The sequence below is a fragment of the Rhinoderma darwinii genome, chromosome 5, assembly GCF_050947455.1.
Source record: "Rhinoderma darwinii isolate aRhiDar2 chromosome 5, aRhiDar2.hap1, whole genome shotgun sequence".
Classification (NCBI taxonomy): domain Eukaryota; kingdom Metazoa; phylum Chordata; class Amphibia; order Anura; family Rhinodermatidae; genus Rhinoderma; species Rhinoderma darwinii.
Window position 1 is genome coordinate 124,691,502 of NC_134691.1, and position 72,089 is coordinate 124,763,590.

Genomic DNA, 72,089 nt, shown 5'->3' on the forward strand with positions numbered 1-72,089 from the left:
TTTCTCATTGACTCTATAAAAGAATCTCACTAAAAAAAGGCCGTAAAAAACGCGAGTTTACTTAAAAAACGGTTGAAAATCACGAATTGTTTTCCTTTGTAAACAGCTCCGTATTTTTAGACATTTTTTGCTAAGCGTGTGAACATACCCTGACAGTGGAAACTCAAATTTTCCATAATGAAGGAAGTTTCACATCTGTTGGGGAAGGGGGTTGGGCATTAAACCAGAGTAAAAATGGTAAACCTGAATACTCAAATTTGGCTACTGATCTTCTTTTGCATCCTATAGTCTTAAAGATTTGATTATGCATATTGTATAAGAAGTTATAAACTACAGAAAATTATATTAGTTCATCAAAAATAAGATATTTATATTACCAATTTTATTGCTATTTTTTTTAATGATTTTGTTTAGATTTAATAATAATTGTATTGTTAAAGCATAAATATTACAGATATACATATAATACAATTTTTTCCTCATAGTTATCCTATACCTATTTAATTTTAATTTTTTTTACTTTCCTTTATATTTTGGATACTCCTGCTGTCCAAATATGTTGATCTAAAAAAAGGGAAGAATGGAACACAGCAGTCAATGGTTACAGAGCCATCTGTTAACAGAAAGAAAGGAAATAAAGGATGTTTCCATGTGTAACAATTTAAGAAAATGTTTATGGTATATTAATGAAAGAGTCATCAGCAGAATTCACTATGAATTCAGATTAGATCAGCTGAATGCAGAAGTAGAGACTATTTGGAAGTTTATTCTTATTGTACCCTTATAATTCTATTAAATAGGCCATAACTATAAATAAAAACACATATTGAGAAAGAGCACATTTCCAGCTGAATTTTCATGTTTCAGCTTTTTGTAAATTTAATATAAGATATGTAAACAATAATGGACACTTCAAACTCAGCTTGACTATAAAATATTACAGAAAGACCTAGATAAGCTGGCAGCGTGGGCAAAAACATGGCAAATGAAATTTAATGTTGATAAATGTAAAGTAATGCAACTAGGACTTCTGGTTACAAAGAAGCTAAGCAGCAGTACTCAATGTCAAGCAGCAGCTGCAAAAGCAAATAGTATTTCAGGGTGTATAAAAAGAGATAAAAACCTGTGATTCAAATGTAATATTACTGTAGCGTCCACAGCCGCGGACCGTCAGGATTACTTACCCCCCAACGGCCGCAGCCATGGATCTGTAAACACTGGCCCACATCTCCTCCCTAGGAGACGCCAGCGCTCACTTCCGCTCCGTTCTGCTGTGTCCCGTAGGGTGCGCGCGAACGCTCGTGCCCCTCCTTAAAGGGCTAGGGCGTGCACATGAAAATAATCAGCTATTAGCCCATGATATCCCTGGACTATAGGTCTTGCAGTAAACCCGGTCCTCCATTCTGCAGGCAGTCGATTGCATGAAGTGAAAGGCGGATACTAGGAGAAGAGAGCCGCCTCATTATCTGCCGGGTACAAAAGTCTAAAGAGAGAGATATACCACAGCACTGGACCACAGGTGGGTGCACACTTCAACAGGACCTGGTCCACGGTCCTCAATATCAGGTAGCCAAAAATGGACGAGGAGATAGAACTTCCAATGTGTATCAGCTTTAATAACCCGTGCAATGTTTCAGTCCAACAGGACCTGCTTAAGAAAGGTTCTGTTGGACTGAAACGTTGCACGGGTGATTAAAGCTGATACACATTGGAAGTGCTCTCATCGTCCATTTTTGGCTACCGGGTACGAAAGTCTGGCTGTCCTCTAGGAATATCTGTCTAAAGGTGCCTTCCTACAGTTTGCTCCCAGGTTCCTCAGACTATTTGAGATACTACAACAAATAAACCCTGTCTCCTATGCATTTCGGCTGCCTCCTGCCCTCAGAATCCCCAACTCCTTTCATGTGTCCCTCCTGAAGCCTGTGGCCCTGAACCGCTATAGTAAGACTCGTGGTCCCGCAGTGGCTCCCAGCGGTTCATCTGACGTGTTCGAGGTTAAGGAGATCCTGGACTTCAAAAAAGTAGGAGGAAGAACTTTTTATTTGGTGGATTGGAAGGAGTTTGGTCCAGAGGAGAGGTCCCGGGAGCCAGAAGAGAACCTCAATACTCCTACACTCATTAAGAAGTTCCTCTCTCGCTCTGGTCCCAAGAAGAGGGGGCGTAAGAGGGGGAATACTCTAGCGTCCATGAACGGGGACCATCGGGATTACTCACCCCCCGACGGCCGCAGCCATTACCCTGTTAGCGCTGGCCCGCATCTCCTTCCTAGGAGATGCCAGCGTTCACTTCCGCTCCGTTCTGCTGTGTGCCATAGGGTGCGCGCGCATGCTCGTGCCCGGCTTTAAAGGGCCAGCGTGCGCACATGAATATAATCATCTATTAGCCCATGATCATCCTGGACTATAAGAAGGGCCCTGCCCCTCTACTCCTTGACTGAGCATTGTTGTGTTTACCCGTGTTAGTCTTGCAAATGGTCCTGTAGTGTCATCCTGTTCCCAGTGTTCCCGTACCTGCTACCTGTATCCCGTGCTACCTTTGTACCTGTGCCTTAGAAAGTTGCTGCCAAGGTCCCATCTGAGCCTAGCCGTTGCTACTGTCTGTACTACTACAGGTACCCTTGTGCTTGGACTATATATACATTGACTTGGTACACTGGCCAGCTGCTATCCCGCTATGGCGGTACGGCCCAGTGGGTCCACATACCCACAGATCGTGACAATTACCCCTCTATAAATCCCTTGTAAGGCCACATCTTGAATATGGAATTCAGTTTTGGGCTCCACATTGTTAAAAGGATATAGGAGAACTGGAGAGGGTTCAAAGACGGGCAACTAGATTATTAAATGGGATGGGAGGTCACTCTTACAATGAAGGGCAAGAAAAATTGGGCTTATTCAGCTTGGAAAAAAAGACGCCTTTGAGGTGATCTTATTAACATGTATAAGTATATGTGTGGTCAATACAACTAGCAAATGATCTGTTCCTTCCAAGGAATTCCAAGGACCAGAGGACATCAAAATGCGTGTGGAAGAAAGACGTTTCAGACATCAATATAGGAAAGGGTTCTTTACAGTTACAGTAGTCAAACTCTGGAATACCCCACCCCAAGATGTAGTAATGGCAGATATAATGTCAGCATCTAAAAAAAGTCTAGATGTTTATTCACTGATGAATTGTATCGAGGGTTATAACTAATCTAGCGATAAATGATGTGTAATTGAAAAAAGTTGAACTTGATGGACCTGTCTTTTTTCAACCTATGTAACTATGTAATATATTCATCACGCGTTTTTAACCTGGGTTGAATCTGTTTTTTGATACGCGTGTTGTAGGAAACGCGTCGGCATTAAAAAACGCACCCCACCACGTTAAAAAAGCATGTTTTTTTTCTATGTGGTTCTAACTGCACCTCAACCGCAATGTGTGAATGGATCCTTAGACATATGACAGGATTCCAGGGGAAACATATTTTCCCTCAATGACTTTCCCTGTCACTGTCTCAGACTGCCAACATAACTTTAGCTGGTCCAGACAATGATTTGCAAATATGTAGACATAAGAAAATCTTTCCATGGAATGGTACATAAATTACTGTCACTATATGGTGTACAGTATATAAAACTGAAACATTTTATAACGTGTTTATTTCTTTTTTCTGTTCCGTTGAGAAGCCAGAGATCTGGTATACTCAATGCTGTTCTCCAGTTTTAACAAATACATTTTATTCTTTGTATAATAAAAATGTATATAATTTTACAATATACTTATTGTATCAAAACTTCATGGTTTTCAAGATTTCTGCTTGCGGTCATTCAACAGGAATCTTCAATGTGTCACGGACACTGGGTTTGTGGACCCACTAGGCCGCTCCGCCGTAGCGGGGAGGCAGCTGACCAGGTTACAGTCTATGCGAAAGTAAAATGGCAGACAGTAATGCTTGGGTACCTGAATTAGTCCGGGCGGTGGCTGTGGTTTCAGCACGGATGGAGGCAGGTGCGGCAAGTGACGCCAGACGTTGCGGGCAGTATCCGATGAGCGGTAGACACTTGACGTGGCACTTGACGTGGCAGATGGCACTTGGCGTGGCAGATGGCACTTGACGTGGCAGATGGCACTTGACGTGGCAGAAGACACTTGATGTGGCAGATGGCACTTGACGTGGCAGATGGCACTTGACGTGGCAGAAGACACTTGACGTGGCAGAAGACACTTGACGTGGCAGGTGGCACTTGACGTGGCAAAAGACACTTGAACACAGGTAGGCACAGGAACAATACGGAATACAGGAACGGTAACAGGGCACGGGTAACAGCTGGAACGGGAGACACTAAGGGACCATTTGCGAGACAGACTGGGAAAGACTAACAACGCTCAGGCAAGGATTAGAAGGCCAGGGGCCTTCTTATAGACCAGGAAATTGTGGCAGTTGATGATTTAAGGCCGGGCGCGAGCGTGCGCGCGCACCCTACGGGACCCAGCCGGACGGAGCGGAAGTGAGCGCTGGCATCTCCTAGGAGGGAGACGGAGGCCAGCGCTCACAGATCCATGGTTGCGGGCGTCGGGAGGTGAGTAACCCGACGGCCCGCGGCCATGGGCGCTACACAATGTTTGTCCTGGTGGGGCTGTCGGCATTTGAGGTAAAAAATGGAGTAATATATTGATAGGTTTGGAGAGACTGATATGTTTGTATCAATTGATACATGAGTTATAGCAAGGCATGCATTGGGTTGAATGTGGGTCAGGCTTCAACTAAATTGGAAGTCATTTCATTTTATTCAGTAAAATAAACATTTCTTCGTGTTTTCCATTGAGATTATAGCGTTTTTTGGTTACAGAAAGTTTCTCAATGCTCACATCAATCGTGACTTTCAATGATTTTATCTATAGCACGTGGATTCATAAGGTGTGCACGTGCTAAACCCCTTAGTAACAACTTTAAACATTAAAAACACATCATTCTTAAATTGGCAAGTAAATTGTGGCATGCGCCACGATTTATTAAAACACATTAACCATAGGCAATACAGCGCAAGAGGAGCCTGACCTCAATCGCGACACGGCACTCCCTGAGCTGGGGCCCGCCTGCCCTCAGCTCGCATCCTGTAACAAAGGCCAGCCGTGCCCCCTGCCACGGCTGTCCCCCCAGGCAGCCGCTGGACCGTCATCCGGCTTTCGTGACTGCCCAGGCCCAAAACATCCTGGGGACCTGCCGTATAACTAGTGTCCCCCCACGTGCGAGTTCACCCCGCCGTATAACTAGTGGTAACTCGCCGTGGTCCACCACCGAAACCGCTCTTAGCAGGAGTGCAGTGCCAGGATCCGCCCTGGCTTTACATCGCATCACATAGCATAACATAACATAGCATAACATACCCTAGCCTGGCCTACCATACATAGCATAACCTAACATAACATTATTTCTAACAAGGGAGGGTTGGGTGGGTCTTTGCTTCTCCTGGTAAGTACTGCCTTACCTCCCCCTGCTTTCTGGACTTATAAACCCTTATCCTGCTCCCCTAACCTCATTACCTATGCCTCCTATAGTTCTTTCCACTATCACTCCCCTTTCTACACTTATCTCACAGTGAACAATGAGTTCACCCTCCCCCTCCAGCCATGCTGGTGCCATTGGCCATGCGGCCAGCACCATTTTATATCCCTTGCTTCCTCTAACCAAACTCATCGGGGACGCCCTGGCCCACCTTATGCTTCCTCGGGCCTAGTCGTCCCTCGTCCTAAATAAGGTGTGCACGTGCTAAACCCCTTAGTAACAACTTTAAACATTAAAAACACATCATTCTTAAATTGGCAAGTAAATTGTGGCATGCGCCACGATTTATTAAAACACATTAACCATAGGCAATACAGCGCAAGAGGAGCCTGACCTCAATCGCGACACGGCACTCCCTGAGCTGGGGCCCGCCTGCCCTCAGCTCGCATCCTGTAACAAAGGCCAGCCGTGCCCCCTGCCACGGCTGTCCCCCCAGGCAGCCGCTGGACCGTCATCCGGCTTTCGTGACTGCCCAGGCCCAAAACATCCTGGGGACCTGCCGTATAACTAGTGTCCCCCCACGTGCGAGTTCACCCCGCCGTATAACTAGTGGTAACTCGCCGTGGTCCACCACCGAAAACGCTCTTAGCAGGAGTGCAGTGCCACGATCCGCCACCAAAAAAGGTAGGCTCCTCTGCCGATCTTACCTTTTTTACCCCATAAAAACTCCTTACCACCAGTCCTCCAGCCCTTCCTGCAGATTGATGTTAAATATGTCCAGTCCCACATCAGATAAGTGTACGCCATCATTCCTGTACATTCCTTGGCACCCAAAGTCGATGTCCTTGTGCTGAATAAAAACTCCTTCCATCTCCACCATAAAGTCCTTCATGGCCTTGTTGACCTTCTTTCTAACCTTTTCAATGGCCGCTGTTGATGTTGCCCCCATCCAACTCCGCCTTTGAATAATTTCTGACCACAAAAACTTTACCACCTTTCTTTCCATGCAGCAACATCCACCTTCATCCTGTTAACTAGTACCCAAGCTTTGGTACTCGTCAAGTCGTTCCCCCCGTTATGTATCACGATCACTTGCGGGCGCCCCCATTCTGCCGCTTCCTTCACCAGCTTTCTCATCTGAAACCATCGAAGACCACGTCTCCCGAACCACTTCACCTTGACCCCGTCGCCCGGTAGTCCCAGTTGTAATCCATACGGTCTCATCCTTGCCCTCTCTGCGGCCCAGTACATGAAGGAATGTCCAATCACCCATACGCTTTTTCCTTCTGTGGGAGAGACAACATACAATCAGTAACATGACAATGGATTTCCATCTCCCCAAACGCTTAATGCTCCCCACATCTGATCCCGCCGCTGCTGCTTCTGATGCCGCCCCAATTCTGAAAGAATGTGAACCAATTCTGTCCTTTTCTAGCCCCGCTGCCGCTGCTGCCCTCTTAAGTATCTGACAAAACTGGAACCTGGACAGGGCGCTACCATCCCTGTGCTTAAGGAAAGCTCCTACCTCTGCTCCTCGTGAGCCCAAATAATCCCTCACTGCCCCCACTGGACAAATTGCCCCCCCTTTCCTTACCATAGTCACCCATGTCCCTTTCCCATTTTGATCAGTCTTGGACCTTCTGATAAGGCACTTAACGGTTGTGCCATCCCATTTTATGTCTACGAGCTGTAACCCATCTTTACCCTTCTTTGAAGTGGACACCAATTCCCCTAACCTGAAAGCACCCGCAAAAGCCAATGTGAATGCAGCCTTAAAAGCAGCACTTTGTGCCTGTCCCTACATGTGGCCCCCAATGCTGCCACCAGCCTCTTTACTCTGCCTGAGTCTAATGGCTCCCTCTTGTCTACTCCTCGTGGCTGTGACCTTGACCAACCCTTCACCACCCGTCTGATTGCAAAAAACCTTTGTAGGGTCCTCCTCCCCTCTTACCTTCGTAATAAATGATACTGCCGCCACCAAGGTGGTGGCCCTACCTTTTTGCTGTTACACAGCAACTTCCATAAACACTGCACCGTACTCCCGCCTTCGTTCCTCCTGAAAACCTCCCACTTCTTCCATTCTTTCATGTAAGTAAACCATGTGTTTAGCGCCAACGATTTTTCCACCAGTTTTTCTAGAATCGGGTCAGTACCTGCCAAATATTGTTAGGGCACACATATCCTGTTCGCTCCGCATTTGGTACCAATTGAAAAAATACCTCCCACTTCCCCCTTAACAAAGCATCTGCAATCAAGTTATTGACTCCTGGGACATGTTCAGCTCTGAAGTTGATATTCCACTCCATGCACTTCCCTACCAAATATCTTAATAGTGCCAACACTGGGGGGGAGAAACTGGATAGACTGTCCACCGCTGACCCCACACTCATATTTTCTGGCCAAACAATTACCAACCTGTTCCTCAGCTATTCCTTCCATAATTCCATTGCTACCACTATTGGGAATAGTTCAATCAATGTCATGTTCCTCAACCACCCCTTTCTGTCCAACGTCTCGCCATACCCCTGCTCACCACTTTCCGTCAAAAAAGGATCCAAAGCCAACTGACCCTGAAGCGTCTGAGAACAATCTCAACTTCTGATTGGAGCATGGTTCCCGTAGCCAAATCCGCACTCCATTAAGTTGACCAGGCAACTTTCCCAAAACTGCAGATCCTTTCTTAATGCCCTCATTATTCTAATTTTATGTTGTCCTGCCTTGACTCCTGCCATACTCAGCTGTAAACGCCTGGAAAATACTTTGCCCATTGGAATCACCCTACACGCAAAATTAAGGGAACCCAAGAGCGACTGCATCTTTCTTTATGTCACATTCTCGCTGGCTTTCACCTCCCTTATCTCCTCCAACAATGCCTTCCCTTCTCGACAGGTAATCTACATTGGCCTTCTAATGAGTCTATTTCGATGCCTAAATATGACAACTTTGTTACTGGCTCCACAGCCTTTTCTTGTGCTATGGGGACCCTCAAATCTTGAAGAAGCGCTATAAACTTTACTTGGCAAATTTCTGACCCTGCTGGCCCTACTAACAAAAAATCACCCAGGTAGTGGGCAATTGACTCCCTCCCACAAACTCTTTGCCAACCCTAATGCAAAAATGAACTGAATGCTTCAAACGACACCCTGTTTATTTAAAACTCTCTGGATGCAATGGTAACAATCTAAAAGCAGATTCAATATCTACTTTGGACATCAATGCCCCCTTTACCCATCCTCTTACACTTTCTACCGCTGACTCAAATGACTGATAATTTACCTCGCTCACTTCCTTCCCTATTGCATCGTTTTAAATCTTGACTACAGATCCAAATCCTTCTCACCAAGCTAAACATTTGCCATCCCCATCTTTTTTTTTTTTTGAAGACCCTATCATACCACCCTATTCCACTATAAGAAGCATGTGCGTCCACCACCAGATCCATGTATTTAACAAATCCACATATTGCTTGGCTTACCATCCACCCACACTCTGGCATACACCAGAAAAAACCTTAAAGGGGTTGTCCCAAGTTGACTCAAATTTTTTTTTTTAAACATTCTAAGCAGGAAATGAATTTTAAAACATTTGCTGTTAAAAAAAAATTAAAATTCATTTCCTAAGTGCCTTTTTTTTACACTTGATAACTCAGCAAGTGCTGGTTATCTTTTCTAAAAAGGGGCGTGAGCGGCTCGATGTCAATCAAGCCGCTCCGCTCTGCAGTGTGCGCGCTCCCGATGTTGCTAGATACTGTAGTTCTAGCAGCATCGGGAGAATGTTCGTCTCAAGCGGGCATGGTAAGCCCGATTGAGACGAACTTACCGTGAATGTCAACTACCCTACACTACACTACACTACATTTACCCCGTTTCGGCAAACAACTTCTCTCCCACCCTGTCACTACATGTAATGTTTGTAGCCGCCGTACCGGTGCTGCATCAGCACCCGGCGAACAACTAAAAATATATAAAAAAAATAAACTCACCTAAGACGTTCTAACGGCGCTCTGAACGGTCCCGTCACTTGCCATCTTCCCTCTTCTTGGCGCCGCTCGCATTCATAGTAACAATGCGTTGTGGCGCAGATGACGTAATCATATCAGGCCCACGTGATTACGTCATCTGCACCCACCGCTCTGTTATTGTGAATGGGAGAAGAAAAGTGACGGGACCTTTCAGCTCTTCGTGGGAACGTCTTAGTGAGTTTATTTTTGTATGTATGTTGTCATGTATGTGTATATGTGCATGTATGTTTTCTTGTATGTATGTTGTCCTGTTTGTATGTGTATATGTGCATGTATGTATGTTTTCATGTATGTATGTTGTCATGTTTGTATGTGTATATGTGCATGTATGTTTTCATGTATGTATGTTGTCATGTTTGTATGTGTGTATGTTTTCATGTATGTATGTTTTCATGTAGGTATGTTTGCATGTATGTTTGTATGTATGTTTTCATGTATGTATGTTGTCATGTTTGTATGTGTATATGTGCATGTATGTTTGCATGTATGTAAGTTTTCATGTATGTATGTTTGCATGTATGTATATATGTACATGTTTGTATGTATGGTTGAATGCAAGTATGTATATATGTATGTTTGCATGTATGTATGTTTGCATGTATGTATGTTTGCATGTATGTTTGTATGTATGTATGTTTGCATGTATGTATGTTTTCTTGTATGTATGTTGTCATGTTTGTATGTGTATATGTGCATGTATGTTTGCATGTATGTATGTTTTCATGTATGTATGTTTGCTTGTATGTATGTTTGCATGTATGTTTGTTTGCTTGTATGTATGTTTGCTTGTATGCATGTATCTTTGTTTGCATGTATGTATGTTTGCTTGCATGTATGTATGTTTGCTTGCATGTATGTTTGTATGTATGTTTTCTTGTATGTATGTTGTCATGTTTGTATGTGTATATGTGCATGTATGTTTGCATGTATGTATGTTTTCATGTATGTATGTTTTCTTGTATGTATGTTGTCATGTTTGTATGTGTATATGTGCATGTATGTGTATATGTGCATGTATGTTTGCATGTATGTATGTTTGCTTGTATGCATGTATGTTTGCTTGTATGTATGTATGTTTGCTTGCATGTATGTATGTTTGCTTGCATGTATGTATGTTTGTATGTATGTTTTCTTGTATGTATGTTGTCATGTTTGTATGTGTATATGTGCATGTATGTGTATGTATGTATGTATGTTTGCTTGTATGTATGTGTGTATGCTTGTATGTATGTATGTATGTATGTTTGCTTGTATGTATGTTGTCATATTTGTATGTGTATATGTGCATGTATGTTTTCATGTATGTATGTTTTCTTGTATGTATGTTGTCATGTTTGTATGTGTATATGTGCATGTATGTTTGCATGTATGTATGTTTTCATGTATGTATGTTTGTATGTTTTCTTGTATGTATGTTGTCATGTTTGTATGTGTATATGTGCATGTATGTTTGCATGTATGTATGTTTTCATGTATGTATGTATGTTTGTATGTATGTTTTCTTGTATGTATGTTGTCATGTTTGTATGTGTATATGTGCATGTATGTTTGCATGTATGTATGCTTGCATGTATGTTTGCTTGTATGTATGTTTGCTTGTATGTATGTATGTTTGCATGTATGTATGTTTGCTTGCATGTATGTATGTTTGCTTGCTTGTATGTTTGCTTGCTTGTATGTTTGCTTGCTTGTATGTATGTTTGCTTGTATGTATGTTTGCTTGTATGTATGTTTGCTTGTATGTATGTATGTTTGCATGTATGTATGTTTGCTTGCATGTATGTATGTTTGCTTGCTTGTATGTTTGCTTGCTTGTATGTTTGCTTGCTTGTATGTATGTTTGCTTGTATGTATGTTTGCTTGTATGTATGTTTGCTTGTATGTATGTATGTATGTATGTATGTATGTTTGTTTGTATAAATGTCTGTATGGCCATGTATGATACTGTCTGCCCTGTATCTAAGCCAACTTTGCCGCAGGCTTCTATACATGGTATAACAGTCAGTATCACACATGAAAGTGAAACTAAGCCTACGACATGTTTTATTTCATTATTTTTTTTTATATTTTTGATTTTTTACAGGTTTGGTGTTTGGACTACGTCGGTTTCGAGGACTACTTAGATGACGCTTTTTTATTTCATCAATAAAATGGTTAATGAGGGTTGTGTTGGGGGTGCTTTATTTCAATAAAATATTTTATCTATATCTTTGTGTTTTATTTTCAAGTTTTATTACTATCACTTTAGTAATGGCCGCTGTCTGAGTGACAAGGTCCATTACTAAGGGGAGGCTTAGTGTTAGCCGGTGCAGAGGCTAACACTAAACACCATTATTACCCCGGTACCCACCACCACCAGGGGTGCCGGGAAGAGCTGGGTACGATCCAGTACCCGACCATCTATTGTGATGGTCGGGCTCCGGGGCGGCCGCAGGCTGGTATTATGAGGCTGGGAAGGGCCAAAAACAGTGGACCTTCCCACCCTTGTAATGCTAGGCTGCTGCTGCTGTGTTGTATCTGGCTGGTTATAAAAATGGGGGGGACCCCACGTCATTTTTTTTTTATTATTTATTTATTATTTTTATTAAAAAGACATGGGGTTCCACCCAATTTATCATAACCAGCCACATACAACACAGTGTTATTAGCCTGGGAATGTACTAAGCCAGTGGCCCCTCCCCCACATTTTTATAACCAGCCCGATACAACACAGCAGCAGCAGCCTAGCATTACAAGGGTGGGAAGGTCCACTGTTTTTGGCCCTTCCCAGCCTCATAATACCAGCCTACGGCCGCCCCAGTACCCGACCATCACAACAGATGGTCGGGTACTGGATCGTACCAAGCTCTTCCCGGCACCCCTGGTGGTGGTGGGTACCGGGGTAATAATGGGTGGTTAGTGCTAGCCTCTGCACCGGCTAACACTAAGTACCGCCTTAATAATGGACGCTGTCAATCAGCCAACTACCATTATCTAGGCACTAATAAAGTTTGAAAAAAAAAGACAAAGACAATTTTTTTTTATTGAAATAAGAAATCCCCAACAAAACCCTCGTTAACCATTTTATTAAAATTTTCAAAAAACGTAGATCTACGCAGTAGTCCAAAGAATTGAAGACGTAGTCCAATTGGTACATCAAAATCTGCAACAACATAAAAAAAAAGTTATCAATGTGAACAATACCGATACTTATACTCACCTACACACACACACACACAAACAACCACACACAAACATATACACAAACACATAAACACACACCCATATATTACACAAACACACATAAACACATACACACAAACATATACACACAAACACACACAAACACACACATACACACAAACACATGTACACAAACACACCCATATATACACAAACACACATAAACAAACACACAAATATACATATACAAAAATACACACACATACACACAAACATATGCACAAACACACCCACACATATACACACACAAACACATGTACACAAACACACCCAAATATACACAAACACACACACAAACATATACACAAACACACCCATATATACACAAACACACATATACACACAAACATATACACAAACATGTACACAAACACACCCATATATACACAAACACACACATATACAAAAACACACACACACACACACAAACAAACATATACACACAAACATATACACAAACACACCCATATACACACACACATACACAAAAATATACACAAACATATACACATACACACAAATACACCCATATATACACTCACACATAAACACACACACACACACACACACACACACACATATGCACAAACACATATACACAAACACACCCATATATACACAAACACACACACATATACACAAACACATGTACACAAACACACCCAAATATACACAAACACACATACACAAACACACATACAAACATATACAGAAACACACCCATATATACACAAACACACACATATACACACACACATATACACAAACACACCCATATATACACAAACACATACACAAACCCACACATATACAAAAACACACACACACACAAACATATACACACACAAACACAAAAATATACACAAACATATACACATACACACAAATACACCCATATATACACTCACACATAAACACACACACACACACACACACAAACACATATACACAAACACACCCATATATACACAGACACACACACACACACACACACACACACACACACACACACAAACATATACACACTTACCTTTAGCGGAGCGCAGACTTCTCCTTGCGACGGGTGCCTTTCCACTGCATCTTCTGCGCATGCGCCGAGAAGCGCCGAGATGCGCGTTCACGAGCAAATGACATCCTCTGCTCCGGACGCAGAGGATGTCATTACGCATGCGCGGCCACCGCTAAAGGTAAATAGCGGTGGCCGGGAACCTAGGCAACGAGCAGGATACAAAGAGGGACCGACCGCAACTTCAATCAAGAATAGCAAGAAAACGACATCGCTGGACGACGGACAGGTAATTAGAATTCTTCTTATTTTTACATGGGGGAGCTTTATAGCTCCATTTATCAACTTGGGACAACCCCTTTAATTCCTTCCACAATAGTTTTCTCCTGTTATCTATCTGCCTTGCTAAGCCCCTTCTCCTTAGGTACCTCCACTTCCTTAGACAAAACAAAGACAACCACATACGTTTCCTCTAACCCTTCCCAAAAAAAAAACAAAAAAAAACAACAAAAACCTTTTGTGGCAAATCTGCATATGTGGGCAACACTGAACAGGCATAGGTATCCTGCTTCCCCAGCCGCTAGCCCTTTTTCTACTAGATCACTGTTCTGAACCTCCCATGCCTGTACAAATGAAGATTTTGAATTTGAAGGCCTATATAATGTTATATATTATATTATATCATATAGTGTATTTTATTTGAATGAATCAAAGATGGAGTTTCAATGAAATGTGTCTCATCAGTATGCAAGACACCTATTATTTAATCTGATTCTCCCAACAAAGGATCCAGACATTCACAGGTATCTCCTACATATGATAACCAGTAGTGTGGACAATAGAACTATTGTTGATGATAAACAAAAAGTGTCTCTGTAAAGTTTATTGCTCATGACTGTCCCTGTGTACATATCTCAATATAAGGCCTCATTTACACGAGCGTATTATACGCGCGTGCGACGCGCGTGCTTTGCACGCATGTCGTACGCACCTATATTAGTCAATGGGGCTGTTTAGACGATGCGTGAATTGCGCTCAGCGCGTGTGCGCAGAAAAAAACTCACGACATGTTCTATAATCGTGCGTTTTTCGCGCACTCACGCACCCATTGAAGTCAATGGGTGCGTGAAAACCACGCATGCCGCACGGAAGCACTTCCGTGCGAACTGCGTGATTCGCGCAAGAGCTGTCAAACTCCTGAATGTAAACAGAAAAGCACCACGTGCTTTTCTGTTTACAAACATCCAAACGGAGTGTCAAATTCGAGATGAGCGCACCGAACTTCACCGGCTTCGGCCAAACTCGTTTTGACCGAAACCGGTAAAAAATGTTCGGGTACGCGACGTCAGGAGACAGTCACTGTCCACGGTGCTGAAAGCGTTAAACTGGTTCAGCACCATGGACAGTGACTTCCGCTCCGAAAATCCATGAACCTGTAAAAAAAAAAAAGACGTTCTGACTTACCGATAACTCCGGTCCGACCTCCCGGGATGACAGTAAAGTCCAAGTGACAGCTGCAGCCAATCACAGGCCAAGCACAGGCTGCAGCCAATCACAGGCTGCAGCGGTCTCATGGACTGCGGCGTCATCCTGGGAGGTGGGGCCGGATGACAAGAGAGGGACGCGTCACCAAGGCAACGGCCGGGAGCCCGGACTGGGGGAAGCAGGAAGTTCTTGGTAAGTATGAAAGTCTTTTTTTATTCACAGGTTGGTGTATATTGTGTTCGGCATTCACTGTCGAGGGTGCTGAAAGAGTTACTGCCGATCAGTTAGCTCTTTCAGCACCTTGGACAGTGACGGGCGTCGACTAGCCTCATCTCTATGATGGCGGCTGCGCGAAAATCACGCAGCCGCGCATCATACACGGATGACACACGGAGCTGCCAAGTGCCTTTTGCGCGCGCAAAACGCAGCGTTTTTTGCGCGCGCAAAACGCACACGCTCGTGTAAATGAGGCCTAAATCCCAGAACAACGGCAACAGTAATTTTACTCTTTAAACAATAAATTTTTGTACATCACTCTTATTTCATTTATTGCACTTACCCTTAAAGAGGATCTGTCACCAGATTTTGCAACCCCTATCTGCTATTGCAGCAGATAGGCGCTGCAATGTAGATTACAGTAACGTTTTTATTTTTAAAAAACGAGCATTTTTGGCCAAGTTATGACCATTTTTGTAGTTATGCAAATAAGGCTTGCAAAAGTCCAAGTGGGTGTGTTTAAAAGTAAAAGTCCAAGTGGGCGTGTATTATGTGCGTACATCGGGGCGTTTTTAATACTTTTACTAGCTGGGCGCTCTGACGAGAAGTATCATCCACTTCTCTTCAGAACGCCCAGCTTCTGCTAGATCACGCTGTGACGTCACTCACAGGTCCTGCATCGTGTCAGACAAGCGAGGACGCATCGGCACCAGAGGCTACAGATGATTCTGCAGCAGCATCGGCGTTAGCAGGTAAGTCGATGTAGCTACTTACCTGCAAACGCCGATGCTGCTGCAGAATCAACTGTAGCCTCTGGTGCCGATGTGTCCGACACGATGCAGGACCTGTGAGTGACGTCACAGATCTGCACTGCCAGAAGCTGGGCGTTCTGAAGAGAAGTGGATGATACTTCTCATCAGAACGCCCAGCTAGTAAAAGTATTAAAAACGCCCCGATGTATGCACATAATACACGCCCAGTTGTACTTTTACTTTTAAACACACCCACTTGGACTTTTGCAAGCCTCATTTGCATAACTACAAAAATGGTCATAACTTGGCCAAAAATGCTCGTTTTTTAAAAATAAAAACGTTACTGTAATCTACATTGCAGCGCCTATCTGCTGCAATAGCAGATATGGGTTGCAAAATCTGGTGACAGAGCCTCTTTAAAGTCTAACCCAGTAAAGAGGGTGGAAGAGAAAAATTCTTACACCCCCTACAGAAACAATTTCTTTACTTATTTGCTCTTCCCTTCACTACCTTTAAATGTTTTTATTAATTTATTTTTACATGTTGAGCATTTTTCCTTAATTACTGCATTATTCCTCATCTGAACACAAATAATGCCCATCCGATGCATTGGAATCAGACTCACCCAGTTGTTGCATACTTCGGCTTCCAGGCTCTTAATGACTCTGTCCTAGGTTGCTGGTCAATGGGCTGGCTTGCTGCAATCCCTCCTGTGCTTGTTGTGCTCTATCGCTGCTTCGCTCCCTGCAACAAAAGATATTGTGCGAGTATGTGTTCCTATGTGACCTTTCCCCTTGGCTCTGTGATAATGCTTCCTTACTGTTCCATCGCTGAAAGGCCCCATAGCCCATTGCTAAACCCCCCCCCCCCGGCTTAAGGGAAGAAATATCCATGTCCTCCCCACCACCCCCCGGCTAGGCTGAATGTAGCTTGCTGGCACCTGATCCTAATTGCCGTTGTACCTCTGGCTTACCGGGTCTGCGCTGGCTTCCCAGAAACTACCGGGGACACTATTAAATTGGTGTGGGTTTAGCATGCCCATAGGGCCACCTTGAAATTTACCCTCCCTGTGTACCTGCGGCCCATTAAAAGAATAAAACCCTGCTGGGGGGTGGCAGGGAACCTATGTGAGTGGGGGTGACATGGTTACATGTTGTGAGGGGGGGTTGTTTGGGAAAAATTGGGCTGAGATGGGGTGGGAGGAAGAATAATGGGGCCCTTGGGACTGGCGTGGGGCAGGGGGCCAGAGAAGAACGCTTACGGTATGGGACCGACTTACCCGGCCTAATGGAATCCCGAAGATGCTTGGAGACCACGGTCTTCCGCCTTGGACTTGCTCCAGCAGTAGCCACCAGCTCCATTCCAGCGACAACCTCGCCAAACGACTTCTTTTGGGACGGTTCCATTTCTAACAAGGGAGGGTTGTGTGGTTCTTTTACTTCTCCTGGTAAGTACACTTTGCTTCTCCTGGTAAGTACTGCCCTACCTCCCCCTGCTTTCTGGACTTATAAACCCTTATCCTGCTCCCCTAACCTCATTACCTATGCCTCCTATAGTTCTTTCCACTATCACTCCCCTTTCTACACTTATCTCACAGTGAACAATGAGTTCACCCTCCCCCTCCAGCCATGCTGGTGCCATTGGCCATGCGGCCAGCACCATTTTATATCCCTTGCTTCCTCTAACCAAACTCATCGGGGACGCCCTGGCCCACCTTATGCTTCCTCGGGCCTAGTCGTCCCTCGTCCTAAATTTTCTCAGTCATCTTAGAAATCATACACCTGAAACTGAATGGTAATGAATTTGGATTGATCTCATTTAGCACATTTGTCATGTGACTGGTAGCCCATGAAGGTACTGACATATCTCAAGGCACATAGGGCTAATGTCACACCCTGGCAAAGACGGATCAGTTGACGACACATTCCGAACAAGTTATTAAGACCCCCAGATGGCATCTTCAGGCAGTAGAGTCCACAAGCCAGTGGAAGCCATACGATATGTATGTAAGGGATTTCCATTTTGCATTGCTTTTTTATTGATATTTTGTTCTTCTGAGTCATTATGTGCTGGTCATTTAGGAGTTTCTACATAACTTGATGGTTCGACATTGCGAGCGGCATCAGGATTAATGTATAATATGATAAAAGTGTCCAAACAAAGGTGGAGAAAAGAAGACCGTAGCTGCAAGGCTGTTTGTTTCCTTTGGGGCTTTTTCAATGACTGTCTATGGCAAGCAGTACTTAATAAATATGCAAGAAATTGAGGATTCAGAAGTAAAACATTAGAGGGTTCATGTAGCTTTGGTGCCTGGCTGTAAAATAAATTTAGAAAGGGAACAGTCAGAAGTTACAAAAATTCTTAAGCGAAATAATCAAATGATTCTCGTCAGTTTCCTCTCCCAGAACACGGATGGCTTTGTGCAGCAATTTAATCAGTTACATGGCTAGGACAGCTTGCAAACAAGATCTTGAAGGGTTTTCGGCTTCTTTAAACTTATATCATTATTCCCGTTTCTAAACTGTCTTCTACGATGATTTAAAAAAAAATATTTTCAAAAATAAACAAGAGAAACTATTTTCTATTTGTTGCCTTTTGATGCAAAGATATTACAAATAGTATTTATCTGCTAATCCAAATGAAGTACAGAAATATATTCAGAATTATTTGGGTGTATTAACCCCTTCCCGCCGCAGCCCTTTTTCAAATTTTCATTTTTTCCTCCCCACCTTCCAAAAGCCATAACGTCTTTATTTTTCCGTCAAAATAGTACTATGAGGGCTTGATTTTTGCGGGACGAGTTGTAGTTTTTCGTAGCACCATTTATTTTGGCATACAATGTACTAGGAAACGTGGGAAAAAATATTTGTGGGGTAGAAAATGAAAAAAACATTGATTTCTCCATGGTTTTTTTGCGCTATTTTTTACGGAATTCACTGTGCAATTAAAACAACATGTTAACTTTATTCTGTGGGTCAATACGATTACGGCGATACCAAATATATATATATTTTTTCTATATTTTACTACTTTTACAAGTAAAAACCTAAGTGTAAAAAAGAAAATTTATTTAGTGTCGCCAAATTCCGAGAGACCTAAGTTTTTAATTTTTTTGTCAATTAAGTGGTATGAGGGCTTATTTTTTGCGGGATAAGCTGTAGTTTTTAATAATACCATTTTGGTGTAAATGTGACGGTTTGATCACTTTTTATTTCATTTGTTGTGGGAGATTAGGTGACCAAAAAATAGAGATTCTGGTGTTTACAATTTTTTTTTTTTTACGGCGTTCACCGTGCGGGTTAAATAATGATATATTGTAATAGTTCAGACTTTTACGGACGCGGCGATACCAATTATGTTTATTTATTTATTTTTTTACTATGCTCTAGGGGGAAAAAATTTTTTTTTTTAACTTTTAATATATATATTTTTTTTATTACAGTATATCATGAATCTGACAGGCATTCGGAGGCAAGGCTTACTAGGTGCACAAAGATGGCGGACCTGGGGGACTTCATTAGGCCCCCAGGGCAGCCATAGCAACCATTGCCCCCCGTGATTGCATTGCGGGGGGCGCGATGAGCTGTTAGAGGGGGTCGCCCCCTCTTTCTAACGATTTAAATGCTGCGGTCGCTATTGACCACGGCATTTAACGAGTTAAACTAGCAGGATAGCACTCGAGCGTGATGCCGCTCGTTACTCTGAATAGTCGGCTGTAACAAACAGCCGACACCGGCATCGTATGGAGCGGGTTCACTCTGTGAACACGCTCCATACTGCCCCTACCCGACTTTGGCGTATGGATACATCAAATGTTGGGAAGGGGTTAAATGGGTTTTCTGGCATGGGTGATGTTTCGTCCTAAGTAATGGGTCGTCCGTCAAGTCACGTGACCTAGTAGCTCTATTAGTGCTGGAGCCATTGAGTAATGACAAGACTAGGTCACGTTTACAAACAGGGTTTTGCTGGTTGCGTCCCTGGAAAAAAATCTTAAAGGGTAACTAAACTTTTAAAAACCCTTTGACGTGTCATAGTGACATCTCAGAAGCTGATTGGTGTGAAGCCGATCGCTAATACAATGTGTGTGTAAACATACGGAATTGTCATGCATATTTTGATACGCATTTCCGTAGAACATCCACAGCTGAATACAGAATGCTGCGGATAGGAGAATATACAGCGTGCTCTCACAACCCCGCAGATCGTCTATGCAGCAGTTTGCAGTGTACTGTACATTGCTGTGGATTTCTAGAATCTGCAACAAATATGTCATGTGAACGTGGCTTATCAAAGGATTAAAGTATTTTGCCTGAATACGGGTACAATAAAAAAAAATTATCCTTATTTAGGCTAGGGCTTATGTGGGGAATGGAGTCACAATGTCAGGCATTCTTAGGCCCCCTGCACACGCTGCAGATTTTATGTTTGCTGCAGAAACAATCCTATTCAGATGAATGAAACGGATTTTCAGTTGCAGAAATTTCTGCACCAAAATCTGCAGTATGTGCACGGGGTCTGATAGGGAAATGAGGCTCATTGGCATGGAGGCACTGAGGCTGACCATGTAATGGAGGCACTGTGGCTGGTATAGTTATGGACACTACTGGTTGGCTGCCCTGACACATGCGCTGTTTATGTAAGCTGCCATGATTGGTGGTAGTGATATTTTGTACACGCCTCTTTTTTTATTAAAATATGTACATGAACTAATTAAAATTTCTCATTACTTGAAAAAAGCTTTTGTATAAGTCAAAACGTGGTCTATTAAAGAGGAAAAAAAAGATGACGTTTTGCTGATGTCAGCCTCTATGTTATTATTGTATGGCACTGTAATGGAGGTACTTTGGTTAGCACTGTAATGGGGGCCCTGTGGCTGCCATGCACTGTAATGAGAACACTGTGGCTGCCATGATTATTGAGGCACTGTGGCTTGCTGTGCTATGGGGCACCAAAAAACAGATATGTGAACAGCTTTGCATGCTTCATGTTGGCGGGTATGGAGTTGATAGGTAATGGACTATATGGTAATAGGAGCGCACCTGTGGTCATATACAATGTATATATAGCACCAACTCTATATACAGTCCCTAGTAAGGAAATGCAGATTTACAGAAATACTAATTTTCACAAAGGGAATGTAACTTTCTTGACTGCAGAAGCCAAGTAACCGGACACCCTTTTTCCGGGTGTTCAGGATAATGCTTCCTTCTTGGTGGTCATCGTCCATAATGTACAGTGTTTGGGAAGCTGCTATTGATCGCATATATACACTAACTTTACTTTTTATTCATTCACTTGTAGAAGTCCACGTTAAATTTGCACTTCAGGGTCCTGCACGTTGTATGATTTTTGCATTCCTCTCGACATTTTAGACGTCCTGAGGGGGTCTGAAATTTTCATGTGTAAAATGCCTGCATTTCCATGCAATACCACACTGCCGCACGCCCTTCAGCAGTCCTTCAATTAAAGGAAAAAAGTTAGAGGTCCAGCACACGATACGATGTGAAAAAATACAAAACTGTTTATTTAAGTCAAAATTAAAACAAGAAATTAAAAAATCCCGGGAGAGAACGCCTACGCGTTTCGAACTTTTCAGTTCTTAATCATAGCTACTCTCTGATGTATAGAGTCTGTTTTTATGGATCAGATATTGGGAAAAACAAGGACGTGGGAGTGCTTAGAATTAACCCCTTCAAGTTGATTGGCTATTGGGTACACAGTTTCTTTGTACATTTTTAGCAGCATACTAAACAGAATCACAGAAAAGGAGACAAAGTATAATGCAAACAATTGAATAAACAGTATAAAAGTGAAGCATTATATTGTATTTGATGCGTATGTACTCGCCTCTTTAGATTAACCTCTTAACGCCGAAGGACGGATATATCCGTCCTCTGCAGCTGCTAATTCGCGCATCTAATGAACTTCCCTTTCCATATTCTTCCAATCCACATAGATACCTTAAACGTGGTTTCAAAAAAAGTTTAATGATATTTCCCATATAATAATGAGTTTGTGTACCATAAAGGGTTAATTGCTTGATTTGGCAGCACATTCACCCTTTGCCTCACTATCCAAGCACCTGATTTATAAATGGACTAATTTGTGAAAAGACACAACTTTCCAAGAGACAGATAAATAGATTGTATTTTTTGTATTTTTTAACCCCTTAATGACCAGGCCATTTTGCACGTTAATGACCAAGGATTATTTCTTGTTTTTTCACGGTCGCATTCCAAGAGTCGTAACTTTTTTTTATTCCGTCGACATCGCCGTATAAGGGCTTGTTTTTTGCGGGACGAGTTGTATTTTGTAATTGTACCATTTTTAGATGCTTATAACATATTGATAAGCCGCTATTCCAACATTGATTTTCATGTTATAAATTTACGCCGTTTACTATGCAGCGTAAATAACATGTTCACTTTATTCTATGGGTCGGCACGATTACGGGGATACCAAATATGTATAGGTTTTATATGTTTCCTACGTTTGCACAATAAAAAACCTTTTAGAAAAAAATTACTTGTTTTTGCATCGCCGCATTCCAAGAGCCGTCATTTTTTTATTTTTCAGTCAATGTGGCCGTACGTGGGCTTGATTTTTGCGGGACAATGTGTCGTTTTCATTAGTACTATTTTGGGGTACATAGGACTTATAGATTAACTTTTATTTAATTTTTTATGGGGGGAATGGGAGAAAATAGAGAATTTTGCCGTTGTTTTTTGCGGTTTTTTTGGACGCCGTTCATCCGGGGATACCATATATGTGCATGTGTTATTTGTTTTGACACTTTTACTAAATAAAAAACTAAAAAAAAGTTTTATTTGATTTTCACTGTAATTATTTTTTTTTTACTTCTTAAACTTTATTTAACTGATTTACATTTTTTTTTTAGTCCCACCAGGGGACTTCACTATGCAATCGGCTGATCGCATATATAATGCTTTGGTATACTTAGTATAACAAAGCATTATTGCCTGTTAGTGTAAAACTGACAGGCAATCTATTAGGTCATGCAGATGCTGAAGGCAGACCTGGGGGTCTTTGTTAGGCCCCCGGCTGCCATGGAAACCCGCAATTTCTTTGCGGGGGCGCCGATGGGGTGACAGAGGGAGCTCTCTCCCTCTGTCAAACACATTAGATGCCGCTTTTACTATTGACAGCGGCATTTAATGGGTTAAACTGCCGGAATCGGAGCGCACTTCGATTCCGGCAGTTGCAGCAGGAGCCAGGCTGTGTATAACAGCTGTGCTCCTGCCGCTGATCGCGTGGGTACACTGGCAGTACCCGCGCCATCACAGGACGGATATATCCGTCCTCCTGCGCGAATTAGCAGCTGCAGAGGACGGATATATCCGTCCTTCGGCGTTAAGAGGTTAATCTAAAGAGGCGAGTACATACGCATCTAATACAATATAATGCTTCACTTTTATACTGTTTATTCAATTGCCTTTTCTGTGATTCTGTTTAGTATGCTGCTAAAAATGTACAAAGAAACTGTGTACCCAATAGCCAATCAACTTGAAGGGGTTAATTCTAAGCACTCCCACGTCCTTGTTTTTCCCAATATCTGATCCATAAAAACAGACTCTATACATCAGAGAGTAGCTATGATTAAGAACTGAAAAGTTCGAAACGCGTAGGCGTTCTCTCCCGGGATTTTTTAATTTCTTGTTTTAATTTTGACTTAAATAAACAGTTTTGTATTTTTTCACATCGTATCGTGTGCTGGACCTCTAACTTTTTTCCTTTAATTGAAGGACTGCTGAAGGGCGTGCGGCAGTGTGGTATTGCATGGAAATGCAGGCATTTTACACATGAAAATTTCAGACCCCCTCAGGACGTCTAAAATGTCGAGAGGAATGCAAAAATCATACAACGTGCAGGACCCTGAAGTGCAAATTTAACGTGGACTTCTACAAGTGAATGAATAAAAAGTAAAGTTAGTGTATATATGCGATCAATAGCAGCTTCCCAAACACTGTACATTATGGACGATGACCACCAAGAAGGAAGCATTATCCTGAACACCCGGAAAAAGGGTGTCCGGTTACTTGGCTTCTGCAGTCAAGAAAGTTACATTCCCTTTGTGAAAATTAGTATTTCTGTAAATCTGCATTTCCTTACTAGGGACTGTATATAGAGTTGGTGCTATATATACATTGTATATGACCACAGGTGCGCTCCTATTACCATATAGTCCATTACCTATCAACTCCATACCCGCCAACATGAAGCATGCAAAGCTGTTCACATATCTGTTTTTTGGTGCCCCATAGCACAGCAAGCCACAGTGCCTCAATAATCATGGCAGCCACAGTGTTCTCATTACAGTGCATGGCAGCCACAGGGCCCCCATTACAGTGCTAACCAAAGTACCTCCATTACAGTGCCATACAATAATAACATAGAGGCTGACATCAGCAAAACGTCATCTTTTTTTTCAACTTTAATAGACCACGTTTTGACTTATACAAAAGCTTTTTTCAAGTAATGAGAAATTTTAATTAGTTCATGTACATATTTTAATAAAAAAAGAGGCGTGTACAAAATATCACTACCACCAATCATGGCAGCTTACATAAACAGCGCATGTGTCAGGGCAGCCAACCAGTAGTGTCCATAACTATACCAGCCACAGTGCCTCCATTACATGGTCAGCCTCAGTGCCTCCATGCCAATGAGCCTCATTTCCCTATCAGACCCCGTGCACATACTGCAGATTTTGGTGCAGAAATTTCTGCAACTGAAAATCTGTTTCATTCATCTGAATAGGATTGTTTCTGCAGCAAACATAAAATCTGCAGCGTGTGAAGGGGGCCTAAGAATGCCTGACATTGTGACTCCATTCCCCACATAAGCCCTAGCCTAAATAAGGATAATTTTTTTGTATTGTACCCGTATTCAGGCAAAACACTTTAATCCTTTGATAAGCCACGTTCACATGACATATTTGTTGCAGATTCTAGAAATCCACAGCAATGTACAGTACACTGCAAACTGCTGCATAGACGATCTGCGGGGGGGAAATTGTTTTTTTTTTTTTACTTTTAATATATATATATTTTTTATTGCAGTATATCATGAATCTGACAGGCATTCGGAGGTAAGGCTTACTAGGTGCACAAAGATGGCGGACCTGGGGGACTTCATTAGGCCCCCAGGCAGCCATAGCAACCATTGCCCCCCATGATTGCATTGCGGGGGGCGCGATGAGCTGTTAGAGGGGCTTTTCTGTTTCCAAACATCCAAACGGAGTGTCTTTTTAGATGAGCGAACCCGGACAACCGAACCGAACTTCACCGGGTTCGGCCGAACTCGTTTTGGCCGAACCCGGCAAAAAAATTTCCGGTACGCGACGTCAGGAGATAGTCACTGTCCAGGGTGCTGAAAGAGTTAAACTGTTTCAGCACCATGGACAGTGACTTCCGATCCCAATATACATGAACCTGTAAAAAAAAAGTTCTGACTTACCGATAACTCCCGGCTTCTTCCTCCAGTCTGACCTCCCGGGATGACAATTCAGTCCAAGTGACAGCTCCAGCCAATCACAGGCCAAGCACAGGCTGCAGCGGTCACATGGACTGCCGCGTCATCCAGGTTTGCGCGTGCAAAAACGCAATGTTCGTCTGAATCTGCCCTTAGTCTGTTCTATCATTTAAACCTTTGGAGAATCTTGTTTCTTGTTTCCAGTTTAAAGAGGCTCTGTCACCACATTATAAGTGCCCTATCTTGTACATGATGTGATCAGCGCTGTAATGTAGATTACAGCAGTGTTTTTTATTTAGAAAAACTATCATTTTTGACGGAGTTACAACCTATTTTAGCTTTATGCTAATGACATTCTCAATGGACAACTGGGCGTGTTTTACTATATGGCCAAGTGGGCGTTGTGGAGAGGAGTAGGGATGTCACGATACCAGAATTTGGACTTCGATACCGATACTTCGTTTAGTATTGCGATTTCGATACCAATTCGATACTTTGCCAACAGTAATAAAAAAAAAAAAGTTCTTCCATTTTCTGATGTGAGGCGCGTGGTGTGATGATGAATTTAACCTCCATGTGCCTCACATTAATAGTAATTAACCCCATCATGTTTCTCAGTCATAATGGGTTAATGTGTAAGGTACATGATGGGTTTAATTACTATTAGGCCTCGTTTACACGAGCATGATATACGTCCGTGCGACGCGCGTGCTTTTCACACGTGTTGTACGGACCTATGTAAGTCTATGGGGCCGTGCAGACAGTCTGTGAGTTTTGCTCAGCGTGAGTCTGCTGAAAAAAACTCACGACCTGTTCTATATTTGTGCGCTGTTCGCACATCACGCACACATTGAATTCAATGGGTGCGTGAAAATCACGCAGGTCACACGGAAGCACTTCCATGCGAACAGCGTGATTCGCGCAACAGCTGTCAAACTCTGAATGTAAACAGAAAAGCACCACGTGCTTTTCTGTTTACAAACATCCAAACGGAGTGTCATAATGATGGCGGCTGCGCGAAAATCATGCAGCCGTGCATCATATGGTGATGACATACGGAGCTGTTAAGTGCCTTTTGCGCACGCAAAATGCCACGTTTTTTGCGTGCGCAAAACGCACACACTCGTGTAAACCAGGCCTTAATGTGAGGCACATGGAGGTTAAATTCATCATCGCACCTCGTGCCCCACAATAAGTGATAGAAAACAGTTTTTATTTTATTTTTTTACAGCGTACACATCATAAATGATGCAAAAAAATAGTTGTGCAGGTTATTACGGCCGCGCCAATACTGAATGTGTGTATATTTTTTTGTATTGAGAATTATTTTAATGTTTATTGTAAAAAAAGATGTATGTGTATTTTTTTATTTAACATTACTTTATGTTTTTACTTTATTTTTTAAACTTTAATGTACTGGCATATATCAGATATATGCCAGTACATTAGCCTGTGTACGGATAGTATACAGGCAGTTGTTAGGACATACCTAAGTATGCCCTAACAGGAAATATGGTAGGACAGCCCTGGGGTCCTTCAAGTCTGCCCATATATGGTATGTCCCTCATTCCTGTGACGCGATCCAAGGGGCATCCCCCCCATCTCATTTTCCCCTGAATGCTGCAGTCCGCTGTGATCCCAGCATTCACGGGTATAGCGGTGGAGAGGTTTCTCTGATCTTCGCCAGCGGGGCTGCGGCTGTGTAATACAGCCATTGCCCCGCTCCTGACAGGAAGTGCGTGCGCGGTCAGCATGAGGAGATGCGGCCGGCGCTGCACTAATGAGCGGCGGTTCAGGCACTGAAGACAGAACAGGGGGGGTGTTTTGTAGTGCGCCCGCCATGATCGGTCTTCAGTGCCGCCGCTCATTAGTGCAGCGCTGGCCGCATCACATCATCCTGACCCTGCTCACTTGTTATCAGGACTCAGGAGCGGGGCAATGATTGTATCACACAGCCGCAGCCCCGCTCTCATACATTCATGTGTTACTATACTGAGCTGTGCAGGCGCACAGCTAAGTATCGAAATACATGAAATAACGGGTGTTGCACTATGTGTCTTCCTTTTTCCATCTATTAGAGACATAAGATCCTTTTCCTACCAGGAGTTCTTTGAATGTGGAGGGAGACGATAAGGAGCTTGGTGGAACTACAAGGATAAGAATTACCATCCACACCCTCATTGGATTGCGGACTGTCCACTGCATTTTTCTGGGAGAGAGCCCATACTGAATGATATCGGACTGTTACCAGTGCCGTCTGAGCGGTAAACTTCACTGTACTTTATATATGTTATTTAGGGTATATGTTGGATCATACCCAATTTAGTTTTGCCTGCTCCGGTCTGAGAGAGATTTTGTGGGTATTTGAGCCAAGAGAAACCACCATTATACATGAAATAACGATATCGAAATGTTTTGGGGTGCAGAGTATCAAAACAGTATCGAAGTTTTGATGCATCGTGCATCCCTACAGAGGAGTGTATGACGCTGACCAATCAGTGACCAACCAGCGTCATACACTTCTCTCCATTCATGTACTCAGCACATAGCGATATAGCTCTGCTATAGTGGCGTCGCTACAATAGTAGCAGCCGCAGCAGCAGCAGCTGCTAGCGGCGCCATCGAAGGTGTCGCCGGGCCAGGGCGCTTTTAAAACAAGCAGGGGAAGGGAGCCAGCGCAGTGCTTCCTTCCACCTGCTGTACACCCCAACCCTGCCACACAGTGCATAAACCAGCGTAGCCATTCGTCCGAATGGCATCAACTCCTCCTCCTCACATGCACTCTACGCTGTGAGGTGGGAGCGAGCGACGGAATACACGGCCATCACTCGGGACAAATTCCGGTGATGGCCGTGTATTACCCGGCCCCATAGACTTCTATGGGAGCCGTAAACGGCTGAAAATAGGACATGTCCCATTTTTTGACGGCCAGGTTTCCCGGGCCGTCAAAAAATCGGTCGTGTGAATAGCCCCATTAGGGGTCTATTGTTCCTACAGCAGCCGGGTGACGGCCGTTTTATGAACGGCCGTCACCCGGCCGGGAAACCCGGTCGTGTGAATAAGGGCTTAATCGACAGAAAAATAGAAAAGTTATGGCTCTCAGAATTTGGTGACACAAAATAAATTTTATTTTTTACACTTAGGTTTTTACTTGTAAAAGTAGTAAAATATAGAAAAACTATATATATTTGGTATCGCCGTAATCGCATTGACCCAGAGAATAAAGTTAACATGTTGTTTTAATTTCACAGTGAATTCCATTAAAAACGGCCCGCAAAAAACCATGGAGGAATCGCTGTTTTTTTCATTTTCTACCCCACAAATAATTTTTTTACCGTTTCCTACTACATTATATGGCATAATAAATCGCGCTACGAAAAACTACAACTCGTCCCGCAAAAATCAAGCCCTCATAGGACTATATCGACGGAAAAATAAAGACATTAGGGCTTCTGGAATGTGGGCAGGAAAAAACGAAAATGAAAATCTGAAAAAGGGCTGCGGCAGGAAGGGGTTAAAGGCTATGTAAACCTTCAAACACTTTTTTTTTTTTAAATCAAACAATGTATCATGGTAATTTAACCAACTTTTCAATGTTTTTTATTAAAAAATGTTTTAACTTTTTAATATACAGCTTCTATGTATACCGGATACTGGAAGCTGTATGTTGTGCTCAAACCCGGATCTGTCAGGTCAGCGGGACTGACGACTTCGGAGACAGCGGGTCCTGCTTGTCTCTGACATGCAAGATCCACCTGTTATTGATCACATATAAGTTCTGTGATTGTTATTAGCTGTCTCTGACAAGCAGGACCAGCGTTCACCGAAGCCGTCTGTCCTGCTGACCTGACGGATTCAGATTTGACTGCAAGATACAGCTTCTATGTATCCAGGATACATAGAAGCTGTATCTCAAAAAGAAAAACAAAAACTTTTTAATAAATAACCAATTCTAAAGTTGTTCAAAATGAAATAAAACTTGCTTGAAAAAGGCTCTATGGTAGAGCTGAAACGTTGCACCTGACTGATAGATTAATAAAGCACCTACACGCTTTTGTTACATATCTATGGAGTGCTGCCTGATTTTTGGATCTAGAGATAGATAGATGGATGGCTGGATAGATAGATAGATAGATAGATAGATAGATAGATAGATAGATAGATAGATAGATAGATAGATAGATAGATAGATAGATAGATAGATAGATAGATAGATAGATAGATATGAGATAGATAGATAGATAGATAGATAGATAGATAGATAGATAGATAGATAGATAGATAGATAGATAGATAGATAGATAGATATGAGATAGATAGATAGATAGATAGATAGATAGATAGATAGATAGATAGATAGATAGATAGATAGATAGATAGATAGATGATATATGATAGGTAGATAGATAGATAGATAGATAGATAGATAGATAGATAGATAGATAGATAGATAGATAGATAGATAGATAGATATGAGATAGATAGATAGATAGATAGATAGATAGATAGATAGATAGATAGATAGATAGATAGATAGATAGATAGATAGATAGATAGATAGATAGGTAGATAGATAGATAGATAGGTAGATAGATAGATAGATAGATAGATAGATAGATAGATGATATATGATAGGTAGATAGATAGATAGATAGATAGATAGATAGATAGATAGATAGATAGATAGATAGATAGATAGATAGATAGATATGAGATAGATAGATAGATAGATAGATAGATAGATAGATAGATAGATAGATAGATAGATAGATAGATAGATAGATGATATATGATATTAGATAGATAGATAGATAGATAGATAGATAGATAGATAGATAGATAGATAGATAGATAGATAGATAGATAGATAGATAGATAGATAGATAGATAGATTATATAAGATAGATAGATAGATAGATAGATAGATAGATAGATAGATAGATAGATAGATAGATAGATAGATAGATATGAGATAGATAGATAGATAGATAGATAGATAGATAGATAGATAGATAGATAGATAGATAGATAGATAGATGATATATGATAGGTAGATAGATAGATAGATAGATAGATAGATAGATAGATAGATAGATAGATAGATAGATAGATAGATAGATAGAAAGATATGAGATAGATAGATAGATAGATAGATAGATAGATAGATAGATAGATAGATAGATAGATAGATAGATAGATAGATAGATAGATAGATGATATATGATAGATAGATAGATAGATAGATAGATAGATAGATAGATAGATAGATAGATAGATAGATAGATAGATAGATAGATAGATAGATATGAGATAGATAGATAGATAGATAGATAGATAGATAGATAGATAGATAGATAGATAGATAGATAGATAAATAGATAGATAGATAGATAGATAGATAGATGATATATGATAGGTAGATAGATAGATAGATAGATAGATAGATAGATAGATAGATAGATAGATAGATAGATAGATAGATAGATAGATAGATATGAGATAGATAGATAGATAGATAGATAGATAGATAGATAGATAGATAGATAGATAGATAGATAGATAGATAGATAGATAGATATAAGATAGATAAATAGATAGATAGATAGATAGATAGATAGATAGATAGATAGATAGATAGATAGATATGAGATAGATAGATAGATAGATAGATAGATAGATAGATAGATAGATAGATAGATAGATAGATAGATAGATAGATAGATAGATAGATAGATAGATGATATATGATAGATAGATAGATAGATAGATAGATAGATAGATAGATAGATAGATAGATAGATAGATAGATAGATAGATGCTGCGCGCCCTGTCCTCAACGTTACAGAAAATAATTCAGTTTTCTAAATCTTCAGATCACCTTCTTTCTAATTCCGATGTCTTCTCTGTCAGCCTCTGTACTAGTTTCAATAAAGTTGCAATTGTTTGACAGTTTTCCATCTTGCCGCGGGGGTTGCTGGAAGTTGTAGTCTTTGTCTCCCAGTCCTGCTCCTCCTCTCATGCCCGGCTCTGTGAGGCCGAACGGAGCAGCGGATTGGGTCGGTGACAGGGGCTGGAAAAGGCCGGGTACGAAAAGGCACACTAATCCGTGCGGCTCGTTATGAGGTGAGGAAGCAGCCGGGCAGCGGAGAAGTTTTCGCTGGGTGCCTTGTTGTGGGGTAGGCCGGGGAGGGGACACCGCAGGGGGGTGCAGGGAGAGGCCCGCTGAGAAGGCTTTGTGATGATCAGGAGGCCTGGGGAGAGAGTGGAGGAAGTAGTGAGAGTGGCGACGAGGCAGGCAAGTCTGGGGACGGATGATGGGGCTCCTGGACGCGATCAGCTCTCGTGTGTAGGTGGATATAACGGCGGCTGTATACTCTCCATAGACCTACATTGTCCATAATGACGTGTATACAAAGAACAGGGGGCTCTACCGTACTGTATGTGCCCAGCTGTCATAGGTGAGGGGGCACCTGGTGTGAGGGCAGTCACCCCGCTCTTGGGCTTGCGGCTCTTCTCTTTTAGTTGTCCGTTGTTCAGACCACTTGTTGCTATTATACTTCTGCGTCTTACACTTGTATTTCATTGTCAGACTTAAAGGGGTATTCCAGTTTCAGCAAATGACTCTTACTCTTTATATAAAAAAAAAAGTTATACCATTCTCAAATCTACTTTGTATATGGATTCTTCAAGATCTCTGCTTGTAGTCATTGACTGTAAATGCCAGTGAACTACCTGTGGTTGTGTACATGGATGGATGAGGAGCACGTGCAGATCTATGTAGTCCAAGATGAGCGGGTCACAGACCGGAATCGCTTTCCCAAAGAAAGCTGATGGTGGTTTTCCATGGAAAATCGCTCCTGTAGTTAGAAACATGTGGGATTTTTAGCTTTGTCCATAATACGGTTGTAGCGTTTTCCACAAATGATCTGAACTATAATTATAATGTTACTGAGCGATGGAGAAGATTTCCATCATTTGGATCCCAGCACCATGGACCTAACCATTATCGTTACCAATCAGAAAATCATTGGCTTTGTTACTGTCTGTTCAGTTTTAGTGGAATATTTCCCGCCATGAATTTTGTCGTTGTTCGCATGTGAATTTGACCCTTTGAACAGCCATTCCGAAAGAAATTTGCGACATCGGGTATGTTCACACGGGGCTGCGTAAAAGCACACATCGAATCTGTTGTTTTTGCCGCAGGGAATTCCGGCTGAAAAGCCGCACCAAATCGCGGTGCAGTTTTTCGACCGGAATGTCCGCTGCGGAAAACAATACCTAAGAAAATATTTATACTTGCGTAGCCATGGCAATGCATCCGATGTGACTGCTGCAGGCTGTGATTGGCTACAGCAGTCACATGGGATGAAACGTCACCCAGGAGGCCAGCCTGGACAACAACACAGAACTCTGGGTAAGTATAAGATTATTATTTTTTTTTCCAGAGTTAATTCAAAATCGCTGCTTTTCTGCCGCAAAAAAACGCAACGTGCTATTTGCTGCGGGTTTTACTTCCCTATTGAATTCAATGGGGAAAACTCGCAACAAAAATGCAGCGTATACGGAAATACAATTGACAGGGGATTAAAAAGACGCACCGCGGGTCAATTTCCTCATCATATACGCAGCGTGTGGATGAGATGTGTTCAAATCTTATCCACTTTGCTGTTACTGTGTTATGCCGTGAATTTTCCGCAACGGAATCCGTTGCGGAAAATAGGCAGTATTTACTCTACTTGTGAACTGACCCTTAAAGGGCATTGAAAATCTGCACTAATTGTTTTCAGCCGCATGCGAATCTGCTGTTGTAAAATCCCCACTCACTTGCATTGTTCTGTACTCGGATGCAAATTATCTGTGTGGAATCTAAAGGTTCGGTCTGAACTTGACCTTACCGATGATTGTTACGTCTGATTAAAGGGGTTTTCCGAGCTTTCTAAAAAAAAAACGCTCATACCTGCAGGTGGCGTCATTTAGTAAATAAAAACTCTAAGGGCGGATTCACACATGGCGGAATTGCACTTAAATTCCGCTGCGGACACTCCGCAGCGTTAATCCGCAGCGGAGCCGTTTCTACATTGACTTTCACTTTAATTTAGCAGTGTTCGTTTACACGATGCGTACAATTCCGCTGCGGAGCATAGGCTGCGGAGCGGAATTTGGTGTCCGCAGCATGCTCTGTCTGTTGCGGAGCAGTGGCGGACTGGTTGCGGACTCATGGCGGAATTTCTCCATTGACTTCAATGGAGATTCAAAGTTCCGCAATGAAGTCCGCAGCTGTCATGCACATGTCATGTGTGCTGCGGATGCGTCTTGCTTTTTTTACTTGACATTTCTTCATTCTGGCTGGACCTATGTATTTCTAGGTCTACAGCCAGACTGAGGAAGTCAATGGGGCTCCCGTAATGACGGGAGCGTTGCTAGGAGACGTCAGTAAATAGTCACTGTCCAGGGTGCTGAAAGAGTTAAGCGATCGGCAGTAACTGTTTCTGCACCCGGGACAGTGACTACCGATCTCAATATACATGTATCTGTAAAAAAACATATAAGTTCATACTTACCGAGAACTCCCTGTTTCTGTCTCCAGTCCGGCCTCCCAGGATGACGTTTCAGTGTAAGTGACGGCTGCAGCCAATCACAGGCCAAGCACAGGCTGCAGCGGTCACATGGACTGGCGCGTCATCCAGGGAGGTCGGGCTGGATGCCGAAGGAGGGACGCGTCATAAAGACAACGGGCGGTAAGTATGAATTTCTTTTACTTTCACTAGGGAAAGTGCTGTCCCTTCTCTCTATCCTGCACTGATAGGGAGAAGGGAAGCACTTTTCCCGCAGTCCGCAGCAGCTAGTCCGCATCAATTTTCTGCACATTTTGTGCAGATCCGCAGCCGTAATCCGCAACCCGGATTAGGTGCGGCATTGATGCGGACAGTTGCGGAGGAATTCCGCCATGTGTGGTCATGCCCTAACTCACCTCTTGATCTGCTGAGGGGACCGCAGCGGCCAGTGATTGGCTGGTGTGGTCATGTGCTGGAATGGCACTTAACATCTCCAGCAAAAGGAAATTAAAGGTCTTGCTTTTTTGGGACAAGTTGTATTTTTTAATAGCACCTTTTTGAGGTACATATTATTTATTGATTAACTTTTATTACTTTTTTTCGCGGGGGATAGAAAAAAACCTGAAATTTCGCCACTGTTTTTCGCGTCCTAATTCTACGCCGTTTACTGTGTGGTATAAATAAAACAATAACTTTATTCAGTGGGTTGTTACGATCGCAACGATACCAAATTTGTATAGATTTTGTATGTTTTACTACTTTTACACAGTAAAAACATTTTTATTTTTTTTTCAAAATTATTTGTTTTTGTGTCTCCATATTTGAAGAGCCGTAACGTTTCTATTTTTTCACTATGCAGTTGTATGAGGGTTTTTTTTTGCGGGACGACTTGTAGTTTTTATCGGTACCATTTTGGATTAGATGCGACTTTTTGATCACATTTTTAAAGTCAGGATTAAAAAAAAAAACAGCAATTTTTCCATAGTTTTTTGTTTTATTTTTTACGTCGTTCACCGTGCGGGTTAAGTAATGTAATAACTTTATAGTCGGGGTCGTTACGGACGCGGCGATACCAAATATGTGTAACTTTTTTGCTTTATTTTGGTTTTTTAATAGTAAAGCAGTTTGTAAGGGGAAAAAGTGAGTTTTTAATTTTCTTTTTTAAAAAATTTTTTCAATTAACTTTCAACTTTTTTTTACTAGTCCTACTAGGGGAGTATATTAGAAAAGCAATCGGATGATCGCATATTACACTAATACTTCTGTATTGCAGTGTATTATGCCTGTCTGTGTAAAACGGACAGGCATCTGCTAGATCTTATCGCCGGGTGTCAGTGGGATGAGAGGGAGCTCCCTCCCTCTCTCCAAAACCACTCCGATGCGGCGCACGCTATTGAGCACTGCATCTGAGGGGTTAACCGTGTGAGATCGATACTTATATGGATCTCACACGTTCCAGCAGGGACGCCCCCAGCCCTCAGCTGCCTCTGGTAGAGCAGTGACATTTATCGGCTCCCTGCTCTGTTGATTTATCCTGATGCAGCGCCGTGAAAAGGCTATTGCATCAGAATAAAGCCTACAAATGATGCCATGAAAAGGCGTGTCGGCGGTCATTAAGGGGTTAATGCTCTGTTCACACCTGTCCTTATTCTGGTCAGTGCCTATTGACAAAAACCAGGAGTTGAGTTTCTGTTGTGCTGGCAGACGTCACCAGTGCAGCGATCTTGGTTTGCTGTCTGGCTGTGTTCACATCCCGGTTGAACACTTTATTTGGCGCGTGTGCTGGGAAAGATTCTGTAGTATACGCTGAGTGTATCCATAGGGCCCATTGATCCGGTGTATGCCAACAGTGTTCCTTTGGCATGCGCTGGGCCAGTACCTTTTATTTTCGCTGTATAGAGTAGTAAAGTTCGCTGTTCCATACAGAGCTATCCATTTTTAAAAATGCATGTATCAGTCCGTTTTTCCACTGTATGGTTGCACCGTGGCATACGCTGGAGCCTTCCATTGCGGGTATGTTGGGAAATATTTGTCTGATGTAATGTGAACAGAGCCTAAATTGGCTAATTGGTTATTTCTGCTCATTGTTCTGTGTTTGGGCTCAGAAGAACCCAGATTAAAGGGGTTGTCCACTGGATAGGTCATCAGTACATGATCTGTGGGGGTTCGACACCCGGACCCTGCACCGTTATGACGCTCTGGCTGCCTCCGAGCAGTGGACGAACATGCCGGAAGCCGTGGATAGCGGCCGAGCTTCAGTACTGCAGCTCTCCTCGTGTTCAAGTGAATAGGAGCAGAGCTGCAGTTCGGCCGCTGTGCTATGTACGGAGCCAACTGCTTCCGGCTCTGTGTACATCGCATAATGGACCATAACATCCAATGCCCGCAGGCAGCTGGAGCGGCTTAACGGTGCGGAGTCCGGGTGTCAGACCCGCACCGATGATACCCTGATGACCTATCCGGTGGATAGGTCATCAGTTGTTCAATAGTGGACAATCCCTATAAATTGGTTATTCCATGAAAAGAATCCTTGTCCATAATGCCCTACTAGGGTGTATGGACATCATAGAGGGGTTTATTTGCTCGGGATCCTCCTCTGTGAGGCAGAATGGGAAGTTATCTCAAATATTGTCTAACTTTTAATAAAACAAATTTTGCGGAATGGAAAAAAAAGCTATTATGTAAATGTTTTTTGGAAATGCGGTATAAATAAGTTCTCGAGTGTATGTGGGGAGGGTCCAGTTCAGGGGACCCTTCTTCATGACGTACTTGTGCCAAAATAGGTGTGTACACCCCTTTAGGGTCAGTTCATACAGAGTTTTCTGACGCTGAAACCGCGTCAAAAAACGCGCCAAAAAAACGTCCGAAAATGCCTCCCATTGATTTCAATGGGAGGCAGAGTTTTTTTTTTTTTTCACTTGAGCGGAAAAATCGGCTTGCGGGAAAAAGACGTGTCATGCCCTATCTTCGGGCGTTTACGTCTCTGACCTCCCATTGACATCCATGGGAGGCAGAGAAAGCGTATTTTGCTTTGTCTTTTGCCCGCGGCGCTCAATGGCTCAATTTCTTCTCAATTTCGCTCAATTTCTTCCAACGGTTTCCGCCTCTGACCTACTATTGGAATGCAAAAAACGCCATGCGAGCTCGCGATATTACTTTCTTATGTCGAAAAGCTGTCTCCAAGTAGTAATGTAGCTGCAGTCCATCCCCAGCCGGAGAATAACAAGGGAGTATTAGGGTATGTGCACACGGCAGCGTCCGATACGGCTGAAATTACTGAGCTGTTTTCAGGAGAAAACTGCTCCGTAATTTCAGACGTAATTGCTCGTCCTCGCATTTTATGAGGCGTCATTGACGGCCGTAATTTAGAGCTGCTCTTCATTGAATTCAATGAAAAACGGCTCAAATTACGTCCAAAGAAGTGTCCTGCACTTCTTTGCTGAGGCAGTCATTTTACGTGTCGTCGTTGGACAGCTGTCAAACGACGACGCGTAAATGACATTTCGTCTGCACAGTACGTCGGCAAACCCATTCAAATGAATGGGCAGATGTTTGCCGATGTATTGGAGCCCTATTTTCAGGCGTAAATCAAGGCATAATACGCCTCGTTTACGCCTGAAAATAGGTCGTGTGAACCCAGCCTTAGAAAGACACAATAGGCATCATCCTGCGGAGGAGAAGACTTGCAGTACATGCCATGTCCCGTATTTATGGTTTATACGTCTTTTATTAAACGTCTAGAATCCAGAATTCTACCGAACAAAGGATAATAAGGAAGAGGTCATTCTCCCTGGAAATACAGAAGTGTTAGTGAAGGATGTTCTAGAACAGAATGTGCGCCGCTCTACTAATTGCTGATTTATGTTGTATTGTTTACTTGTGTTTTGTTACCTGCCGGCTTAGTATAGAATATATCCATGGACAATACATTTGCTTACAAGCAAACATAAAGTAATTGCATGCCATGCGACGGTGGTGAGAACTGTGCCTGGCAACTGTGGTTAACCCTCGGCTTCATCGTCTATAATCGCACAACAAAAAGTGAGACTGACGGACCGCTGGTCAGATCGTTTAAATGCCTAACCACAAGGTGGCGATGCTCTGGATACCGTCCTCGGAAGAGACCTTTTTGTTTCCACAATGCTTGTCTGCTGGTTCCCTACATACAGTATAGCAGAGGTCGTGTGCTGCAGGTCGTGAGCCACGTTCAGTTGTGGTCTGGAAACTCACAGATTTATATAGTTACTTAGGTTGAAAATCGACACGTCCATCACGTTCTACCTTTCCCAGATCAATTTTGTCATTTAAGCTAAAGTTTTAACCCTCAATGTCATTTAGATAAGTATCTTTCCCTTTTTTTTTTTTTTGAAATGCTGACATAGTATCTGTCGTTACTGTCTCCTTGGTAGGACATTTCATAGTTTAAAGGGGTTGTCTGGACATGGGACGGTTTTTCACACTGATGTCCTATCCACAGGAAAGGTCATCGGTATATGATTGGTGGACCCTGCACCGATCAGCTGTTCCGGGTGCCTCCGGGCACCGAATGTTATGTAGTGGTCGGTGTCGGTATAGCGGCTGTGCTGGGTTACTGCAGCTCTGCTCCCATTCACTTGAATAAGCGCGGAGTTGCAGCACGGTCGCTATACTGTGACCAGAACCATCTGCTTCAAGCACTGACCACTGCATAAATTATGGTGACGGAGGCAGCGGGGTCTGGGTGTCGGACCCACACCGTTCATAAAAATCCGCCCCACGCCTGGACAACCTCTTTAATATATGTGGATGATGCGCCTGCGCCAGCGGATTTATCAATACTTGATTTGCTCAGACGTAGCTGCACTTCCTCCTGTGTAAAGCAGGTAATATTGGGTGTAGAACCTTTATTACTGCCACCTGAATGTCTGGCACTGGGAGCTTAGAGAAAGCAGCTGAAAAGTATGTGTTTAATATATCATCTTAACATTTTTAGCCCTGTAACTACGTCACAGCTGTGAACGGGGAGTGAAGACTGGGCTAGTAACTAGAAGCACCCTTCAAATGGGTTGTTACATAGTTGGTAAGGTTGAAAAAAGCCATGGGTCCATCAATTCCAACCTATAATCCTACCATGTTAATCCAGAGGAAGGAAAACCCCCCATTAGATTGATCCCAATTGCCTCATTAGGGGAAAACTTTCTCCCTGACTCCAAGTATGGAAATCAGAATAAATACCTGGATCAATGTCTCATTACAGGCAACACGTTTAATATGGGAGCCATGGCTGCTACCATGACCCCTCGCAAAAAGAGGGTATTGCCAGGGGGAGTTGCAGTCAAATAGTCATTTCCTATGCAGAAAAAAAAAGTAGCATTACATGGATGGCCTGTGTCTGCCAGCATGCAAGTGCCCTGGCTCATAGAGGGGGCGGGGGGGGGGGGTCACTCGTCCATATGACCTAACAGGTTGTCCTGACTGATAGATCTTAGGGGCCACTGATTCTCGTCTTTAATAAAAAAAACAGTATTGAATTGTAGGCGGATGGTGAACTAGACAGTAGAGCTGTGAGTGGGCAGCAAGGCCTAGTCATCTGAGATTGGTAGTCAGGGGGCTTTAATAATCGCACACGTGATGGTGAACTAGACAGTAGAGCTGTGAGTGGGCAGCAAGGCCTAGTCATCTGAGATTGGTAGTCAGGGGGCTTTAATAATCGCACAATGGCTCGTCAAATGCCTGGCACAGCGTTTGCCTGCTGGTTTTCCCTGAAGGACTCCGTAGTCCGGCCTGTTGATGCAGGGTTACATTACATAAATCTGAGTAAGGGACTCCATGAACTGTTTTCTTGCTTATCACATGTGGCAGTGAGTCATGTAGTTACATGGAGTGTCATATATATATATATATATATATATATATATATATAGCTCCATAAATAGTGTATCTTCTGTCAAACTATATACTGATTCCCACAGCAGGGAAACAAATATGTTCGAACTGAGCAGCGATTCTGCCGGTTTTCTTACATTCTCTTTAAGCATTGGAAATAAAAAATATCAGAAAGAGATATGAAATATAATATATATAAAAATGAGTGTGTGTGTGTGTGTGTGTGTGTGTGTGTGTGTGTGTGTATATATATATATATATATATGTCAAAAATTATCCGCACCCTGGCTGTACAATTATTTTAAGAAGCTTTTAGAAATGACAAATACATTATTTTTCAACATAATCTCCCTGCTTTTCAATACTTTGTCCATGGATGAGCACAAACTTTCGTATTCCCACATTACAAAATGTTTTAGACTGAGCTGCGAGCCATGAATGCACCGCTGTCTTCACCTCTTCATCAGACATGAGCCATCGCTGACTTGCAAATGATTTGCCACATAATTCACTGATCCTAGTCTATCCACTAGAATCAGTTCACAAGCACGTAAAAATAATATGCCAGAATTGCGTGTTTTGGTTTACCTATCCTCCCAAAAAATAGGATAAAAAGTGATCAAAGTGTCGCATGTACCCCAAAATGGTACCAATAATAACTACAGCTCGTCCTGCCGAAAAACCGCCCTCATACCGCTACGTCTATGAAAAAATTAATTAGTTAAGGCTCCAATAAGTCAGGAAATAAAAAATATGCAGTTGTGCAGCCAGAGGGGAACATTTCTGTTTCAAGAGGCGATTTATCAAGGCCCTAAAATTAGGGAATCGGGAAGGGTAGGGCCCAAACATATATGCTGAGAGTGAGGGTGCCCATGTTATACCAGGATAATACTTCCTAGCAAATTTCCCCAAACTGCAAAGGTGCGGAGTGTGGACCAAAAGGGGGATAAGAAAGGATATTTATCAGTGCGACACTGGCCTGGTCAAGAAGTATTGCTTCACAGCGTAACACACATCTAAGGATTATTTTACCCCATTATTATACCACCTGACTATGCCCCTGTACTCTGCCGGTCTACATGTACCCCCACATTATAAACACAAATACCCGTAAAACTCCAAACAAAACGACCACCAAGCAAAATCCACGCTCCAAACGCCAAATGGTGCTCCCTCACTTCTGAGCCCTACATTGTGCCCAAACCGCTGTTTACTTCCACATATATGGCATCGCCATACCCGGGAGAACCCTTTTAACAATTTTTGAGGTGTCTCTCCAGTGCCACAAGCTGGGCATGATATATTTGCCAGTGACCTGGCATATATAGGGATAAATTAAAAAAATTTCTTTGCACCATCCACAGCAGTCCTTTATGGAAATGACCTGTGGGGTGAAAATGCTCACTACACCCCTTAATAAATGCCTTGAGGGGTGCAGTTTCCAAAATCGGGTCACTTCTCAGGGTTTATTTTATTACTTCACATCAGAGCCTCTGCAATTGTGAACCAATACTTTGTAAATCGCCGAATTGGGCCTCAACTTTGCATGGTACTCTTTTACTCCTGAGCCCTGTCAAATGTCCAGGCAAAAGATTAGGGCCACACGTAGGGTGTTTCTGAAACCGGGAAACACAGAATAATAATTAGAGAGCAGTCTTGTTATGGTGGCATAAGCTGGGCACCACATATTGGCATATCTATGCAAAAAAATCACATTTTTACTCTGCAACATCAAGTGCACACTAATTTCTGCAAAACGCCTGTGGGGTTAACATGCTCCCTACACCCCTAGGTGAATACCTTGAGGGGTGTGGTTTCCAAAATTAGGTCACTTCTGGGGTGTTTCCCCTGTTTTGATCCCATAGGCGCCCAGAAACCAATCCAGCAAAATCTGCACTCCAAAAGCAAATGGCGCTCCTTCCCTTCTGAGCCTTCCGTGTGCCCAAAAAGCAGTTTATGACCACAAATGGTGTATTGCCGCACTCGGGAGAAATTGGGGTATTGTTTTAATCCGGGGAGATTGCTTTACAAATGTTGGGTGCTTTTTCTCCTTTAGTCCTTGTGGGAATGAAAAAAAATGAGCTAAACTGGAAACAATTTATATTTTCATTTTCACGGCCTACTTCCAATCATTTCTGCAAAAATCTGAGTGGTTAAAATGCTCACTATAACCCTAGATAATTTCCTCAAGGGGTGTAGTTTCCAAAATGGGGCAGATTGTGGGGGATTTCCACTATTTTGGCATCACAAGAGCCCCTCAAGCCTGACATGGAGCCTAAAATAGATTCTCATAAAAAGGAGGCTCCAAAATCCACTAGGGGCTTTTTTGCTTTTGAGGGCAGTGCTTCAGTCCATTACCACACTAGGGCCACATGTGGGATATTTATAAACACTGCAGAAACTGGGCAATAAATATTGAGTTGCATTTCTCTTGAAAAACCTGCTGTTACAAAAAAAAAAATGGATAAAAACAGAAATTACTCTTCTTTAATTCCTGTGAAATGACTAAAGGGTTAAGAAACTTTCTAAATGCTGTTTTGAATACTTTGAGGGGTGCAGTTATTAAAATGGGGTGACTTATTGGGGTTTTCTAATATATATTACTAATTACTATTTTGTGCGGTATAACTGCCTGTCTTACAAGCAGATGCGTTTTAGGTTTCGAAAATGCGAATTTTTGCACATTTTCGCTAAATGTTGGTGTTTTTCACAATTAAATACTGAATGTATCGAGCAAATTTTGCCAGTAAAATAAAGTCCAATGTGTCACGAGAAAACAGTCTCCGAATCACTTGCATAGGTACAAGCATTCCGAAGTTCTTACCACATAAAGTGAAACGTCCGATTTGAAAAATGAGGCTCTGTCAGGAAGGTCAAAAGTGGCCAGCGGAAAGGGGTTAATATAACCAGCATGCGGATAATTTTTGACTCTCCCTTGTATATTTACAGCAGCTACACAACTTTGTCCTCCAGTCAGTGTGAGTCTGCCCATCCAGGTGCGTGTGTCTCCGCTGAATACATGTTTGGTATTGTCCTTCTAGATACATCACATGTTATTGCTCGTGAGTATAATGCAGAACAGATACATATTCAAAATATTCCAAAATGTATATCTGGCGTTATCTTTTCACCTCATAATTTACTCCGGTGTCGATTACTTAGCGGTTGCTATCGTCCAGTAGGCTCCATCCTCCCATGTGTTTGAATAAACCGGTTTAACGCTGTATTAGACTAAACTCCCCGCATAGTCATGTGATCCTCACATGACCAGGTCGTCAAGGAGACGTACACAACTGCTAACTCTGCATCTGGGGAAACCAGTGTTACCAAGAGGTGAACTGCCCATCTGCTAACATTGTAAGGCTATATACACAAGCTTACTGCCCAAGCAGGTCCATTCTAAAGTTGGACTTCCTAAACTTCACAAATGCTTTATGATGGTACACCCAAACTCCTGATACGAGCGATGCTTACTGTCTTCACGTCCCGCAGTTGTGACAAACATCTTGTTTTTCAGGCTACATGACTCTCCCTCTAAATCTATAGTCCTATCACTTCCCTGATGCGGCGTCACTTGATCCCGTCACAGGTCTACTTACCAAGGCACTATTTCGTTCCTTCCAACTGTATAGATCATAGGGAATATTTACATTAAATATACATCATTTAATGTTTTTTTTTTTTCAATCATTCATTTCTTAGGGCTTAGATCTAAGGCCTCATGCACACGACCGTAGCCATGTGCACGGCTGTGATTTTTGGGTCGGCCGGTCGCGGAGTGTCAAAGTGAGCCAGCCGCAAATCGCGGGCCGTGCACATGGCCACGTCCATTACTTCCTATGAGCCTGGAGCACAGAACACGGCCGTAATAAGACAGGTCCGTTCTTTCTGCGGTCCAGGCTCCTGGGCCATGCACGGACCGTGAAAACCACGGTCATGTGCATGGCCCCATAGGAATGAATGGGGCCGCAATTCTCCCGTGGATTTTCAGGGGAATTGCGGCTGCAAAAGCACGTTCGTTTACATGGGGCCTAAGAGAACTAGAGCAGCACCAGCTACAGACAATGGGACAATTATTTCGCTTGTCAATGGATGTGAAAAAGTATTTCTGAAATGGTACCTGTTAGATCTAATTTTACTAAAAGTGAAAGCGACGCTCTTTCTGCAATGACTAATGACACTTAAATAGATATCAAGTCGGCCAACGCTTTGGTTATTCTGAATATGGTCAAATATCTGATAGAAATAGAAAGATGTTTATAAGGAGGTACCACATGACCCAAAGTTCCAAATACAGCGTGAAATTGGGAATATCATTGACAAATTTACCAGGAGCGGTGTACCTGGAACTAAAGAATCCGGGAACCCCGGTTCTGTATGCATTACCAAAACTACACAAGGGCTTGATTGACCCTCCAGCAGGCCAATTTTCCCAGTGCCGAGTACATCTTTAACCATATCTCTGCTTCTAAGACCAGATATTTTGATATAGACAGGAAGGATTTTTTGGGGGAAAAGCTAAAACAAAAACATGATGGTACCCCCAGATGCAATGTTGGTTTCTTTTTTATGTGTGTGGCTTATGTACCTCTATATAAATACGCAAGAGTGATTTCATCTGGTCACTTTTGAATATTTGTACTATGCCTTAACTGGTCCAGGATTGTTTTTTGTGTACAAAAACAGGGTATGGCAATGGAAGACAATGTGGCCCCATGTACACAACTTTGTTTTGAAAGTCCCGCTTAAGCTTACTGCCCAAGCGGGTCCATTGCTAATGTATATAGCCTTATTATTCTGGCGGACGGGGCAGTTCACCTCTTGGAAACACTTGTTTCCCCAGATGCAGAGTTAGCAGTTGTGTACGTCTCCTTGACGACCTGGTCGTGTGTGGATCACATGACTATGCGGGGAGATGCTAATGAAATAAGGGGAGTAAGTCTAATACACAGCGTTAAAGAGGATCTTCCACTAGATTAGTAAAGCCCTATATCCTATCTAATCTAATAGGTGCTGTCACACTGATAAAATCTAGTGAAAACTGTGTCTCAAAAAGTTTATTATTTTAAAAGTTATGTCGACAGCAGCGATTCTCCGAAGGTGGAGCCTCCTCACAGCCTCTGACGCTGTCCTATCAGTATGAAGCTGCTTCACACAGTGTGAGAGACTGAGGCTGGAGGGAAGGGGGATCACTTCAAATAGCCATATCTCCGGTTGTGGACCACCTAGAACAGCAGTGGCATTTGAAAGAGGAAATTCTAGTCTTTCATATCCATCAGCATCGCAGTTCTAACTGTGAAATAACCAGAGGTATCACCAGTTGAAAGCACAGTCAGGAATGGAAGCTGTATACTATGTGCATATACAGTTGCCATTCTCAACTGTGTCTGTAACCCCTTCTCGACCGCCCTACGTCTTTTGACGTCAGGCGGTGCAGGTCCCCACTCTCGTGTGAGCGCTCATACTCTACTCTAAGCAGGAGTTGTAACTTACAGCTCCTAAACCTAGAGAAGCCTCCTGAACACAGCTGGGGTCGGAAAACACTTGGACCCCAACTGTTTAACCCTTTAATTGCCGCGGTCCGTAACCACGGCATGATCAAAGGAAATTCCCCTCTTTGATCGCATCACCGTACCCCAGGGCTGTCTGTTCCGTTTGCCTTCTGTTTGGGCACACTGCTTAGAATGGGGCAAATGAGCTTCATATAAACTTCCAGTGCCCTGTGTAAATGCTCGTTCATCAGCTGATCGTGTCTTTTATGCAGCAATAAATCTTATCGTTAACCTGCAACACATCTCTCTGTAAGCGAGATGTGCTGCCGACATGATGGGAATGTATGGTGACGAGCGATCGTAGTAACAAGCGCTCGTCCCCATATAGAACCAATCATTGCTCCTTGTGAAAAGAGCCAACGAGCGCCGATCTGTGAGCTGTCTTATTGATTCGCGGTCGTTTTCACAGCCCATACCGGGCCTTGTAGTAGGACGTTAACACATCTGGAGGGAATGCAGGAACTACATAGAAAATAGCACATCAACACTGGCCTGTCATTATGAGGTGGCCTGGATTTTATATGGACACCTCAAACCTTCTAGCATTCGCAGTTTTGTATGTTCTCCTTTCTTTTTCACATTATTTGGTGTAAAAGGGAAAAAAAAGCTCCAAAAGGTTTTTGTTTTTACTGTGTTTCCTCTTTCCGTCTCGCATTAGTACAAGGATTGTTTATGCGTTCTCATGCATTTGTCCCTACATTTAAAAATACTGTTTTACATTTATAGTGGGTTGTTAAACTGCCATATTATCACATCTTTACAAGCTTATGGCTCCCAAAGGGTATCCATTATTTGCAGTACATCTAAATTATATCTCAGAAACGGCCAATAACAATTATACATTTGTATAATGGGCATCTGAAAATGTTCCAGTATGAGTATACACTACCGTTCAAAAGTTTAGAGTCACTTAGAAATTTCCTTATTTTTGAAAGAAAAGCACAGTTTTTTTCAATGAGGATAACATTAAACTAATCAGAAATACTCTATGCATTGTTAATGTGCTAAATGACTATTCTAGCTGCAAACGTCTGGTGTTTTTTTTAATGCAATATCTACATAGGTGTATAGAGGCCCATTTCCAGCAACCATCACTCCAGTGTTCTAATGGTACATTGTGTTTGCTAACTGTGTTAGAAGGCTAATGGATGATTAGAAAACACTTGAAAACCCTTGTGCAATTATGTTAGCACCGCTGTAAACAGTTTTGCTGTTTAGAGGAGCTATAAAACTGACCTTACTTTAAACTAGTTGAGAATCTGGAGCATTACATTTGTGGGTTTGATTAAACACTCAAAATGCCTAGAAAAAGAGAGCTTTCATGTGAAACTCGACAGTCTATTCTTGTTCTTAGAAATGAAGGCTATTCCATGCGAGAAATTGCCAAGAAACTGAAGATTTCCTACAACGGTGTGTACTACTCCCTTCAGAGGACAGCACAAACAGGCTCTAACCAGAGTAGAAAGAGAAGTGGGAGCTCCCGCTGCACAACTGAGCAACAAGACAAGTACATTAGAGTCTCTAGTTTGAGAAATAGACGCCTCACAGGTCCTCAACTGGCAGCTTCATTAAATAGTACCCGCAAAACGCCAGTGTCAATGTCTACAGTGAAGAGGCGACTTCGGGATGCTGGCCTTCAGGGCAGAGTGGCAAAGAAAAAGCCTTATCTGAGACTGGCTAATAAAAGGAAAAGCTTAATATGGGCAAAAGCACACAGACATTGGACAGAGGAAGATTGGAAGAGCTAACAGAGGTTTCCTTAATTTATGTCCAAGGTGCATATGTTGTATTTAGGGTTGTCGCAATATCAGAATTTGGTCTTCGATACCGATACTGAGGTACCAGTACAGTAGAAACCCCAGAGAAGTGACTCAATTTTGGAAACTATACCCCTTTAGGGCATTCATCTAGGGGTGTAGTGAGGCTTCATAGATTGTATTAGAATTAGGCAGTGAAAATGAGAAATATTATTTTTTCTTTCAAAAAGTATGTAGTTTTTGCTCCATATTTTTTATTTTCACAAGGGATAATAGGAGAAAAGAAAAAAACACACCATTTTTTTACCCAATTTCTCCCAAGTACGGCAATACCCCATTTGTGGCCATAAACTGCTGTTTGGGCACATGGCAGAGCTCAAAATGGAAGGAGCGCTATTTGGATTTGAGAGTACAGATTTTGCTGAACTGGTGTACACATTTGCAGAGCTCCCCTAGGTACCAGAATATAATGTAAAACCCTGAAAAGTGACCCCATTTTGTAAACTGCACCCCTCAAAGCATTTATCATTTGCCTGGACATATGACAGGGCTTAGGAGTGAAAAAGCAAATGCGCATGTGAGGCCTGTTTTGGTGATTTTCGCAGCATTGGCCCACAATGGCAGGGCTCTGGGGTCAAGTAGTAAAACAAACTCCCAAGTAGTGACCCCCATTTTTGAAACTGCACCCCTCAAGGCATTTAAGGGGTGTAGTGGGCATTTTGACCCCATAGGTTTCGGTTTTCTTATTAGAAATGAACGCTCAGTGGATGGTGCAAAGTGAAAATTGCAATTCTTCACAGGTGTATGCCATTTTAGTGCACAATATGTTGTGCCCAGTTCGTGCCACTGAAGAGAAATACCTCAAACTGTTAAGTGGGTTCCGCCGGGTATGGCGATGCCATATATGTGGACTTAAACTGCTGTTTGGGCATGCTGTATGGTTCAGAATGGAGGGAGCGGCATTTGGCTTTTGGATCACAGATTTTGCTTGGCAGTTCTGTTTGGGGTTTTGCTGGTATTTCAGTTTATGATATGTGGGCATATGTAATCTGTGTGGAGTACATCAGGGTATAATAAGAGGGTATAATACTGGGGTAAATAAATAATCCACAGATGTGGGGCCAGTGTAGCACTGTGTGGGGGCTTATTTGTTGCAGGACAATCTGTAGTTTTCATTGGTACCATTTTGGGGTACATGCTTTTTTTTTTTTTTTTTGTCTATCACAATTTTTGGCAAGCAAGATGACCAAAACCCAGCAATTCTGAAAATTGTTTCTTTTTTCTTTTTTTTTTTACAGCATTACTATATGTATATCGGGTTGTTTTTTTTCATGCTTTGCAGCTGTCTGCACAATAAAATCACTTTTGGTTCATATTTTTTTGTGTCGCTATGTTCTGAGAGCCGTAACTTTTTTTATTTTTACGTGAAAAAAGCTGTGGGAGGGCTTGATTTTTGCGGGACGGGCTGTAGCTTTTTTAATGATATAATTTTGGGGTTTATACCATTAGATCATCACTTTTTTTTTTAAATTCTGTTTTGGGAGGGGAACTGACTAAAAAACAGCAACTTTGGACTTTTTTTTTTTTTTTTTTTTTTTTAGTTGTCCCACTAGGGGAATTGAAGGCATAAAGCCCTGATCGCTATTCTATTCTCCGGTCCTGGCCATTAGAGCAGGATGTCCGCTGTGACAAACAGCTGACACCTGCTGTCATGGCAACCATCGCGGGTGCTGACAGGCTAGAAACCACCTAGATGCAGCAACCGCTTTTGGTTGCTGCATCGAAGGGGTTAATCGACCAGATCGGAGGCTAGCTCCGGTCCTGGCCGTTAGAGGGGTGTCAGCTGTAATATACAGCCGACACGCGGCGGTGATGGCGCTGGCTCAGTTTCTGAGCCAGCGCCATCACATACATGTTCTCAAGGAGCTGTGATTGGTCAGTCTGCTGTGACTGACAAATCAGAGATCGCCTGCAGTGTCCGCTGTGATTGGTCCCCTGTCGTCTTTCTGTTCCGATCAACTGTCATAAACAGTTGATGGCACAGTTCTGCCACCTTGCTCTTTGATAGGGTGACAGTTGTTAGACAGGACGCAACGGTACGTCCCTGTGCATTAAAGCACTGCAATACAGGACGTACCGGTGCGTCCTGGTGCGCTAAGGGGGTTAATAAGTGAAAGAAAGCCGTTTTTATTTTTTTAACATAAACCTCATAAATGACGCAAAAAATTTGTTATTACAGTTGCGACGATACCAAATGTGTATATTTTATGTATTGAGACTTAATGTTGTAAAAACATTTTTTTATTTTTATTTTTTTAACTCTAACATTTACATTTAATATTTTTTTTTAAACTTTTTTTAAATTTTTAAACTTTAATGTACTGGTATATATCTATATGCCAGTACATTAGCCTCTGTACTGATAGTACACAGGCAGTTGTTAGGACATACCTAAGTATGCCCGAACAACAGGAAATCTGGTCAAATAGCCCTGGCGTCCTTCAATGGACCCTGGGCTGTCTGCCCATATATGGTATGTCCCTCGATCGCGTCACAGGTATTCCTTGTGATACAATCAAAAGGGCATCCCCCTTGTCATTTTACCCTTGAATGCTGCGGTCAGCTTTGATCGCAGCATTCAAGGTAATAGCGGTGTAAATGAGGTGTTCGAGCGGGTCTGCGGCTGTATAATACAGGTATTGCTCCGCTCCTGACAACAAGTGTGCACGTGCGGTCAGCATGAGGTGATGCTGCCGGCTGTTCACTGATGAGCGGTGACGCAGGCGCTAAAGACAGAACATGGGGGTGTTTTGCATTGAGCCCACCATGTTCTGTCTTCAGTGTCGGCGCTCATTAGTGCAGCGCTGGTCACATCACCTCAAGCTGACTGCTCGCACACTTGTCAGGAGCGGGGGAATGACTGTATTACACAGGCGCAGACCCGCTCTAACTACATTAATGTGTTACAATACTAAGCTGTGGGGCCACATAGCTTCGTATCGAAATACATGAATTAAACTGTATTGAACAGTTTGACGGTGCATTGCATCGAAATAGTATAGATATTTAGATGCATCGTGCAACCCTAGTTGTATTCCATATATGCTGTAATTCCTGCCTTTTCCTATATATCTCTCTTCAGCAGTGAACAATCTGCTCATGACAATTTGCTCACTGTATAAGAAGCGAATGAAACGTTTTAAGGAACCGGATTTCTTATTTTGTTTTTTGTATGATTACAGGTGATGATTACAGAAGCTAAATGACGCCAATTAAAAGAAGAGGTGAAGCAGTGATTAATGGCAGTGTTCTAGCGCCAATTCACTGGAGAAGGCCAACAGCAAGCGGACCTGGTCACTTGCCATAATGAAGAAAATCAGTCTGAAAACATTTCGCAAATCTTTTAACTTGAACAAAAGCAAAGAAGAAAATGATTTTGTAATGGTACAGCAGCCTTCAATTACCAATAACTATGTAAAAGACGACTCTCTGTTTGGTAGCTGCTATGGCAAAGACTTGACAGGATGTGAAATCAACAGCGAAGATGAGAAAGGCGGCAAAAATAGGCCAAAAAGTGAGAGCCTAATGGGGACATTAAAAAGACGACTTTCAGTTAAGCAGAAACAGAAAGGAAAGGGAAGCACATCCGTGAACTCTGCAGAAGAGGACACGTTTTCTTCATCTTCTGCGCCCATTACTTTTAAAGATGTAAGATCTCAGAGACCGTTGAGGTCAACATCCCTTCGAACACACCACTACAGTCCAACTCCATGGCCCTTACGTCCAACGAATTCTGAAGAGACATGTATAAAAATGGAAGTAAAAGTTAAAGCATTGGTTCATTCTACCAGTACGAGCCCTGTGCTAAATGGGGTTCGAAAGGACTTTCATGAGCTGCAGTCAGATCATGTTTATCAGGAACAAAGTAATTCGTTGAAAAGAACAGAATCCCATAATGGAGATCCCCATCTGCGTATTAATGAACATGTGCCTGTAGTTATAGGACTTATGCCTCAGGACTATATTCAGTATACTGTGCCTTTAGATGAGGGAATGTATCCTTTGGAAGGACCCCGTACTTACTGTTTGGACAGCTCATCCCCAATGGAAATTTCTGCTGTACCTTCCCTATTAGGAAGTAATGGCTTTCACGAAGAGGAAAGTCAAGTGGCTCCGGATGTAGTAGTGGCGGCTTCGGACATCTTTGTAGACCAGACTGTGAATGGTCTGCTGCATTGTACCAATGGAGTACTTTTTCAAAACTCCAGGGTAATTCACAATGACGTTCCACCACTCTCGCCATTGCTACCTCCAGTCCAGAACAATCAAATCCAAAGGAACTTTGCAAGACTTAATAGCACAGAAGCACACATGGCTGAAAACATGCGGTGCCATTTGAATTTCGACCCCAACACTGCTCCTGGTGTTGGCAGAGTCTACGACTCTGTACAAAACAGTGGACATATGGTAGTTACCAGTCTTACTCAGGAGCTTAAAAAACTTGCAAAACAAGGTTGGTACTGGGGACCTATCACACGCTGGGAAGCAGAAGAAAAATTGGGTAGCGTGTCAGATGGCTCTTTTCTGGTCAGAGACAGTTCTGATGACCGTTATCTTTTAAGCCTAAGTTTTCGTTCCCATAGTAAAACACTTCATACTAGAATTGAACATTCAAATGGTAGATTTAGTTTTTATGAACAACCAGACGTGGAAGGACATACCTCCATAGTTGACCTTATAGAACATTCCATCAGGGACTCCGAAAACGGAGCATTTTGCTACTCTAGGTCTCGAGTTCCCGGATCTGCTACTTATCCCGTTAGACTGACAAACCCGGTGTCCCGCTTTATGCAGGTGCGGTCTTTGCAGTACCTGTGCCGTTTTGTGATACGTCAGTACACCAGAATAGACCTGATTCAGAAACTGCCTTTGCCAAACAAAATGAAGGATTATTTACAGGAAAAGCACTACTGAACTTGTGGGAATTTTGCAATTTGCACTTTGGGATCAAAAAGAGATTTAAATACAGTTTACAAACTTTCATTGCTCTCTGAATATTTTGCTGCCATACCGATATTTTAGTTTTGAGAAATGAGTGTAATGCATTATTCTCTATTTTTTCTTAATAGTAAAACAATAAAACATCTGATGTGTGAAATCACCATATTTTTTAACTTACAGAATCACAATGTGAACTATTGGGTTCTCCTGTTTTTTCTCATGTTCTTAGCTGCTATCCTCTGTGACTATTATACATTGAAAGCACACATTTCATGTGTTCTTTACCATCGCTGACATTAAATTGAAACTGAAGATTTGAGTTTTTGTTAACCGTTCCCTTTTAAAGTAGGTACCCCACACCTACGCTTTATATTTTGTTTTAAAAATAAATAAAAAAAATAAAACATCTACACCCAGTTTAACACTTTTTGGAAAATATCACAAGAAGTTTACATGTTTCTGCAGTCTGCCCAAAAATTTTCTGACAAAATATCGTTCCATGGATTGCTGCTATTAAGACTGTTTACTATAACAGCTGTTAGTTTGGGTGTATTTACACGTGCCACTTTTTGTGGAGGTTGTTTTTTTGGGGGGGGGGGGGGTTGTGACGGTTTTGTGTAGTTTATGGCGAAAAAAATTGTCACACAGTCAGCATGTGTAACTACTCTCTAAGAATACATGTTCCTATAATGACAGCTTTACAAGTACAGATGTAGCAGAGCTAAGTTTGCAATTGAATGTGTTTTTTTGTTTTTTTTTCGATCATTCAATTTACCTGCAGTTTAGTGGAAAACAACTGATAGCACATTTTCTTATCACACGGAGTTGGGTTAAATGACTATACAGAGATCTGACTGACATTGCTATAATTCATGACCTGGACAATCATCCAGTATATATTGTTCCTTGAAAATGCTTCCTAAGCCCGGCTACACCCGATACTATTTGATCCTGATTCAACAGGCATTTCAATGTTTTGCCATCGGGAAGCTTGTCAGGAAAGAGTTGTAGACAATAGGATGTTTAATATTTTTCCTGCATTATTTATGAGGAATCCATAGGTTCCCCTGCAGTCTCTGGAAAACCACTGATGTCACATTTATAACGGTGCGTTGCGTCGAATAACACTACTACTTCTACGCACTCCATTGTAAAAACCGTACTCAAACTGACGATGCAATAATAAGTCATACATTGTATTACCACTAGCCACTGAGAAATGTAAAAGCCTTCATGGTAAGTATTCAAATTTAATGAATATATTTCCTACAGAAAAAATAGTGCAATGTCTTTCTTTTAAAATACTTCATTAATGCTCATTAAAAACACATACATGAATGGACTGGAGTACATGTTCCATGAGCATGTATTGTCCATTGTGATTGTGTCTTTTACTAGTGACTAGATTACATTCCTAAACTAGAGAGTAAACTGCTCAATCTGTATCACTATTGGCTGGAAAAATAGCTACATAGTACACAAAAGTAACAACTAACCTGTTAGTAAAGTGACTTAGTGCCCAGATGCCCCAACGCATGTTTCACCGCAGTTTTGTCAGGAGGCATGTTTGGGCAGAAAAGGACGGGTCTTAAATATATTTGGAATGTTTGGAATATATAATGGGGAAGTCTAAATTTATCATGTGACCTGGATTTCTGCATTGATTACTAAGATAAGAATCCGACCATATTTTATATGTAACAAATTTAGACCAATACAATCTGACTAAACTAATCGCACACAAACCGTTGTACTTAACGCACCATGACGTAGCGGCATGTCATGGTGCAGGGGCTGAAATATGGACCGGGCTTAGGTACTGAGCCCGCTCCATACGCTGCAGTTGTTGGCTGTGTATTACAGCTGACACCTCGCAATAACAGCCAGTAACAGCTTGTTCCTGGCCGTTTAACCATTTTGATGCAGCGATTAATGGCAACCGTGGCATCTAAGCCATTTGAAGGGTGGCCCACAGAGACAGTCCATCGATCGTGGGGTGCTGATGATTGTCATGACAACCTGGGCCTAAGGAAGGCCCCCAGGTCTGCCTTTTTTTTTTCCCCGGTAAGCCCTGCCTACTCTTAACAGAAGCCTGTAAAAATTAGAGTACACTGCAATACAGTAGTATTTCAGTGTATTGTACCAGCGATTAGAAGATCGCCGGTTCAAATCCCTCAGGGGGACCAATAAAAAGTTAAACTAAGTTTTCAGTAGTGAAAAAAAAGTTACAAATATTAAAATTTAAAAAAAAATAACCTTTCTCCTTGTAAAAGATAAAAAAAACAACAAAAACTATTAATTTGGTATCACTGTAGTATTGACCAGCAGAACATAGTTAAATGGAAGTTTTTACCGGACGGTAAAAGCCGTAATAATGAAATCCCCCCCCCCCAAAAAAAAATAAAAAAAATGGAGGAATCTTTTTTTTTTTTTTTCCTATTCCACCCCACAAAGGTGCTTTTTTTTTATTTTTTTATATTTCCCCAGTACATTATATGGTACTTTAAATGTTGCCAATAAGGACTACAACTCCTCAAGCAAAAACTAAGCCTTCACACTGCGCCATTCACGTAAAAATACAAAAGTTATGACTTTTGGAAGGTTGGGAGTGAAAAATGGCTTGATCTAAGGGGTTAATGAGCACATTGTGTAAACATCCACAGTGCAGGGAGAAAAAGTGTGTGAATCTCTGTTTTAATGAGTTCTCCAAGAGCCAATTGGCAAAAGGTGTTTCAATTAAGGAGAAGAGATTGGAAGTGTGGGTTTCACATGTGTTTTGCCCATTAAATAGAGATGCATAAAGCCAGGTTACTGACAAATCAGTTTTTCTCAAAAATGAACAGATTTGTCACTAGAAAGTTCAGAACTATTGTTACTTTTCCTAGGACTGGGTGTCCTGTTAAGACCACTCCAAGAGCTTAATGGGCAAGCCCAGAATGTAACCGCAAAAGACTTACCAAAGACTCTACAAACTGCAAAAGCCTCTGGGAGCTAGACAAGCTTTTGTGAGCTCTCTTACAGACCTGTACCTGCCAGTGAGAAATCCTGCTGAAACGCCTGCATTTTACCTCCTAAGTAGCTTCTCTTTGCTCCTGGGACCCTTTTGCGCAAGATTTGCGTCTGCTGGACCTGGAGGGCCCGAGGATGCAGGGATTATCCAGCCATGCTATTAGAGCACACGACCTTCCACCCACATGGATCAGTTCCTTCACTGTTCTTAAAGGACTCCTGCACCTACCTATGGCCGACAGTCCTGGAGAGGCAGTGGTTATAGTGCCAAACCGACTGACATCAGAGCGTGGCAGAGGCGGCCTGCTCTCTTCACCACATGCATCTGTCATAACCTGTCAGTGGGTAACGTTTATTTTACATTCTTACCAGCAGTCTCCAACCTCACTAGGTTCTGCCGACATCAGATAACCTGCCCATCTAATGTGGATTACTTACTCCTTTATTTAGTTGTTCGCCCACCGTGTTAATTTATACTATCGAACATCGCATAGATTGGGCCCACACATCACACAATGTCCTGACCTGCAAATTAAACTATATTATCAAGGCAACTTTTGATATTCCCTGCTCCCTAGCTAGATTACTACCAGCCTCTTTCTAGCTGCTGCAGAGACTTTTAAAATTATTTTCTTAAAGCTACAGGCCATTTTAATAGCCCCTGTAAGGGTATGTGCACACACACTAATTACGTCCGTAATTGACGGACGTATTTCGGCCGCAAGTACCGGACCGACCACAGTGCAGGGAGCCGGGCTCCTAGCATCATATTTATGTACGATGCTAGGAGTCCCTGCCTCTCCGTGGAACTGCTGTCCCGTACTGAAAACATGATTACAGTACGGGACAGTTGTCCTGCAGAGAGGCAGGGACTCCTAGCATCGTACATAACTATGATGCTAGGAGCCCGGCTCCCTGCAGTGTGTTCGGTCCGGGACTTGCGGCCGAAATACGTCCGTCAAGTACGGACGTAATTAGTGTGTGTGCACATACCCTAAATCTTGGTGCAGTGAATTTTGTTATTTTATCTTGAATTGTGATATTCTGTGTCACCTGCCTCTGCTGCAGAGACTTTTGAATACTCCTAACCATTTAAACCATCATCACTTACATGTAGGTCATGATGGAGGGCAGAAGTATGGAGCGGGCCCACGGACTGAGCACGCTCTAAGCGCTGCGGGTGTCACCTATATATTACATCTCGCTCTAACAGACGGGATTGGCGATAACGCCTATCACAGCCTTTTAACCGATTCAATAACATGGTCAACAGCGACCACAGCATCTGAGCCGTTAGAGTGGGGGGCTCCTCTGTCACCCCTTTGGTCCCCTTGATGTGATTGTAGGGTGCTGATAGTTGTCATGGCAGCCGGGTGGCCTAATGAAGCCCAGAGGCAGGGCTTATTAGGAGGATGTTAAAATGCACAACACACTGCAATACATATTGAAGGGTTTTGTACCAGCTAGCTGATGATTGCATGTTCAAGTCCCCTAGTGGGATTAAAAACAAATGTAACAATTAACGTTTTTAGGAATATTGGGAAAAAATATTAATATATAATAATAATAAAATAAACTTGATTGGTATTGCTGTGCCCGTAAATGTCCAAACTTTTACAATAAAACATTATTAAGCTCGCAGGGTGAACTCCGTAAAACAATAAAAATTAACAAACCGAACCATGCCCCAAATTATACTAGTGGTCCTAGTGACTAATATAACAAAACCAGAAAAAGAAGCAAGTCACGACCCAGTACTTGAAAAAATCCAAACAATCTTTATTAAAGTCAATTAGATACAGAACAAACACATAACAGCTATACACATAACAACCTACAATCCACCAAAAGTCACTATAATACCCACACAGTCAATGAACCAGGCAGAGTAAGGGGATAATACCAGTTATAACATATCCATAAATAATGCTGCACAAGATGTAATAATTATACAATTAAGTATAGTATAAGGTATTTTTTTTATGTATTAGAAATTTATATATATATATATATATATATATATATATATATATATATATACAGTGAAGGAAATAAGTATTTGATCCCTTGCTGATTTTGTAAGTTTGCCCACTGTCAAAGACATGAACAGTCTAGAATTTTTAGGCTAGGTTAATTTTACCAGTGAGAGATAGATTATATATATATATATATATATATATATATATATATATATAAAAAAAAAAAGAAAATCACATTGTCAAAATTATATATATTTATTTGCATTGTGCACAGAGAAATAAGTATTTGATCCCTTTGGCAAACAAGACTTAATACTTGGTGGCAAAACCCTTGTTGGCAAGCACAGCAGTCAGACGTTTTTTGTAGTTGATGATGAGGTTTGCACACATGTTAGATGGAATTTTGGCCCACTCCTCTTTGCAGATCATCTGTAAATCATTAAGATTTCGAGGCTGTCGCTTGGCAACTCGGATCTTCAGCTCCCTCCATAAGTTTTCGATGGGATTAAGGTCTGGAGACTGGCTAGGCCACTCCATGACCTTAATGTGCTTCTTTTTCAGCCACTCCTTTGTTGCCTTGGCTGTATGTTTCGGATCATTGTCGTGCTGGAAGACCCAGCCACGAGCCATTTTTAATGTCCTGGTGGAGGGAAGGAGGTTGTCACTCAGGATTTGACGGTACATGGCTCCATCCATTCTCCCATTGATGCGGTGAAGTAGTCCTGTGCCCTTAGCAGAGAAACACCCCAAAACATAATGTTTCCACCTCCATGCTTGACAGTGGGGACGGTGTTCTTTGGGTCATAGGCAGCATTTCTCTTCCTCCAAACACGGCGAGTTGAGTTAATGCCAAAGAGCTAAATTTTAGTCTCATCTGACCACAGCACCTTCTCCCAATCACTCTCAGAATCATCCAGATGTTCATTTGCAAACTTCAGACGGGCCTGTGCATGTGCCTTCTTGAGCAGGGGGACCTTGCGGGCACTGCAGGATTTTAATCCATTACGGCGTAATGTGTTACCAATGGTTTTCTTGGTGACTGTGGTCCCAGCTGCCTTGAGATCATTAACAAGTTCCCCCCCGTGTAGTTTTCGGCTGAGCTCTCACCTTCCTCAGGATCAAGGATATCCCACGAGGTGAGATTTTGCATGGAGCCCCAGATCGATGTCGATTGACAGTCATTTTGTATGTCTTCCATTTTCTTACTATTGCACCAACAGTTGTCTCCTTCTCACCCAGCGTCTTACTTATGGTTTTGTAGCCCATTCCAGCCTTGTGCAGGTCTAGGATCTTGTCCCTGACATCCTTAGAAAGCTCTTTGGTCTTGCTCATCTATTCACATTACACACACACACACACACCACACACATATATATATATATATATATATATATATATATATATATATATACAGTGAAGGAAAAAAGTATTTGATCCCTTGCTGATTTTGTAAGTTTGCCCACTGTCAAAGTCATGAACTGTCTAGAATTTTTAGGCTAGGTTAATTTTACCAGTGAGAGATAGATTATATATATATAAAAAAAAGAAAATCACATAGTCAAAATTATATATATTTATTTGCATTGTGCACAGAGAAATAAGTATTTGATCCCCTACCAACCATTAAGAGTTCAGCCTCCTCCAGACCAGTTACACGCTCCAAATCAACTTGGTGCCTGCATTAAAGACAACTGTCTTAAATGGTCACCTGTATTAAAGACTCCTGTCCACAGACTCAATTAATCAGTCTGACTCTAACCTCTACAACATGGGCAAGACCAAAGAGCTTTCTAAGGATGTCAGGGACAAGATCCTAGACCTGCACAAGGCTGGAATGGGCTACAAAACCATAAGTAATACGCTGGGTGAGAAGGAGACAACTGTTGGTGCAATAGTAAGAAAATGGAAGACATACAAAATGATCTGGGGCTCCATGCAAAATCTCACCTCGTGGGGTATCCTTGATCCTGACGAAGGTGAGAGCTCAGCCGAAAACTACACGGGGGGGAACTTGTTAATGATCTCAAGGCAGCTGGGACCACAGTCACCAAGAAAACCATTGGTAACACATTGCTCCGTAATGGATTAAAATCCTGCAGTGCCCCGCAAGGTCCCTCTGCTCAAGAAGGCACATGTACAGGCCCGTCTGAAGTTTGCAAATGAACATCTGGATAATTCTGAGAGTGATTGGGAGGAGGTGCTGTGGTCAGATGAGACTAAAATTTAGCTCTTTGGCATTAACTCAACTCGCCGTGTTTGGAGGAAGAGAAATGCTGCCTATGACCCAAAGAACACCGTCCCCACTGTCAAGCATGGAGGTGGAAACATGTTTTGGGGGTGTTTCTCTGCTAAGGGCACAGGACTACTTCACCGCATCAATGGTAGAATGGATGGAGCCATGTACCGTAAAATCCTGAGTGACAACCTCCTTCTCTCCACCAGGACATTAAAAATGGCTCGTGGCTGGGTCTTCCAGCACGACAATGACCCGAAACATACAGCCAAGTCAACAAAGGAGCGGCTCAAAAAGAAGCACATTAAGGTCATGGAGTGGCCTAGCCAGTCTCCAGACCTTAATCCCATCGAAAACTTATGGAGGGAGCTGAAGATCCGAGTTGCCAAGCGACAGCCTCGAAATCTTAATGATTTACAGATGATCTGCAAAGAGGAGTGGGCCAAAATTCCATCTAACATGTGTGCAAACCTCATCATCAACTACAAAATACGTCTGACTGCTGTGCTTGCCAACAAGGGTTTTGCCACCAAGTATTAAGTCTTGTTTGCCAAAGGGATCAAATACTTATTTCTCTGTGCACAATGCAAATAAATATATATAATTTTGACTGTGATTTTCTTTTTCTTTTTTTTATATATATATAATCTATCTCTCACTGGTAAAATTAACCTAGCCTAAAAATTCTAGACTGTTCATGTCTTTGACAGTGATCAAATACTTATTTCCTTCACTGTATAGTCCCCCTGTAGATTGTGTCCCTCATAAAGCCTCCTCTGTAGATTGTGTCCCACATAAAGCCTGCCCTGTATATTGTGCCCCAAATACAGCCCCCCCCTCCTGTATATAATGCCGTCCACACTTTTTAGTTGAAAACAACTAAATTTACATACTCACCATGATCCCGTTCCCACGCCGTCCTGTGTCAATACAGGCCTGCTCTCTTCTGAGCAGGTCTGCTGGGGCTGAATGGCACATATTGGCAGGGCAGAATGACCCGCCCCGTCAATCAGCGCCCTTCAACAATGGAAGCGGTGCGATTACATCATCGCGCCGCTACCATCGTTGATTGGCAGGGTAGAATGACTTCTCCCGCCAATCAGCGCCTTTCTGCAAGTTGAAAGGCGCTGATTGGTGGGACAACTCATTCTGCCCAGCCAATCAGCGTTATTGTAAGGTGCTGAATGTTCGGGCACGGAACCTACCCGGCCATTCAGCGCTTATGCATGTAATTTTACCTGCGTTCTATAGACGCATGTACAATTAGTGCAGGAGGGGGTGGTGGCGGCTGGTTTCAACTGCTCAAAGAGTTGTGCCTCTTATTAGCACACCTCGCCCAGGTGAGCAGTTATATATTTCTCTGTCCATTCTCAACATACCAAAAGGTTTCTTTACTATAGAGCGTAGCTGCAGCGTGAAACATGCATCAGCGTATCATCATACACCTCCCAGATTTTGAGCCAGGGAGGGGATCACAAATCACATAAACTGTAAAGAAAACAAAAAATTTGAAAAAACATAAAAACAAAAATAAAGCAGAGGAAAAGTAACATTTGTGCTAGTTGTAAATTACAAAATAGGCTTGAAGCTAGTGGCCTCATTAAGGCCAAACAGTGATCCATTTAATTTCCTTCTGCAACAAAGCCTGGCCCCTGCCTCCTGCACTGATCACTTACTCTGAATTCACTGCTAAAATCTGTATGCAGTGAAGCAGAGATGAAGACAGGTCACTGGAGGATCAGGTTACATGCTGCCCATAGACGTCTATGGAGGGGGGCAGAAGGAAGAGGGAGTTGCTGAATGGAGAGGGAGAATAGGGGAGGCACAAGCTGCAGCTTCTAGTAAGTGTATGTCTCACCCCAGTGCTAGATTCACCACTACACTGCTCCTTACTGCTGTATGATGTCCTCAATGCTGCTTCTAGGTAAGTGTTATCTCACTGCACAGCTTGATTCTAGTAAAACATTTACTAAAAGCATCAGCGTCTGTCTGTGTCTCCCTCCAGCAGCTCCCTCCGCTCTTGATAGACTTCTATGGGCAGCATGTAACCTGATCCTTCAGTGAGCAGTCTTTACCTCTGTCTCACTGAATACATATTTTAGCAGCAAATTTAGTGAACAGTTTGGTGGATTGGGGGGGGGGGGGTTAGAGGAGTCTCATAAGTGGAGAAAGGGGTATTTCTCTCTAATAAGATATATTACAAAGTTTTTTTTATATTCGCTTATACTATTAATTTATGGGAAAAAGGTTACACTTTAAGGACTTCCTCTAGAACTGTGATATTCTGTGGTGCCTCTCACAACACCCTTAACACCCTCTTACAGCACTGATCTTACTCCATTACCACCGCACACCTGTACTTGCGGCAATTTGCACCTAACCATCTGTACTCGGTGGTACATTCTGGTATAAGTCATCAAAAGTAACAAATCGCTGTTGATCCCTTATGTGAATTTGCCCGAACAGAACCAGCTGAATCTAGCTTCACTCCATAGTCACAGCACACATCCTACGGTGACTCCTCTAACAAGGAAATGTTTGATGATGGCAATCAGTGTGAGATTACGCTCAAACAAGTGACTGATCAAGTTTTAGCGGCCATCGCCTCATGTAAGACCTCACTCACTGAGAAAATAGAAGAGGTTAAAATTGATGTAGGCCTACTTAGACAGGACCTGCAAGGTTTTGAAGAGTGAATCTTACAAATTGAAGCGTGTGCAGCCCCAATATACAAGTCCATAGCTGAAAATTCCAAAGCTGAGCTATGGCGACAAAAAGCGGATTACCTGGAAAACTGTATGTGTCGCAGCAACGTTAAGATCATTGGCCTGCCTTAGAGGACTAAGGGTAGAGCTTCTGATGACTTTGTAGAATGCTGGATGAAGGACATATTTCCGGAGGCCTCCTTTTCTTTAGCATTTGCTGTGGAGCACATAGGGGGCCATCTTACCCTCCTCCGGGTGCTCCTCCACACCCCTTTCTTGCTCAGTTCCTGTAAAGACTGAGACAAGATCCTTCAACTGTCCAGCCGCAAACAAGAATGAGGTCAATTGGAGACTATATGCGACCGGAATGTTCCCTACTCAACGGCTTATCCTACGAGGCTTTGCATCGTGGATGGAGAAAGGGACATCTTCTTTGGTAGTGAAATGACATTATTTTTCCAGTGTCTTCAGTGATCCAGTGCACGGACCTTGCCCTGGCTCAGGTGTCTTCCACAGCACGAAGCAAAAGGTATGATTAAGCACTACATTAAATAATCTTAGGACTTTATTGTAAATATTTCATAGTAATATGTTTGATATCCAAAAATTGCTCTATGTTGTAACACTAAAGTGGGTCTATTGATATTTTGAGTGGTTTTAAGTTTGTTGAACACCACTTGCTCTCAGACTATTATGATTATTGACTGATTCTAATTGAAAAGCTGCTTGGGCACTACAGTTCCTCTTAGCCCCCTTTGGAACTGATTTAATTGTTATAAATTGGTTCGGAATGCACTAGATCCGGGTAGGTGCACGAATAGGGTCCCAACCCAATCGTATTGTAAAAAGTATTCGGCACACTGAGTTGTAAGTGATGAATTCTTGAAATTTTTATAATTTTTGATGCCAAGGGTTAGGTGCAACGTTTCGGTCAAAGGACCTTCGTCGGGCACTACAAGTATACAGAATATTTATACATTGGTATATTAGCATCATATACGTTCATTGGTCAAAAATAATTTTTTTAAAGAAAAGTAAATCATGACGTCATAAGGAAAATAAAGTGTAGAAACTAGAATAAAACAAAGAACAGAATTCTGTTGCGAAATATCACAGAAAAAATGATCTAGCAAGAACAGAATGTATGTACGGATGACATCCTCATCCCATGTACAATAATATAGTCAGGTATAAGATGATGCAGTGAGTTCCTCATATAGGCATCAATTATATAGGGACTATGTTAGAGAATGCCGATGTCTGTATTTAAATCGTTAAGGAAAAAAGACAGAAGGACTAGACAGTATCTCTTGCTGTAAAACCGGCACATCACTAGGGGCAACATAGTAGCACAATAACACACTCACATAATAGCATAATATGGCATAATATGGCAAGCATTTAAGGTACGTCCAGACTAACAGTTCAATGCTAACTAGCATAACATAAGACCACAGTTGAAACGTGTTTGGTATAGAATTGTTGCAGGCATACCTTATTACCCTGGTTACTGGTGTATCCAGAAGATCGGCGCTGTCGATAAGAATGGCGGATTTCCGCTCCTTTTTTGCGCTAACATGGGGAATACACTGCAGGTTTAAATATCCTAGTGCGGGGCGGGCAGTGGGCGTGTCTTAGCGTGCGTCCGTAGACGTCATGCTATGGGCGTTCTGTTGGTCCGAGGACAGTCGTGTCCTCTCCTATCAACCCTGCCTCCCCTGCATCTGGTTGGTCAGAGCCGTCCCTAGTGACTCCCACACATTATCGAACGTGTGGTGGCTAAGGGGGAATCCCTGCTGTCATGTCTCGGCTGGTCTCGTAATTAAGTGCACTTCGTGCCGTGCTAGGGATATGTTAATTTATAGGGAAACATAGATGATGTGCTTGTTATTATAATTAGACCGCATCTTTAGAGAGTATACATAGAGGGGACATCGGACGTAACACAGAAGAGGTAGCTAGTGGTAATTTGTCATGTTGGTGATTCTAAAGACTTGTAAATCCCCTGAGCTGGTATGAATAAATAGTGAGAGAACCACAGTTACTGGTTATGTATGATGTGTTTGTATTAGTCCAAACATTTCTCTGTTCTCAGCCCCACTGATTGGGAGAAAGAAGTAAGGAGATATGGAAATAATGAGACAATAGTCAATAGTCTGTCTATAAGGTGGTACCTAGTTTTTTGTCTGCTGTAAATTGGTACGATGTAAAAATTGTCTATGTGTATAGATGTTTGATACATATCTCTATCAAAATACCTAGATATAGGTTATTACATCCCCTGTTGCACAGGAGAATTAATACTCTAAAGGATACCTTGTCCGGCATGTAGGCAGGTATTATGCCCCGTGTTGGGTCAGCGTGTCTGTAAGAGAGATATTAGTCATATTAAGTGGTGGTTATTTACAGTGGTGGTTATTTACAAAAAACTGCTCACTTCGTACTCCCTGTTCAGGCCTTTGGGCTCCAATGTTTGCAACCTATGAATCCAGTACGCCTCTCTGCGCTTTAGTATCTTAATCCTATCTCCTCCTCTTCGTGGGGCAGGAATGTGTTCAATTACCTGGAACTGTAGTTGCGAGACATTGTATGCTCTGGATAGAAAATGCGCCGGAATTGGTAATAGGGTCTTGTTGCATCGAATATTGCTTTTATGTTGGCCTATTCTGTCCCGTATGCGCTGCGTCGTTTCCCCCACATACGCTAGCCCACACGGACATTTTATCTGGTAGATGACATAATTTGTGTTGCATGTAAAATATTCCTTTATCGGTATACGTTCGCCAGTATGGGGATGTCGTAATATGTCACCTTTTATGATATGGGAGCACTGTAGACAGGATCGACAAGGGAAAGTCCCTTTTCTTGGGGTATTCAGAAAGGTTTGTCTTAAAGGTTTTTTTGTTGATCCTACATCTGCTCTAATTAGCCTATCCCTGAGGTTCTGGGGTCTCCTGGAGCATGGAATAAATGGAGTCTGAAACTCTACGACCTTTGGATATGCCTCTTTGAGGAGCGACCAGTGTTTTCTAATGATATGGTGCACCTTGTAGGCACAGGGGTGGTATGTATGTACAAAGGGTATACTTTTAGGTTTATCCCTATTTCTGTCGAAAGTTGCTGTTGATTGTGCTTCCCTTAGTGTTTGGTTTTGATAGCCTCTATCCCTAAATTTTTGAGTCATGCTGGCCATACGCACTGCCCTAACATCAGTATCGTCCACTATCCTGGATATGCGTGTGTATTGGGATTTGGGAAGAGCTCTCTTGGTGGCTATTGGGTGGCAACTATCGTAGTGCAGGAGGCCATTTTTGTCTGTTTCTTTCGTAAATAGGTCAGTGCTGAGGTGGCCTTCACCATCTTTAATGACCATAGTGTCCAAGAAACTGATCCGGGACCTATCAAAGTTTAATGTGAACTGCAGTTCAGGCCAGATGCTATTGAGGTATTCAATGAATTCTACCAACGCTTTTTCGGTGCCCTGCCACAGGCAGAATATATCGTCTATGTATCTGGTCCATAACAGTATGTGCTCTTTAAACATAGTTGTGGGGTATACGTAGTTTTCCTCAAAGTGGGCCATGTAGCAGTTGGCATATGGTGGTGCCACATTGGAACCCATGGCCGTGCCTCTTTTTTGAATAAAATATGTGTCTTCGAATAAGAAGTAATTATCGTTTAGTATAATTGTCAGCAGGTCAAGGCCTAGGTCTATAATCTTATTCTCTTTCCCAGCTTTATTGAGTATCTCTTTGACCGCAGTTAGCCCTTTTGTGTGTATGATCGAGGTATATAGGCTGCAAACATCTAATGTCACCAAGATGACATCTGGAGTCAAAATCTCGGATGTATGAATGATCTCTAGAAAGCTGGATGTATCCAACAAGAATGATCTTGTATTTTTAATAAGTGGGGTCAGGAGTTTCTCCATAAATTTGGAGAGAGGCGTGAATACCGAATCCGTGGAGGCCACTATCGGCCGTCCAGGAGGATTGTCTAGACCTTTGTGTATTTTGGGGAGTATGTAGAACACAGGTATGACCGGATGTCTGTTGGTCAAATAAGAAACTGTGTCCTGGTCTATTGTCCCTAGGGTCATGTGTTTCGCTAGGGTATTCTTTATTTTTAATGCGATTTTATTCGTAGGGTCCTGACTTATGGGTTGATAAACCGAAGTATCTTGTAGCTGCCTCTGTACCTCTCTAAGATAAGTGGACCTGTCCATCACTACAATCGCTCCCCCCTTATCTGCAGGTTTTATGATCAGATCATTGTCCCCAGTAAGGGAAGCTAAAGCTTGTCTGTCCAAACTGTTCAAGTTGGCCTGACTTTTAAACTGGCCTAGTCTAAAGTCGTGATTAAATCTGTCCACATCTCTGTGGATCAGATTGATAAATGTCTCCAACGCAGGCGAGTTCTTTGGAGGGTTGAAGAAACTCTTGTTCCCCAATCCAAAGTCTCGAGAAGTAATCACAGGGCCCTCTGAAGGGTTGACAGTTGACCCTTCGTTCCTCCGGGGCTCCTCCATGTTGGAGAAGTAGACCCGTAGGCGTAGGGATCTGAAAAAACGATTTAGATCCATGTCTAGCTGGAACAAATCGTACCTGTATGTTGGGCAGAAGGAAAGGCCCATCTGGAGGAGGAGTAGTTGGGCTGGACTCAAGGTTTTAGACGAGATGTTGACTATCAGTGATTGCGATGTCGGGATCATACCTGTGATCTCGTCTCCATCATCCGATTCAGATCTTCTTGATTGCTTTCTGCCTCTCCTCGTCCTCTTCTTGGGCGTCTGCCCCGTCGTTGGCCTAAAAAACAGTTTCCGTAGGATCTTTGTTGATGATATTCCTGTCCTTCGCCCCCTGAGCCTGAGTATGAGGATCCTGATGAGATGTATGCCCCTCTTCGTGTTTGTCTGCTGCCTGGATAACCTTCATGCCACCTGTATACCCTCTGGTTGTTGTAGTCGTCCAAATCCCTCTGGAACTTCTTCCTCTTTTGCTGTTCAATTTCAATTCTATGAATGTTGAGGGTTGTTCTTAATTTTTCATTGAAGGTATTGTACTCTGCAACAGGCATAGTGGCCCTCATTGAATGATTTAATTGTTATGTTCGGGTGTGCAATATTGTGTTGCCAGCCGTTTCCTTGTGGAACGTAGATGTGGCAATATTTCTGCCTACTATACCTTCTAATACCAAACCAAAAAAAGAAATCCTTGATACATGACAACGGTGGGTAAACCATAGATTGTACGGATTATGATTAATATAATCAATAAACTCCGGTATGGCACATACATCTCCCCGACAAATTCCATTGTCTCTGTATCTGCCATACCAATTAATTCTACCACAAAAAGGGTTATCTACTGTATAGATAGTGAGCTCCTTCCACCATGACATCACTAAATTGGCCAGGGACAGAGAATATTTCGCTCACATTTAATTCTTATCAGCCTCCTACTACAATTACTACTGTACCTCCATATAATATACCCACAGACGCCTTTTCCATATGGTTGAGAGAAGTCAGTTTGTGTCGATCCATCTGTATAATTATTGCAAGAGTTCTTGTACACATAATGCCGTATTCATGCCTGCAACTCCACTCTGAATGGTATGTTATCTATTGAAATTTTATTAATAAAATGAGTTAGAATAAAAAACTGAAAAAACGTCTGTTTATGTGTCTACTTTTAGAAAAAACTAAACAGTAATAGTGTTTATGGAAGGAGAACACGAAGAAAGCTTTTTATGTTAAAAAAACCAAAACCCATTGTGGCCTGTATCAATTGTACAACACTATGTTGGAGGAAAAGGAACACTGTACACCAAAACCTTATCCCAACTGTGAAGCATATTGGAGGGTGCATCATGGTTTGGGCTGCTTTGTAAGGCAGCAGTCGTGACCTCAAGCTGAAGAGGCGCTGTGTGATGCAACAAGAATGTGTGATGCTTATTCAAAGCACATGAGTAAATCAACTAAAGAATGGTTAAGAAACCAGAAGATTTGAGTTTTCGGATGGCCAAGTCAGAGTCCCAACCTTAATGCTATCGAGATTCTGTAGCATGGCCTAAAGAGGATTGTGAACGCAAGGCATCCCAGAACTATTGATGATTTTAAACACATTTGCAGGGAGGAAAGGTCCAAAATTCCTCCTCAACATTGTGCAAATTTTATTTGCAGACACAGGAAACATTTGGTGGACGTGATTGCTGCTAAAGGGGGATCTACAGGTCATCAAATTCAAGGCTTCGCCTACTTTTTCTCCCTGCACTCAATGTGCTCAATAAAAGTAATGAACACTACAATTGCGGTATTGGTTGAGTTAGATCGTATTTCTCTATAATTGTAATTTAGAAAACAATCAGACCAAATTGTATTAGTAATCAATGCAGAAATCCAGGTAATTCCAAAAAGTTCACTTAGGCCTCATGCACACAGCCATGTCCGTAATCATGGGCCATGATTGAGGGTAGGGCTGGCCGCCGACGGCCACCCACATTTTCAGCCCGTGGTCCCATAGCATGGCCGTAAAAAGCAAAAGTTAGGACATGTCCCATCTTTTGTGGTACACTTCTACGGCCCGGACACCTTTCAGTAAATATATGGGAAGGTGTCCGCAGTCAATAGAAGTGAATGTAACCGTAATTGTGGAGCACAATTACGGTCCGCAATTACGGCCGATTTTTAAGGTCGTTCGCATGGGGCCTTACTTTTTTTTGCAATTGTATATTTCCAAGTGGAATTCAATATTAAATACTAAATGTAAATATAGTTTGCCACTTTACAAAAGCTGTAATGCATAATTATACATAAAGATATTTAATTTCTGTGCTACTTATAACACAATTAAAAAAATTTTTTCCTGTTATTTGTAAAATTTAATTTGTCCTCATATATGTCATCTTTTATTTTATTCTATTTTATGTTGATTCATGTATGTATATGATGCTAATATACCAATGTATAATGTTCTGTGTACCTATAGTGCCTGACGAAGGTCCTTTGACCGAAACGTTGCACCAAACCCTTGGCATCAAATATAAATAAAAATTTCAAGAAATTGATACTTACGACTCAGTGTGCCGAATACTTTTTCACTATACATAAAGATATGTTAGGCAGAATAGTAAGACACTAAACAAAGCCATTTAAAGGAGTTCTTTAGCTTTACGGCAGTAGTCTCCCACCAGTGGAACGCAACCCTCTACAACTCCATAGTGTATAACTTTTGCTTAAACATTGTTGTCTATAACCCCGCTGTGTACATTGGAGTCTATGAAAGCATTGTCTCTAGAAACTCGTTGAATGGACATGTTATATCTAAACAGCCACCTTGATGCAGCATTTTTCCTGTTCCGAATTTGTAGCACGACTATTTTGCAAAATGTTTAGTTTTCAGTGATGAGATGTGGAAAAAAAAAAGAAATTTGTTCAGACAAATTCCTTTTGGTCTGTGTTATGCTCATACACTACCGTTCAAAAGTTTGGGGTCACCCAGACAATTTTGTGTTTTCCATGAAAACTCACACTTATCAAATGAGTTGCAAAATGACTAGAAAATATAGTCAAGACATTGACAAGGTTAGAAATAATGATTTTTATTTGAAATAATAATTTTCTCCTTCAAACTTTGCTTTCGTCAAAGAATGCTCCATTTGCAGCAATTACAGCATTGCAGACCTTTGGCATTCTAGCTGTTAATTTGCTGAGGTAATCGGGAGAAATTTCACCCCATGCTTCCAGAAGCCCCTCCCACAAGTTGGATTGGCTTGATGGGCACTTCTTGCGTACCATACGGTCAAGCTGCTCCCACAACAGCTCTATGGGGTTGAGATCTGGTGACTGCGCTGGCCACTCCATTACAGATAGAATACCAGCTGCCTGCTTCTTCCCTAAATAGTTCTTGCATAATTTGGAGGTGTGCTTTGGGTCATTGTCCTGTTGTAGGATGAAATTGGCTCCAATCAAGCGCTGCCCACAGGGAATGGCATGGCGTTGCAAAATGGAGTGATAGCCTTCCTTATTCAAAATCCCTTTTACCTTGTACAAATCTCCCACTTTACCACCACCAAAGCAACCCCAGACCATCACATTACCTCCACCATGCTTGACAGATGGCGTCAGGCACTTTTCCAGCATCTTTTCAGTTGTTCTGCGTCTCACAAATGTTCTTCTGTGTGATCCAAACACCTCAAACTTCGATTCGTCTGTTCATAACACTTTTTTTCCAATCTTCCTCTGTCCAATGTCTGTGTGCTTTTGCCCATATTAATCTTTTCCTTTTATTAGCTAGTCTCAGATATGGCTTTATCTTTGCCACTCTGCCCTGAACGCCAGCATCCCGGAGTCGCCTCTTCCCTGTAGACGTTGACACTGGCGTTTTGCGAGTACTATTTAATGAAGCTTCCAGTTGAGGACCTGTGAGGCGTCTATTTCTCAAACTAGAGACTCTAATGTACTTGTCTTGTTGCTCAGTTGTGCAGCGGGGCCTCCCACTTCTCTTTCTACTATGGTTGGAGCCTGTGTGTGCTGTCCTCTGAAGGGAGCAGTACATACCGTTGTAGGAAATCTTCAGTTTCTTGGCAAATTCTCGCATGGAATAGGCTTCATTTCTAAGAACAAGAATAGACTGTCGAGTTTCACATGAAAGCTCTCTTTTTCTAGCCATTTTGAGAGTTTAATCGAACCCACAAATGTAATGCTCCAGATTCTCAACTAGCTCAAAGGAAGGTCAGTTTTATAGCTCCTCTAAACAGCAAAACTGTTTACAGCGGTGCTAACATAATTGCACAAGGGTTTTCAAGTGTTTTCTAATCATCCATTAGCCTTCTAACACAGTTAGCAAACACAATGTACCATTAGAACACTGGAGTGATGGTTGCTGGAAATGGGCCTCTATACACCTATGTAGATATTGCATTAAAAACCAGACATTTGCAGCTAGAATAGTCATTTAGCAAATTAACAATGTATAGAGTGTATTTCTGATTAATTTAATGTTATCTTCATTGAAAAAAACTGTGCTTTTCTTTGAAAAATAAGGAAATTTCTAAGTGACCCTAAACTTTTGAACGGTAGTGTATATGTTAGTATACTTTTTTTTTTGAATGATGGAATAGCATAGTAGACTACGCTATTCCATCCTATGGTATAGATTACGCTATTCCATCCTGTGGTATCCTGTTAAAAAACTTTTTTTTTAACATGGTAGCTAACTGTATGGCATCCGTCACATGCATACGTTAAACGTATATGATGGGAAGCTCCTGACACCACTGTCGATATATCCCACTGTATGCCTATAAAGTTTGTTACTTTACAACCTGTTGTCGGAGGTATACGTTGAGAGTCCCCCTGACATATTCATATACACTACGGAAGGCCAAAGCATGATGTGAAGGGGGCTTAAATACATACAGGGTTATTCTTACATTTATATAAGTATGAAACAGGAGTAAGCATGCACCTGTATACATAACACTTTTACAAAAATTATTTATAGTGGTTAAAACATGCTACATTGACCAGCTATAATCCCAGCCAAAACATTGATAACATGGTCTATGTACCCATGCAGATATAATAGTGCATATATATTAATGCTCCATGTCATGGGGATCACGCAGGCACAGGAGCTGTGATTGACGGCCGGGCTCCTGCTATAACAACTGGGATCAGAGAAACATCTGATCCCGGCTGTTAACCCCTTAGATGCTGTGGTCAATAGCAACCATGACAGAACTT

At 42.2% G+C, this 72,089-nt stretch overlaps 1 protein-coding gene and 1 long non-coding RNA gene across 2 annotated transcripts; one reads left to right on the top strand and one right to left on the bottom strand.

Annotated features, from left to right (window-relative positions):
- Window positions 1-17,133: 17,133 nt before the first annotated feature.
- Window positions 17,134-43,307, bottom strand: LOC142651585 (uncharacterized). The gene is made up of 3 exons (XR_012847649.1): window positions 43,237-43,307; window positions 31,564-31,936; window positions 17,134-18,507 (listed from the first exon to the last, which is right to left on the bottom strand). It is a non-coding gene; the product is annotated as an uncharacterized LOC142651585 (long non-coding RNA).
- Window positions 31,666-52,825, top strand: SOCS6 (suppressor of cytokine signaling 6). The gene is made up of 2 exons (XM_075826474.1): window positions 31,666-31,808; window positions 50,657-52,825. The coding sequence occupies exon 2, from the start codon at window positions 50,781-50,783 to the stop codon at window positions 52,386-52,388; it is 1,608 nt and encodes a 535-aa protein (XP_075682589.1). The 5' UTR covers window positions 31,666-31,808; window positions 50,657-50,780; the 3' UTR covers window positions 52,389-52,825.
- The last annotated feature ends 19,264 nt before the right edge of the window (window positions 52,826-72,089 follow it).

Coding starts and splice junctions, on each gene's coding strand:
- SOCS6 (XM_075826474.1), top strand. CDS start 50,781: ATGAAGAAAATCAGTCTGAAAACATTTCGCAAATCTTTTAACTTGAAC.